At 36.7% G+C, this 72089-nt stretch overlaps 1 long non-coding RNA gene across 1 annotated transcript; it reads left to right on the top strand.

Moving 5' to 3' along the window:
• The first annotated feature begins 18250 nt into the window (after positions 1–18250).
• LOC150047047 (uncharacterized) lies at positions 18251–24942 on the top strand. Its single transcript, XR_016539494.1, has 3 exons — positions 18251–18512; positions 23849–23939; positions 24856–24942. It is a non-coding gene; the product is annotated as an uncharacterized LOC150047047 (long non-coding RNA).
• Positions 24943–72089: the final 47147 nt, after the last annotated feature.

Here is a 72089-nt window from a genome sequence, read left to right as displayed (position 1 = left end):
GACCCTAGATTTAAATGGTATGATTAAAATTTGCAATGATGTGGATTCCTTTGAACATAAAATGTCTAAATCTATTAATTTGGCCATTGGAGCCATACTCCAAAACCAGACTCCACCTTCAGGAAAACTAGGACGAATATCTAGCCCTAAAAACTGTTTTAAATGTGGACAAATTGGACATTTTGCTAAAGAATGCCCTGGAACTATTAAACAACCCAATGTTCCTGGGGCGATTCCCCTCCCCCTTCCCCCTGGCCTTTGTCCTAAATGCAGAAGAGGCCGTCACTGGGCTAAAGAGTGCCGGTCCAAGACCGATATAAATGGCCAGCCTTTATCTGTGGTCTCGGGAAACGGGCTACGGGCCCCAGTAGGGGGCCCTACCTACCCACCACGACAACCAATGACCCCTCCCGCCCAAAATCTGCCTCTGATGCAAACATCGCTGACTCAGACTTGTTCCGAGCCACTGCAGGCAGCGCAGGACTGGACCTCTGTTCCTCCACCACCAGAATTATAACTCCAGAGGAAGGAACAGTTGTTATAAACTCTGAAAGGTTCGGGCCTCCCCCGCCAGGAATGTTTTTTCTTATTATAGGCCGAGCTTCAAGCTCACTGCAAGGACTCTCTTTAACATGGTTTATCTGAATAAAAAAAGGATCTGAAAGGAATTCTCTTAAATGTTTGCTCAAAAGGGAAAATAATCATGGAATGTTCATATAAGTCGTAAAAGGTTTGAGTATGTCACCAATGGTATGAGTATGTCGCCAATGGTATGAGTATGTCTTGAGTAAAGTTGGTATGCAGTTAAACTGCAGTAATGTAAATAGAGTCAGAATTGATACACTGATGTGAGGGGTTGCTATACTTGGATGTATATTTTCTAATTGTGTGGGTTTTCTTGGGTGCAGAACTGGGAGGGAATGCTGTATGCCCCTCCAAACCAAAGAATGCTGTCTGCCCAGCATTCTGCCCAGGTCTGATAGCAATTGTTAGCCCCACCACCACCACCAGGCCATATGTTATCTCTGGTATCAGAGGCAGCCCCAGGAGTCATTTAAAGGAAAACTTGGGAAAGCTAAACCAGCTGACAGTGCTAACCATGATTCAGTCCAGTCCTTCCAGGCCTTACAGGTTGATCTAGGGACATGTTCATCGTCTGGTTTCTAACATCCTGGCTCTCCCACAGCTATCCCTAAAGAATATTTTAAAATTGTAATAGATATAAAAGACTGTTTTTTCTCCATTCCCCTCAATCCTGGAGATTGTAAAAGATTTGCCTTTTCCATACCCATGATAAACCATAAAGGCCCTAATCCCCGCTTTCAATGGCGAGTGTTGCCACAGGGTATGGCTAATTCTCCCACTCTTTGTCAAAAATTTGTGGCTCAATCCATAGACCCAATTCGTGTTCAATACCCTCATATGTATATTATACATTATATGGATGACCTATTAATTGCTGCCAAACTAGAAATGGAGGCACATCAAGTGACTCAAAAAATAGTTATTGCTTTACAAGACAGAGGACTTTTTATCTCCCCAGAAAAAATTCAAACTTGCTATCCCTTCTTGTTCCTGGGTTTTCAATTAGAACCCTCTTTAATATATGCTCAAAAAATTCAAATCAAAAGGAATAAGCTAAATTGTCTAAATGATTTCCAAAAACTCCTTGGAGACATTAATTGGCTACGTCCTCACCTTAAATTAACAACAGGAGATCTCAAACCCCTGTTTAATATTCTACAGGGAGATTCTGACCCTTCCTCCCCCAGAAAACTTATGCCCGAAGCTGAAAAAGCCCTAATAAAGTTAGAGGAGGCCATTACACAACAAAATATAGGTTACTTCAACCCCTCCTTGACCCTTTATTTAATCATTTTTGCCACAGAATTTACACCCACCGGTTTATTGTGGCAAAAAACCATGCCCTTGTTATGGATTCATGCCTCCGCCTCTCAGTCCAAGGTACTCCCCTCCTACCCCTCTTTGGTCTCCCAACTTATTTTTCTGAGGCTCAAGACTTCTGTCAGATATTTTGGCAAGGATCCTGATATCATAATCACCCCTTACTCTAAGGAACAAATTAATTGGTTACAACAAAGACAAGATGATTGGGCTGTTTTATGCACTGGGTTCCAGGGTAGCTTTGATACTCACATGCCCAGCGACAGACTTATTCAATTCCTTAATATCACTCCTTTCGTTTTCCTAAAAAATACCTTGATAAAGCCCATCCCCAATACTTTGAGCATCTTTATTGATGGTTCGAAAAATGGAAAAGCTTCATATGTTATTAATAATGTTTCCCACTTTGTAAATACTTCCTTTAAATCTGCTCAGTTAGTAGAATTATTTGCTGCGCTTTGTGTTTTTCGGTTATTAAAGACCCACCCTTTTAATCTGTTTTCGGATAGCCATTATGTTGTTAGAGCTTTACAAGTTTTAGAAATGGTTCCGGTTATTCAGCCTACTACACCTACTTTTCAATTATTTTTTGAATTGCAAAAACTTATTAGACAACGTTCGTACCCTTTCTTTGTAGGACATATTCATGCTCATTCTGGCCTACCTGGGCCACTAACTCGGGGCAATGAATTAGCTGACTTGGCAACCCAAATAGTTACCTTATCTCAAACAGTTAATCCGGTGACCCTTGCACAAGAGGCCCATGCTGTTCACCACCTTAATGCTCATACCCTGCGCTTAAAATTTAAAATTACTAGAGAACAGGCAAGACAAATTGTTAAAAACTGCAGAAATTGCCTAACCCTGCTCCCTGAACCCCATGTAGGTGTAAACCCTAGAGGGCTCATACCTGGACAACTTTGGCAGATGGATGTTACTCATGTCCCCTCCTTTGGAAGGTTAAAATATGTACATGTTACCATTGATACCTTTAGTGGATTTATTTGTGCCTCTGCTCATTTAGGGGAGGCCACAAAAGATGTTATAAACCATCTCCTATATGTTTTTTCTGTCATGGGACAACCCCAAACTATAAAGACGGACAATGGGCCTGGATATACCAGTCAAAAGTTCAAACAATTTTGCTCCCAAATGAACATAAAACATATTACTGGAATCCCCTACAACCCCCAAGGACAAGGAATAGTGGAAAGGACTCATCAGACTTTAAAAAACACCCTCATTAAACTTGCCTCACAAGAAACATTATATTCCCTTAAAGGAAACTATAAGACTTTGCTATTACATGCTCTCTTTGTTTTAAACTTTTTAACCCTTGACGCTAATGGCAAATCTGCTGCAGAGCGCCTTTGGCATCCCACCACGCAAACAGACTACGCCCAGGCCCTATGGAAAGACCCACTGATGGGAAAATGGAACGGCCCTGACCCAGTCATTATCTGGGGAAAAGGATCAGCTTGCATTTATAATTCTAAAGAAGGGGGAGCTAGATGGTTGCCTGAAAGATTAATAAAACCATATAATAAACAATAAAGCCATATAACTAATTCCAGGGTGGCGCCTGAGAACAAAAATATTTTTCTTTTACAGGTCAACAACCATGATGATGAGGCCTTCCCCGTCATCACTCCGCATGATGCTATTGACGGTGATGCTCTCTGGCAGAAGTTGTCCTCCAAAATCGACGAGGATTAGACTTACTTTTTCTACAGCAAGGAGGCTTATGCGCGGCTTTAAAGGAAAAATGCTGTGTATATGTAGATAGAACAGGACTTGTTAAGGATAGCTTAGAAAAAATTACAGCTAGCCTAGAAAAGCGAAAAAGAGAGGGAAAAACAAGAATCTTGGTATCAAAATTGGTTCTCCACATCTCCCTGGCTATCAACTCTTTTACCCTCCCTCTTGGGCCCCCTTGTGGGACTTCTCCTCCTAATTTCTTTTGGCCCTTGGGCTTTTCAGCGCCTTACGCGATTTATAAAAAATCAAATTGATTCTGCCTTTTCCAAAAACTCAATCTCGGTGCATTATCATCGCTTAGAGGCTCAGGATGACCCTGTAGGGTCCGAAACAAGCACTCCCGAAAGAGGGCTCCAGTTTCATACACTTCTTGGCTGATAAACCCCAAGCGGCTAGAGAGCATCCAATGACGGGATTATTATGGAGCTTACCCTGGGTGGCACAACATACAGAGGCCGTCGAGGCCGGCTCAACAAGGCATGTTGCCAGGAGTAAGGGTCCCTCCATATAGCCTAAGACAGGGTGTTCTCTCCACCTATAAAGACCTTGTTCTTTAAAGGAAAGGGGGAATTGTCAGAGACCAAGGAGTTAAATGGAACAAAACAAAGACCCTCTAGCCTTGAGCAAATCGCATCTGGTTGAGTCATCTGCACAAAATACTTCTCGGAATAACCGCAGGTGGTTGCTTGGGTTAGCACAACGGCCAAAAGAACAGCCTGACCCACCCCTAACCTTGAGACTTCTCCTTCTTGTTATCACAAAAACTCTCCATCCCCCCCCCCTCTATACTCCCTTCCTTACACTCAGGGTATATAAACCCTGCTTTACTTTTAATAAATGAGACCTTGACGCGACTCAGATTGTCTCTGTCTTTCTTTATGCGCCTGGTCTCCTTCCTCTCTTTCCCCCATTGGTTTTCTTCTTTCAGGAGGTGCCTCTTCGAGCCGCATGAATAGCTGAACCCGCGGGTCGGGAGATTACACACTTGGGCTGGGAGTGTAGCTCAGTGGTAGAAGATTAGTTTAATGTGTGTTAGGCCCTTGATTTGATTTCCAGCATGACACAAATATGGACATGCCCAAAGAATTTTGTCATTCCTTTTGCACAGAAAATACATGAGGAGAGAATGTTTTTATCCTGTCACTAGAACTGTGACACAAGAAGCAGTCAGCACAAAAAATTTAAAATAAAAATCAACCAATCCATCATGAACATACTTATAAACACTGACAGAACAAGCAAGCTGGATTCACTATCATATAAAATGGCTCATTTGGCACTAGCAAGAATAGCTTTTAAATGAACAGTTAACATAACATTTCAAAAATTAAAGCATTTAACCATATCAACAAAACTAGTAAGAATCATATAGCTATCTCAATAAACACAGAAGAGAGTTTAAATAATACAGAATATCCTTCAGTGAAAACTCTGTCAGCAAGAACTAAAGGGAATAGCACAACTCAATAAAGAGTAGATCTTTAAAATAAAATCCCTATGACTAATATCATACTAACTCATAGGAAAGGAAAAAATTATAAATAAGTTAGTAAAATTTGTTGCTGGGCAAGGTAACTCACGTCTGTAATATTAGTTACTCAGAAGGCTGAGATGTGAGGATTGAAGTTCAAAGCCAGCCTGGGCACTAAAGTCAGTGAGATACTTATCTCCAGTTAACCACCAGAAAACTGGAAGTGGCACTGAGGCTCAAGGGGTAGGGTGGTAGCCTTGAGTTGAAAAGCTTAGGGACAGTGCCCAGGCCCAGATTTCAAGCCCCAAGACCAACAAAAATAAATAAATAAATAAATAAATAATAAAATTTGTCATTGGGGCTCACTTTTTCTATACTTTAGAAGAAAAAATAGCATACAGATTTATATGTGTACATATTTTTCTTTTGCTAACACCAATGATGTGGAAAGGAAGCAAAATTGTGCAAATCAAATATTCAAATCCTATTCTAAAAATTTTTAAATATGTTTTATTGTTATTGTAGGTAGTAACACAGAGGTGTACATTCAAATAAGTCAGGTAATAAGTACACTTCTTTATGAAACTCTGTCTGCCTTCCCTCCTCCATGTCTACCAATTTCCCCTTCCATCCCCAGCTCACAGGTTGTATAATTCATTCTCTACATAGTGTCTAGTTAGTACCACTGCTGTGTTCGTTCACCTTTTGTCTCACCTTTTCTGTGTTCCCCTCCCAAAGACAAACTAATTAGACAAAGGAAAAAAACAACAAAACAGCCACAACATTAAAAATATCTTGTTTCTATTTCTTGTTTTAATTAAGAAAAATATTATTTATATGATCATACACATAATTATTGAGCCTTTGTGATCTACTCCTGCAAATATCCTTTGGCCTTGCTGTATGAATTTCTATAGACCTCACTCCAGTTAGAATGGCCATTATTAAAAAACTAACAGTAGCAAATGCTAGCAGAGATGTGGATCAAAGGGAACACTACTACACTCTTGGTGGGAAAGTAAACTTGTTCAGCCACTTTGGAAAGCAATATGGAGGTTTCTCAAAACGAAACATAGAGATTCTCTGTACCCAGCAATTCCTTCCACTCTTGGTTCCATAGAACATAAACAAGGCCACACCAAACCTACCAGCACAAGCATATTCAATGCAACATTGTTTATTTTTCATAGCCAAGATAGGGAGTAAATCCAGATACCCCTGGGTGGATGACTGGATCAAGAAAATTTGGTAAGTCTGTACACAATGGAATTCTATGCTTCCAATAGAAAGAATGATACTATATGATTGGTAAGGAGATAGAAAGACTTGGAAAAAATAATAAGCACACTGCACATTGCAGAAAACCCACAGGTGCTCAGAATCCATACGATTCAGTCTCTAAAAATTACCTTTTTACATATATCATATAAAAAGTGAATCTGAGCCTCAGTTACTTAAAGCTGTGTGTAGTAGGCTAGCTGACTGTCATAAAATTTACTATTAAACACAATAATTCTGCTCACCAAAGCCTACATTTTACATCACTTTCTCGGGGTTTTTTGCAAATAATGCTGATGTTTGATTAATTTTTCCCATCATGCCAGCCAGTTTCCACAAAAAACACAACACCTTTGAACAAATCTAAAAATGCATGTTTTATTACTTAAATTATGAACACTATATGCCTTTTGTGACTTCAGAGGATTCCCACACATTTATCTTGCTTGCGAAGCACCATGTACCTATTTTTGGAAACATATTTTCACAAAATTACAGGCAGGGAAATGGCAGATCATGCAACAATGTAAACACAATTGATAATAATGCAGGGCTGACCGATATGTTCTTTGAATAAATTGAGGTGTATGATGTGCACATTGAAATTTAATGTATTTTGTTTCTGATTGAGAATATTTTTATTTTTATTTGGTATTCTTTTTTAATCACATTTGATTAAAACTGCCTGTAACAAATCTATGAATAAGTTGGACTTGATGTAATATATAGTTTATATTAAAATGGAATAGAAATGATACTGTGAATTAAGACTATTATTAGCTGGGCGTGGTGGCTCACACCTATAATCCTAGCTACTCAGGATGCTGAGATCTGAGGGTTATGGTTCAAAGCCAGCCTGGGCACTAAAGAACATGAGACTGGTACCTCCAATTAATCACTACAAAGCAGCCTTCAGCTTTCAGCACTCTAGCCTTGAACTGAAGAGTTCACAGACAGTGCCAAGGCCCAGGGTTCAAGCCCTATGGTCCCCCCCCACACACACACATGCAGAAGAATATTATAAAATTATGAATAGCATCATATTGTGTAATGTTTCTCAAATAAGTGTTGCTCATTGAATTCTCTTGTACATCACTGTCACAGACATATTGGTCTACTATTAGAAGTGAGACTCAGGTACCTAAAATAATTTTCTTCATGACTTTGATTTCTAGGAAGTACAGAATAAGTAGAAATTAAGGTCTGGTCATTCATAAGGAAATGGAAAGACTTGGAAAAAATTAGCCAAAGGAACATAGGCTCAATGGTTTCCCTTATTTGTAATAATTAGTACACATCTAGGACTCTCCTAGCAGAGGATTACAATAGCTCAAAACCTAGATTCATAAGGTCATATAGGATGAGACTAAATGGAAGAATCTCCAGGATATAGAAACAAGAGCTTTATCTTGAGTGATTGTTGTTCTTAATGTACTATGTTATTTCTCTTCTCTTTTGTTGCCCTGTGGTTAATGTCATAGTGTTACCGTATCTGACTTTGTTACCTGTTATATTGTATTTGTTTATTTGAAATAGGAAAGGTAAGGGGGGAAACAAGATGATGGGAGGGGATGGGGCAGGGAAAAGGGGACAAAAATATGAGAAGGCGTAGCAATGTGTGATACCTGATGAACGTAACTGTAACCCCTCTATACATTATCCCAACAATAAAAAGTTATATAGTTTCATAAAATTAAATAAAAAAGAAATTAAGGGGCTGGGGACATAGCCTGTGGTAGAATGCTTGACTAGCATGCACGAAGCCCTGGGTTTGATTCTTCAGTACCACATACACGCATAAAAAAAGAAACCACAGAAGTGTTGCTGTGGCTCAAGTAGTAGAGCAGTAGCTTTGAGAAAGTTGAAGAATAGTGGCTGAGCCCTGAGTTCAAACCCCAGGACTGGCAGAAAAGAAAAAAAGGAAAAAAGAAAGACATTAATACAATGATCACCTCATTCTTAACCCCTAGGTATATAATCCTATCTCATTTGGCTAAATTTCTTTTGCATTATTTTAAGGCCTACATAGGTGAAATGTTAGTGGAATCCTCCCCACCCCTACCACAGAATTTTATAGACTGCTATAGTTTAATGGGATGAGTTCATGGTATAGAAGAAAAAGTGGGGCTGTTTGGCAGGAACTAAATTAAAAATTCTGTGTTAACATTAACCACCTGAAAAATGTAGATTTATGGAGCACATTATTTTAATTTGTAGCCTAATAAACATCATATTTTGGCTTCCTATAATTATATGGGTCCTGCATAGTAAATGATTAATACATTCCCTGTGTAAAGGCCTCCATTAAAGAAACAACAGTCACGTACCGCTTATGCTAAGGATTAATTCATGTTGCTAACTCAAAAGTACTTTTGAAAATTGTGGTCTAAACACAGACAACTTAACATTTTCCTGTTCTTGATGAATGCCTCTGAAAGTTAGTTCTCATATGATGGAGTCTGTTGGGGGAAAGACCCACTGAAATGGGTGTGAGAAAAAGATGTGTGCTCCCTCTGCACGTGCCATGAATGATTTAGACGGCCTTCCTGTTGATAGCGAAGGCTACCCCGTGGCGGTGCATACTCCTCCTTCATTTTAAATTAAGAAGCATATTTTTCTCTTTCCCAGATTCTTCTAAATTATTAACATTCACCATTCTTCATGATTTTTCTTTCAACTCACCAACAGGGAAAAAGGAGGAGAGATGTTCTCTCAAAGGGCATTTTCCCTCCTCATCCCTCCTCAGGATGAGATGAGGCTTGGCCTAGCTGAGACATTTTTCTTTGCTTAAAATAACAAGATTTAAGGGGAAAATCTAATCTAATTAACTTTGCAAAAACTAAGGGGGCGGAAAGATTAAAGAAACTAAGAAAGTCAGTGGAAGCCATCCATGTTTCACGCACCTATAATCCTAGCTACTCAGAATGCTGAGGTAAGGAGGAGAAGCATGGTTTGAAACCAGCCCAGGCAGATAAGCCCATAAGAGAGTCTGGCTTCAATTAACTAGCAATAAGATCAGCTGCAGGTGTGGCTTAGACGGTCAAACACTGGCTGTGAGCGAGTAAGCCAAGTGAGTACAAGACTCTTGTGTTCAATCCTTGGCAAAGATAAATTCATCATCATCATCATAATAGTAACAATTATATAGTAATTATAACATAACTTGATGCTAGACGCTGTTTTCTCATGTCTATCATCCCAGCTACTCAGACACTCATATCTGGAGAACTAAGTGTCCTAGCCTCCTAGAGCAGTAAGGTTGCTTTTTTGTCTTTTGTTTTTTTAATTGTGATTAATAGAAGGGTTACAGTTATATTGGCCAGATAGAAGGTGCATTACTTCTTACACATAGACACCCCTTCTCATGTTTTTGTCCACATTTCCCTCCCCCCACCCCCTTTCCTCATCTTCTTTCTCCCCCTTCCACTTCCTATTTCAAATAAACAGACATATTTACAATATACCAGATAACAAGGCCAGGTACTGTAACAAATGAGAATAACCAAGGGACAACAAAAGAAATGAAAAATAACATAGTACATTAAGAACAACAATCATACATTGCAAAGCTTTTGTTTCCATTTCCTGGAGGTCCTTTCATTTAAAGGTTTGCTGGATTCTATCTCCAAAATAACAAGCAGAAAGCTGAAAACATGGCTCAAGTACTAGAGTGCCAGCTTAATGTTTGGAAAAGGGAGAGAAAAGAAGGAAACAGGCTGGACTTGATCTTCCACAGGCGAGGACTCTATTGAGACAGAGCAGAGCTAGGGACACAACTTTCCCATGGGCTTGGAGACTGTGTGTAAGAGCTGGGACAGGAGCTGGGTTTTTATGAGGTCTGAGCATGAGGCAGAAGTTATTTCAGAAATCATTGGGACAAGGCAGATAGAGAGGCTTTTTGATTGAGCCCACAATGAACTGTTTACAGATAGACTTAGGTAGATTGCTCTGCTGAAGTCAAGCAGTCTTTGGTAGCTTGTCCGGTATCTGTAAGAACCTGGAAAAATTGGGTAAGGGTCAATTCTTCATACTCCATCTTTGGATACATAGAAAGGATGGGTCGAGAGGGCAGCAACATGGAGTTACGAGAACAAAGCAGATTCCCATCACTTAGCAAGTGAGAGGCCCTGAGTTCAAACCCCCAGCACTACAAACATTTTTTAAAAGTAAGTTGACAAAATTTTGCTTTGGATGACTTAAAAAATATCTGTATTCTGGGCCGGGAGTTTGGCCTAGTGGTAGAGTGCTTGCCTAGCATGCACGAAGGCCCGGGTTCAATTCCTTGGTACCACATACATAGAAAGAACCAGAAGTGGTGCTTAGGCTCAAGTGGTAGAGTGCTAGCCTTGAGGAAGTCCAAGAACAGTGCTCAGTCCCTGAGCCCAAGCCTAGGACTGGAAAAACAAAACAACAACAACAACAAAAAAAATCTGTGTTCTTTAGTTCTAGTTGTTATCTCTAAATTTAGAAATTTGTAGAATATGCGAATGTACACATTCATGGATTATATTACCAGCTACATGAATATATATATGTAATGTTATAGTATTATGTTGATACTGGAAGACTTAAAACATAGAAAACTGTAGGAGGATGATTGAACAAACTATACTGAACATTATTTTAATGGCTACATGTATTTTTATATTTTTAAGGAATTTTACGTTGTGTCATGTTCTATGCTTTGCCAACACTATATGAGTAAGTATAAACACAATTTTGAAAACTCCCATATACTTTCACACAGAGAAATGTAAGTGCTATTTCCTAGATGAGGAACTGGAATTTCAAATTTTTCTCTGATTCTCAAGAAATCCTTAAATGAAGCATGGTCAAAATAGATGACATTCAAATCTTAAGCAAACAAGTAGACATTTTCTTTGTTAGGGTTCTCCATAGAGGCAGACCAAATAGAAAAGGCTTTATTATATAAATTTTATTCATGTGATTATGGAATTCAAAAGTTCCTGGATTTGTACCCATGAATTTGAAGACTGAAGAGTAATGATGCAGTTGTAGTTCTAGTTGGACGGCCTGAGGATGAAAAGAGCAGATGTTGTGATTAGTTTGATGGCTGGCATTTTAAGACATAAGGGTCAATGCTGCAGTTCAGGTTCAAAACAGGAAAAAGTATATATTCGCCATGAGGCAGGTAGGCATGAATCCATTCTTCCTTATTTAGGGAAAGGACAGACTTTTGTCAGTCTTTTTTAGTTTGTAAGCATCCCACTCACATGAAAAAGAGCATTTTTATTGAAGAAGTCAAGCAATTCAATGATTCTAGTTATCAATGAATACCTAGAACAATGTTTGGCCAAATATGTGGGCACCCAATGGCCCGGAGAATGTGGCAAATAAAGTTCTCCATTGCACTTCGCATCTGAAAAGTGAACATCTTCATACTCACTCCTCACCAATAAATCCTGCCCACAATCACTTAGTATCTCCAGTGCCGCAGAGAAAAGAAATGGCAGCAATTTAAACCATGCAAATAGAATTTGATATGAATATTAAAAAGAGTCTGAGTCTCTTATTCTGGTGCTTAATGATTTTTTCTTAATTTCTTTCATAATATCTTATAGGAATCATATTTTAATCGAGATATAATAAAAGTCACATCTGAAAATAAAACAGGTAGAAATTATTAACATAAAGTTGTGTGGGTCAGTACACTGAATCACAGGAAATCCTAGATTTTTGTCAGTACCTTTCCTGGACATGAAGCAATGTTACAAATGGAATGAAAAAATAATAGCTTCAGTCTGTTAATGATGGCTGAAAACCTTGGATTCTGTTATGCTTGTTAATGCTTAATAATGCCTTCCTATTGAGGATTATATGAGGACCCCTTATTTTGTCCCCATATTCCTTACTTTTAGCTGCCAGAACAAATGGACAGAGTCAGAAATAGTCAAGGGGAATCACTAAGTTTCCATTTGGAGGATGCTACACATAATATGTGGGATCCTCTGGGGTTGTCTGATTCCAGGGGTGTCTTTATTTGACACCAGCCAACTAAGCTATTTTACCACTGTCTAAAGATTCAAAATACCTTCAAGAATTCTGACAGCCATGTAAATGCTTCCAGTCCAGAGCAATGTAAATTAGTACAGCTCATAGTAATAAAAATAACTTCTGTTTGGAAGAAGTTATAAATCCCTACATGTTAAATTTTTATTTGAGCCCATTTTGACAACTCTTGTTCCCTCATTAATTAAAAAATATCACAATAAAAATGTCATATATTTCTGGGTGTCCTTGGCTCATGGCTGTAACCTTAAATTGCACATAAGGCTGAGAGTTGAGGGCTATGGCTCCAAGCCAGCCTGGGCAGAAATTGATGAGACTCTTATCTCCAATAAGCTACCAAAAACCTTGGAAGTGGATCTGTGGCTCAGTGATACAATGCTAGCCTTGAACATAAATGCTCAGGGACAGTGACTAGGCCCTGAGTTCAAGCCCTGAGACAGGTACCACATCTCTCTTCCTCTCTCTCTCTCTCTCTCTCTCTCTCTCTCTCTCTCTCTCTCTCTCTCTCTCTCTCTCTCTCTCTCTCTCTTCTCTCTCTCTCTCTTCCTCTCTCTCTCTCTCTCTCTCTCTCTCTCTCTCTCTCTCTCTCTCTCTCTCTCTCTCTCTCTCTCTCTCTGTCTTTCTCCCCCCTCTCTCTTTCTCTCCCTAACACACACACATGTTTATTTTGTACTATGAAATATATCTCTATTTGTATCAAAGTTTGAACTTCTTGTTTAGTTTTTTCCTTTTATATAATTACTTCCTCAAAAATATGTTTTAACAAATGGATTAGGTGCTTAGTGGAGGCGATGATCACATTTGTCTGATATATTGCTAAATTCAGAGTTTAGTATCAAAAATGTAATAAGGACTCAGCAACTCCTGGTTTCCTGATTTAGTAAATGCGAATGAATCAATTATATTTCTGAGCAATCAAATGAGTCCTGGAGGAGACTTTCAATGGTATGAAGAAAGCACTGGATATCCTCATTAAATCAGAACATGCAAAGTGTTCATATGCAAAATTTATAATAAAAAAGTCAACTTTAAAAGAGTATCTTTGAATACTCAATGTTTTTGAAAAAGTGTTACTGTGGTATCATAAAGGTGTACACTTCTAGTACACTTCTAATACAACTAGGAATAGAAACATCTTTGATAACAAATGCAAGATCATCCTTCGATAATCCTGCATCTAGAAATTTAAGTGTGCAGGTCACACATACACACATTTCTTACTCATTTTCCATGGTTTTAATTTAATTATATTTGGCAGTATTGGAGTTTGAATTCTGAGCCTCATGCTTTCTTAGAGTCGCTTGCTCAGCTGGTACTCTATCTCTGAAAACATGGATCCATAAAAAAAAATAGAATGGAAGAAAGACAGCCTCTTCAACAAGTTGTGAGGGCAGAACTGGTTAAGCACCAGCAGAAAACTAAAGTTGGATCCTTCTTTGTCACCTTGCACTAGAATTAACTCCAAATGGATCAAAGACCTGGAGGTAAAAGCTGACACACTGAAAACTTTACAGGAAGGAATAGGAGATACACTAGGCCTCCTTGGCACAGGTAGAAACTTCCTTAATAAGGACCAGGAATCATAACAAATCAGAGAAAGGCTGGATAAGTGGGACTGCATTAAACTGTGGAGCTTTTGTATGGCAAAGGACATAGCTAGTAAATTAATTAGGAAGCCTATAGAGTGGGAGAAGATCTTGACCAACCAAACAACGGACAAAGGCCTCATATCTAAAATATATCAACAACTCAAAAAATTGAATCACTCCAAAACTCATCTCCAAAGTAACAACCATCCCATTAAAAAATGGGCCAAAGACTTAAAGAGAGTCTTCTCTGAAGAAGAAACAAAAATGGCCTATAGACACATGAAGAAATGCTCAACATCTCTGGTCATAAAAGAAATGCAAATCAAAACAACTCTAAGATTCCACCTCACTCCAGTTAGAATGGCCAGGATCAGGAAAACGAATAATAACAGATGCTGGACGGGATGGGACCAGGAGGGATCACTACTACACTGTTGGTGGGAGTGCAAACTCGTTCAACCACCATGGAAAGCAGTGTGGCAGTGCCTCAAAAGGCTAAACATAGAACTCCCCTATGACCCAGCAATTCCACTACTTGGCATTTACCCAACCATCCAGAAACAAGGGCATACTAAATCCACTAGCACAACAATGTTCATTGCAGCACTATTCACCATAGCAAAGATATGGAACCAACCTAGATGTCCCTCAGTTGATGAGTGGATCAACAAGTTGTGGTATTTGTACACAATGGAATTCTATGCTGCTGTCAGAAAGAATGACATCGCCCCATTTGTTAGGAAATGGAAAGACTTAGAAAAAATCATATTAAGTGAAGTAAGCCAGACTCAAAGGAACTTAGGCTCAATGGTTTCCTTAATTCGTCATAATCAGTAGAAACCTTGGGCTCTACTAGCAGAGATCTGCAATAGAGCAAAATCTTGATACATAAGGCCATATAGTATGAAGCTAATTGAAAGGACCTCCAGGATATTGAAACAAAAGCCATATAAGGAATGATTGTTGTCCTTAATGTACTATGTTGTCTCTCATCTCCTTTGCTGTCCCTTGGTTATCTCATATTGTTATAGTATCTCAGTTTGTTATCTGATATATTGAATTTATTTGTATTTGATTATTTAAAATTTGATAGGGAAGGGGGGAAACCAAGACGGGTGGGGGGTGGGGGGGGAGGGAAATGGGGACCAAGACATGTGAAAGGGTATCAATGTATGTGAATTAATGCACCTTCTATCTGGCAAATATCATGTAACCCTTTTACTAATTACAATAAAAAAAAAACATGGCTCCAACCTGCTTTTACTGCCTGGTCATTATGGAGATGGAAACTCAGAGACTTTTCTTTTTGGGCTATCTCCGAACTGTCATCCTTCAGATCTTCGCCTGCTGAGTAGCCAGCCAGGATTCCAAGTGTCAATCATTAGCACCTGGCCAAAGTTTGATTTCCAAATATGACTTTTATTATTTTCAATTAAAAATGGTGGTTCCCGTAGAATATTTTGTAAGGAATTAAGAAAATTATCAAGCATCCAAGTCAGACAGACTCAAGACTCTTCATATCTTAATCATGGTATGTCAGTTCTCAATTGTTGTTTTTTTAAAGCTACCACTCCCATTCTCTAAAATACTGCAATGCTACCTGTAGGATTTGCTTGTTAGAAAAACTGGGGATAGTGTAAAAGGGAAAACATTAGACAAATCAGATATGATAAACAGAATTTAACTTCACATAGGATATAACTGGGTACACAACTGGTAAACTGATTGCCTCACATGCAGGAAGCCTTAGGTCCAATCCTCAGTACTGCCAAGAACAAATAAACATTAAGTTTTAAGTTAGGCTGCAGTTATTTCTGAAATAATTTGACTATTTAAGTACTGAAATGTTATTAGACCAAATTTTTGTTTAAAATATGGCTGTAGAAAAAATTCAGCATTCTCAGACCTTCAAACATACATTTATGTGTCTAAATAGCCAAAGAAATTTCTTGAGTTGTCACTTCTTTGCTAAGAGTTCCTGCCTCGTACCTGCAGACAGGATGCCTATTAGAAGTCATTTTTTTCCCCTTGCATCTCTTGCATGTGTATTTAACATCCTTAGGAATATTAGCTGTTTGTTTTTATCATAATTCCTGCTTGGTTCCTTGATTTTTTTTCCCCTTGCCATTCCAAAACATCTATGATAACTTAATTATCATATCGAAGTGATGAATCTCTCACTCCAGTAGATGATATTAGGTAAATTGAATCACTGTGATTAGCATCTAGATTTGTTTAATTGGTAATTAATAGGTTTAAAATTCTAATAAGATGGAAATGGTCAAAGAGAGTGGAAATGTCCTCATCCACCACCTTTATTTCCCTTACTCAATTATGGATTCATAATTACAAAGGTCATGAAATAAAGGAGTTTGCTGCTGCATACTGCTCTCAACGAGAACTCATAAAACACTCTCTGTGTCACTGTAACTGAAGACCATGGGTTCACTCCTTAGTTAATTCAAAGCCAATAAATACAATCAGGAGTTCAATGAGTGAAGAAAGGTTTATTACGTGCACAGGTAAGGAAAGCCCTGAAGATAATTCCCACCGTTTCATTAGCATAAGAGACAAGGGGATTTTATTAGAATCATGAATATTCATAAGGGAAGCCTCATCCTCACAGCCAATGTAGAGGTGGGCACCTTTCTGCGCATGCTCGGAGCGCATTCTTCTTCAGATAGCAAATTTGTAATTGCAAGGCCCAGAAGCACCGCCTGGGAAGAGATTTAATTTTTTTTTTTTTTTGTGGTCATGGGGCTTGAACTCTGGGCCTGGGCACTGTCTCTGAGCTCTTCAGCTCAAGGCTACTGCCCTACGCCTTGAGCTACAACTCCACTTCCAAGAGATTTAATTTTATAATTTAATAATGAGTAAAATTCACTCTAGGTCACATCGATGAGATGGGCTGTTTCATTGTAGTTTCCTTTCACAAAACAACCTGAAGAAGAATCAGCTGTCACGAGAATGGGATTTTCCCCCTAAAAGTTCCTGCCTAGCAGCTAACAGCACCCTATCCTATGCTTCATTCATTAAGAACAGGTTTTGAACTCTGAGCCCAGTAGTTAAATACACCAGCAAGATATATAGTCATTTTCTTTGTAAATTGCAGGGGTGTTGTTTGTTTATATAACTTTTCTGTAAATAATTGTACAAAAGGTGTTCAGTTCAACATGTCACATCTTGATCAGTGCCACCAATTCATCATGCTCCCTATGCCACCCATCCTCTCAAATTACCTGGCTGGTTCCATTTTCCATATGTACCTTAAAGATTGTGACTATATTTGATTACCGTTTCCCTCTCTATTCACCTGCTTAGATTCTTGAATTTTAGTTGCCTGCACAAAATTCTATGAGACAAACTAAATTGGTTAATGGAACAGATTATTAAAAGGACTTGAGCTAGCTGTCTTTTGGACATATTATTCTATCCAAAATTCATATATGGACTTAGAATTTTTTGCACAAATTGAAGGGCCTTACAGAATAAAAACAGCAAGATCTCTTAGTGAGAAGTAATACATTCTGTTGATTCCAAAGAAATAAGGTGGAAAATAAAAGGATCTTCTACCGTTGTCTTTGAACAGCTTTCAATAGGTAAAAGAAGTGTGTGTGTGTGTGTGTGTGTGTGTGTGTGTGTGTGTGTGTGTGTTTGTGCTATATAACGTTGAGGCTGAAGAGCTGCCATAAGTAATTAATTGTACCAACTATGGAAGCCAATCCTCAATTAATTTTATTACTCCAGCCACCACATATTTTTCATCTTTTTCTATTAAGAAGAAAGAGAAGTGTAGACAGTATTTGACGATCCAGACTTCATATCTCAATCTTGGACCCAATCCTGGCTCCATACCTTAATAATCATTATTCTCTGAACTTTGGTTTTGTTTTCTAACTTACATGAGAACTCAAGTGAGTTGCTCTAACCTCATACAAAAATTGTAAGGGGTAAATAAAATTCTGCATACAAAGAAGATCCCTACCCTATGTTTTGTTACATAGTAAATGATTTCTAAAAATCTTACTACAGAACACACTCATACAAGAACACGGGTGTCCACACACATGCAAACATACACGCACAGAAGTTATTGAAATCTAAGTCTAAGAAAAAAGTTGCCTTACTTAAGAATCTCTGAGATCACAAAGGACAACATTCTTTATGTATTCAGAAGGCAAACATTATTACATCTGCCAAATCTTCCCTTTCCCTTGAAATCCCTAACTTGGATTTCCTGCTGTTTACTCAGCTGGCCACAGGGATGCACTGTGCTCCTTTCAAAATATCCTTGAAAGCATTCTCAGTTTGCCGGATGGGACCTGTGGCCTGTAACTTAAACTGAGGGAGAAGACAGTGGATAGAGAATAAGGAAACACCTAGGACTTCAGTACAGAGAGACTTGAGTGGAATCCCACCTCTGACAAGTCTCAAAACCTATAGGTCTCTTAAGAAATGGAGAAGACAACTCTTACCGCCAGGTAAAATCACAAGGTTGAGAGAAGAATTGACTATAAACAGATAAAGAGATGCTCAACAGATGTTTCCTGGGAAAAAATGATTTTGAACAACTCTTCACTTTTGCAGAGTTTTATGTGATAAGAATTCCCTTTTATTGATCCCCTTCCTCAAGTAGATGTTGAATTATGTGACCTAAAAATTCACTGAAACATTGCTACAGTAAGGCCTGCTATTCCTGGACTACAAAGCAAAATCAACCAGAACAGAAAAGACTAGGAGACTGTTATCTCTAAGTAACCAACTAAAAGCCAGAAATGGGAAATGGAAGTATGGTTCAAGTGGTAGAGTACTAGCCTGGAAGGAAAAGCCTAGAATGAGGCCCTGAGTCCAATCCCCAGTTAGTACCCTCAAAAAAAAATCAACCCTCAGATTTCAGAAATAGTCAAAATTGTGTCTTTAGGACATCCTCTAAGTCTTGGAAAGAAATACATTTACTGGAGTGCAAGAGTAGTCAATATTCAGAGCTTCACTAAAGACAGGCTGATCAAGACATATGAGGGGGGGCATTTTCCCCTGAAGTCCGGGAAACAGTTTTGACATTTCTCTTTTTTTTTGCTGAACTATAATGCACCTTCAATATCAGAGTGGAGTCATCTCAGGGTGAAGTCGTTTATCACAAGATGAAATGTATGAGCTGTCTTGCTTCACTTGATCCTGAGACAGGAACATTTGCTGGACTCTAAAATGGATAATTATAATTGAGATATGTGTCTGAAATTCTGATCATAAGCTCACTCATCAAGTCTGACTCTACATTACCAAGACATAGTCCTTAAATGACATCTTAGGGCCAGGAGTTTGGCCTAGTGGTTAAAGTGCTTGCCTAGCATGCACAAAGACCCGGGTTCGATTCCTTGGTACCACATACAAACAAACAATGCCGGAAGTGGTGCTGAGGCTCAAGTGGTAGAGCTCTAGCCTTGAGAAAGTCCAAGGACAGTGCTCAGGCCCTGAGCTCAAGCCCAGGACTGGCAAAAAAAAAAAAAATGACATCCTAAACCAAGGATATTCTTGTAGTTTAGATAGTAACTTTTATTGTATTTTTTAAATCTGTGTTGTGTTGTGTGTGTGTGTGTGTGTGTGTGTGTTGAACTGTTTTGTTTTTCTTAAAAAAAAAATTGAAGATCATGTGGCTTATACTCTTTCAAGTCTGTCTGGGTTGGTTAATATTAAAAATAATAGTAAGTATCACTGGTTCTGAAGGAAATAAACTAAGTCCCATGCATCTGTGGGACTTTAGAAAAGATTTACCTTTCCTTCATTTGAAATTCAGAAGCAGGATAGACTGAAGAATTGGAATAATATTTGAAATTATAACTGAAAATGTTTAAGTTTGGAAAAATATATAAGCCATGCAATTGAACAATCAGAGAAACTCAGGGAAGATAAATCCAAAGAGACATACTATACTAACAATCATATTGAACCTCTGATTATTGAAGACAAAGAGAAATGTTGTACCTTCAAGATACAGAGAGGGAAATAATCTTTCATATGTTAAGCATGATACAAATTGCAATACTTTTTTTAAAATTGGAAAGTACTTGTCAAATGTCAGTGACAGCATTTTACAGAAACTAAAAGACCTGACGTACTGGCCTCCTATTATTAAGCAAGATATCTTTTAAAAATGTAGTGCAGCCGGATGCACTGACTCCTGCCTGTAATCCTTGCTACTCAGGAGGCTGAAATCTGAGGACTGCAGTTTAAAGCCAGGTGGGGACTGAGAGACCCTTATCTCCAAATAATCCCTAGAAGACTGGAAGTGGGACTGTGGCTCCAGGGGTAGGGCGCTAGCCTTGAGCTGAAGAGCTCAGGGATAGCATCCAGGCCCAGAGTTCAAGCCCTATGACCCGACAGAAATAAGTGGCAATTAGTGGTTGCTGAGTGGGCAAAGAGTGTGGCTTTGGGGTGAAAGTGATTGTGATCCCTAAGGAGGACATGGAGGAAGATGTATATGTAGGGAGGACCTCTGCCCTCCATTACACCAGTGTCCCTATGCTGGTTGTGATATTCTTCTACAGATTTTATCATGGAGTCAAACTGGGTGATACAAAAGAGTTCTCCATTATTTTCAGACAACCAAACATGAACTTGTGTTTACTTTGAGATAAAATGAGAAAAACGAAAACATGAAAGATCTTTGAAAAGTGTATGACCATAGTAAATCATCCCCTTACTGTTACGGGTTAGTCTTGAAGCCTGTGAAAATTTCTGTAATATGTTAACCATATGGGAGACCAAGTCTGGGGTTCAGGAACTTTTCTAAATCTCTTATAAAGTACCAATCTTAGTGAATATTTTCTTGTACACATAAATAAAATGAGGAGGTATACAGACACACAAATGTGTCTTGCCATCTCACAAAAAAAAAAAACATTACATAGGCTTAGTTTAAAAAAGAAGTGGAAATATTGGCAATGAAATAAATTGCATTGTATGACAATGTATAAAACTTGATATCATTGGCTATTTTTATTTGAAAGTTGGAAATATATATATATCTATAAGAGAGAGAGAGAGCGAGAGTGAGAGGGGGGAGGCTTATGGTAATTAGTCTCTGAAACATCTCTCAAAATTCAGGTATCCTTGTGATCCTCCTCCTCCTTCTTCTCCTCCTCCTCCTCCTCTTCCTCCTCTTCCTCCTCCTTCTCCTCCTCCTTCTCCTACTTTATATCAATTCTCCCAATCCCACCATTCTTGTGAAATCCCTAAACAAACCAACACACGTGACTTAAGGAAGGCTTACATCAGCTATTTGTACAACTAAAATTTGACTTGCCCTGGATAGTACAATGATTGGATGAAAAGAGCCACATTCATGTCCTTATTCTAAGCATAGAACTTATCCCCTGATGCTTTGAGTGTATCTGAAAACAAATACCTTTTCCTCCATTTTCTTTGTCATTTATTATTTTCCCTATTGTCTTTTGATCACATCTGATAGCGAGTGTTGATAAAGTATCAGTCAAAGAGAATGATATTTTTTTTTCTCTTGGTGGAGGGGAGGCACCTGTTTTGCTTTCCTTTGGCCTCATTACCTCATACTTAAAGCTACAGAAACTTGGCAGTTTTCATTCACAGTTTTGAATGATTTAGAATTCTATTTTGCATTTCAGTTTTGTCTGAACCCATATGGCAAAGTCAAAACTCCAAACAGATCTGATGAATTCCATCTTGTGCTAACCATTCCCTGTGGCATGACAAAGCCCTACAAGCTTTCACCAGACTTAATTCTTCTTAGCTCCATGACCATCTGCACCTGTACTTTCAGGTTGGCTAGGCCTCACAATTGTCTCTGAAACATAGTTCATGGGAGTCCAGTGTATTTACTTTAAGTTGAGAGTCAGAAAACAAACCAATCTGAAAATATTGAGTTCGCAGTTCAGGAGTAGTTTAATATTTCAACACCTGCTTCTCACTTGTGAAAGATACCTCTTAGACTTGCAGAGTCCTGATTAGAGTACCTAAATTGTCATTAGTACAAGTTATTATGCTAATTCTGAGTTCTGCAGATCAGAATTTACCTAGTACTTGGATAAAGCATATAGTCTTATTAAATTCTGTAAGCAACCCATTGAACTAAACACCAATATTACCACCACTCAAAATTTTTGGCACCTATGAAGATGTAGACAAAGCATGTATACATAGAATAGATTTCATATTAGAATTTCTTCTTGGAGAATGAGTGGGATTTGAATAACTAGGACACAGTGGAATAACTGGTTTATTTATATGGCAGTGTAGTAAGCTATATGGCCCAATGGCAGTATGAAAAGGGTAAATTCCTCTTACTTTATTTTTCAGGAAAGTTTTGAAAAGTAAATTTCAAGATCTTGCCTGGACCATTCAAATAAATCATAAAAAGAGAGGGAAAAGTCAAAGGTGAAATCCTATTAAAGTAAGCAGAGATTGAAATTCCACAGAGCTGGGGATAACTTTGCAAAGATTGGCCCCAAACACCAGGATCCTACCCTAAAACCTCTGAACTGTATCCCTTAGCTCATCATTAGACTCCCCTCAGGCTTCAATAAAAGCTCACCATGTTATCAGCTCTTTAGACATATTTTTATGGAAGTGTATTCTAGCCCTTGGAAAGTTCCAAGTTGAAAATACCACGGATGAAATGAGATTTTATTTTTCAAGAAGAAAAACGTACCAGGAATAGGAAGTAAGTTTGGCTCTAATGCATAGTGCCTTGAGTTCTGGACAAAAGATTTTCAGCATTGTCCAGGTGATGAGGCGCTCTTGTGTGAAGTGCTGTGACCTTCACTCTACAGCTTTCACTGTGCATTGCAGGGGAACTGAGAAAGGGGCACCAGGCTGGTCTTCTCAGACTAATTGGTTGAGGGTGAACATGAGCTTTGAGCTCATTAATATGCTTTGCTCTCTATTAGACTTTATGTCCCATGGCTCATTAAATCCCTGTTGATATGGCCTCTGGCTGTGTTTCTTCCTCACTGAGTTCATGGGGTAAAGATTTTCCCTCTCTCTTAAAACTGTATCAACATTCAGCCTCGCTGAGCTGTTTAGCCCTTGCCAATTCTTTGTGAGCACCTCTGACCAGTAAGAGAGTCACAATTTCAAATGTTAACTTCTGTGTTGGAATAAAAAATAATTAAATGTGGCCAGACCAGGCTTTGATAGTCAAAACATTAATTCATGAAATTCCTCTCTCTCCCTCTCTCTCTCTCTCTCTCTCTCTCTCTCTCTCTCTCTCTCTCTCTCTCTCTCTCTCTCTCTCTCTCTCTCTCTCTCGTCATGGGACTGAACTCAGGACCCGGGTATTATCCCTGAGGCCATTAATTCAAGGCTATTTCTCTATGATTTTGAGCCACATCTCCACTTCCAATTTTCTGGTGGTTAACTGAAGAAAAGAGTCTCTTGGACTTTCCTGCCTGAGCTGACTTTGAATTGTGACCCTCAGATCTCAGCCTCCTGGATGGTTAGGATTACAGGCATGAGCTACAGCCACCTGGCTTGATTCATGAGACTTTGTACAATCAAGATGTAATTTATTTATTTATTCATTTATTTTTTGTGGGTCAAGGGGCTTGAACTCAGCCTGGGCGTTGTCCCTGAGTTCTTCAGCTCAAGGCTACCACCCTACACTGGAGCCAAGCCCCACTTCCCGTTTTCTAGATGTTAATTGGAGATAAGAGTCTCAGGTCCTTTTGTGTCTGGGCTGGCTTTGAATCTTGATCCTCAGATCTCAGCTTCCTGAGTAGCTAGGCTTACAGGCATGAGCAAGATGTAATATCTTTGTCCCATTATCAATTTTATCTCTCCATAGGATGAGAGGTGTGATAATCTAAGATTATTTTTTATCCGTTGATGAGTTTGTTTGATGGAAATATATGGAATAAGCCAACACAAAAGCTCAGGTAATTTCTTCATTTGTTGGTACTAAAGCAAAATTATTTAAAAAGTATTTAGGTCTCATATATGTATATATATATATATGTACAGGTCTCATATATAAATACATATATATATATGCACAATGAAAATAAAACCTAAACAATGTAGGTGCCATCAGAACAAATAAAAATAAAACAGAATAAAATTGAGCATGCAGTACCCCGGATGTTTCTCTTTCAGCTCTTATATGTGTTATCCATTGGCTTCCCAAGTGACTTTCAACCAATGTAGGGATGGTGAGCATTTTCACTGTACAGTGAAGGAAGAAAGGGAAAGTAAACAAGAATATATATATATATATATATATATGTACACCATTAGGATTTCAATTTCTTTTAGATCCAGATTTATACAAGGGGATATTGTGGATTACAATAAAAAAAATCTTCAGAATTAGTTTTTCAAAAACTGTTCTTAAGATAGCTACCCCGGCTCAGAGTTTTTCTTACATTTGTCCATTGTTGTAAGGTTGAAACATATTACTATAACATCAATCTTTTGAGAATGGAATGTGGGGGGATGCGTGGAAAAAATATCTTAAGGAGGCTGTTCAAATAAATAGATTTTGTGTATTTTGCATAACTCCCAAAAATACTGACCTTAAATTTTCTGAAGCCCAAATATTTGTTTCTTCTGGGATACGTCTGAATTAGTTGGAAATAATAAAACAAAATGGCTGAAAAAAGAAAATAAACTTATTTGTGATAAAGTAATAAGCAAGCTGCCAGTTTACTATTTAGTGACAACGTCATTGATATCCAATGTATAATAATTAAAATTTTTGACTTGTGAATTATAGTTTCTTGACTTGTCAAGAAATTGCTTTGATTTTGAAAAGAAATGTTTAACCCAAGACATTTTGTTTTCTTTTTTAAAAAGAAGACAAGGTGACACAAGAAGATACAACCCCTAAGCTTCATGAAGATCCCAATATTTGTAGCTGGAAGGGTTGGCTATGGATGGGTGGAGCATAAAATGTATTAAAGACAAACTCATGCCACATAGTTTTACAAGTGTTTTTATCAATATAAAACACGTACATTGGATCCCATCCAACAGTAGGTTAAAAATAAGGGGTTTTTTTCTTGCTTTTTCCTCTGAGCATTTCCAGCATCTTTGAGCAAGAACCTCACAAAGTTATTTACCACAGGTGTGCTGCTAATTATGATATATTATAAACATTTATGTTGTATAATGGTCCTCAACATCTTCCACCTGTGGCCTGGTACCTGCATACCAAGCATGCATGCAAAGTAGGAAGAAATATAAGATGCCAACTTAGGAGAATTGTTTTTTTCTCTTTTCTCAGAATCCTTGATATTCTCTATGGACATTAATTCTTATGCAAGGCTCCCCCCACACTTTTCCTGTCAGTTTTCTAAATTGTTCCACTTAAATCATATCTTTTTAACCTTAAAATATTACCAATTTTAAAACTGGCTTAATGGCATGCATGTTTCATTGTCTTCTTAAAGGAAGTGAAGATAAATGTACAGTTATTTTCTAAATGACCCAGATCTCATTGTATCAATAATCAGACCATGATGAAAGGAGTTCTATTAGTGGCTATGAATGATGCTAAAGCAGGTTTTTGTCTAAGTGCTCACATCAGTCTGTGTCCTAGGAACTCCTGGCTTTGATGTCAATAGTAGCAACAAAAATTTTCATGTTACAGGCTCAACTGCTTTTCATGTGTTTACTACAGATGCCATTGTTGTGACATTTTAGTTTATCCTTCAATCTGTGTCTTTCATCACAGACATTCTATTTCCTTAAAACATAACAAATATAACAGCAATCGTGTTGGAGACATTCACCACCCACAGTGTTTATCCAGCAACTCTATTACTTTAGCTTTATATCTAAGACTTCTTTCACAATTGCTTATGAGATAGTTATTATTAACACAGGTGAGAACAAGAATTCCAAAAAAATTCAAGAGAGGTAATCATGCAATGTTCACAGAGAAACTGCACACAGACAACTCCAAGAAACACAACAACATAAATATTCTTTGGAAGGAAATCTTTGAGAGCATCTGCCACATGCACAAATGAACTAAAAAATGAATATTTCTAAACAAAGGAATTAAAATCCCACACAGGAAATCCCCTAGACATAAGAAATTTGCATCTAAAGCAAAATAATTGAACATTTTAAAAAATATATAATCTTGCCTCTCATTCCCTTCTGTTGGTGCTAACGACATTTGTAATTCAACCAAAAGGATAGGCCATGAATGTGGTCAGAAAGAAAGATGGAAGAGACCAGAAAGCATTGAAGAGAGTCATGGCCCAGATGCTGAAGACCCTGTTAAATGTCCTTAGAGATTAAGAAAAGGAGTTGATCTGGGAACTGAGAATTGCTGTTAGCAATACAACTTGAGGCAGCACAGGGTAGCTTAGTGGTACCATTCAGAAGGCAGTAGGTGATGGTTTCTTGACATTTCTGGATGTGAGTTCTAAGGATGAGATGAACCAAAAGGGGAGGACAAGAGTGCACTTAATCACATATCACAGAAGCCAAGGAAAGAGTGGATTTCCAAAGAGATAGGGAAAGGGAAGAATTAGCTATTCTTGTAAACAACAAAGCGTGTTATACAATTTTAGTGATCATTTTTTGTTTGTTTTGGTACTGAGGCTTGAACTTGAAGCCTAAATATTGTCCCTCATTCAACGCTGGCTCTCTACCACTTGAGACACACCTTTACTTCCAGCTTTGTGGTGGTAAATTAGAATTGCATGGACTCTCCTGCTCAGGTTAATTCTGACTACAGTGCTCCAGATCTCAGCTTCCTGAATAGTTAGCATTACAGATCTGAGCCTCCAACACCCAGCAATTCTAGTGATTCATATGGCAATATGGGGGTGATCCTTAAAGTACTAAAAGACTACCCAGTTTGTAGGAAATTCTGGCCCCCTTGAAGATGGTAGCTCTTGACTACCTCTTTGAGGACTGCCATTTAAGTTAATCCACACTGATTTCTAAGCCCTTTGTTACTGAACCTATCTGGGTAACACTTTTTTCTTTTCTTCTTTTTCCTTTTTGGCATTGTCATTAGGCACCCTTGAGTTTCCACTTGGTTTTCCTTGCACATTCTTGATTTTTTTTCCCTCACTGTTTAGCCATTTCACCAAAGATACTTTATAAGAACCTCTCAGAGTTAAAAATGTCCCTTTGAGACAGATGTGATGGTGGATGCCTACACATACAGCATTCAGGAGACAGAAGCAAGAAGATGAGTTCAAGGCTAACCTTGTCTACATAGTGAGATCTGTCTCATGTAAAAGTCCTTTTGACTGTGTTATTCTCAAGAGTAAGTTTCCAGGGAAACAAGAGCAGACTGACTATCTAAAGAGGCGTCTTGCATCAGGAGTATGTACAAACAACTGGAAAGCCCCAAATAATTATTTGCTTCATCAGGCTTTTAAGCATCAGAGCCTAAGGCAAGCATGGTTTGTTGTTTTAAGTTCTCATGTGTCAATTAAGCTATTCTTCCATTTCACAGTTGGTAACACTTAGAAAACCTGTTGTTGAGAATCACATGCTTACCTTGTTCTGTAAATAAAACTTAAAATGCTTGTATAAAAGCAAAGGAAAACTGGGAACTTCCAGAGAGGGAAATATTTGTGTTAGGGAAATGTACAACTTGCCCAGAGTGGAAACCCTCACTTCTCAGTTTCCCACCTAATTCTTAGCCTTCTTTGGGTTTTGTTTCACTGTTGTTTTCTAAGCTGTCACAGCACTGAATGCAGATTGAAACTCCAGGCAATCGCAATTAAATCAAGAAAAGAGACACATTCGCCAAGGTTAACACGAGCTGCAGCTTAATCAGGGTGAAACAAACAGACACATTCATAGACTTAAAAAAAAAAAAAAAACAGCCATTTTGATGATATTCTTCTTATCTCCCTCCCAACCTAGCATACCTATCCAATGGGAAGTTCAATGTATAAATTCCCAAATCAAATCAGTATATACCATGAAAATGTTTAGGCCACAAATGAAACATGTTCATTTAGCTTGTGAGCTGTGGATCTCAAAACATCATGGTAACACCAGAGCAAACATTTTATGGGAGAGAAGCTTCCTATATACAAATCATAGACATATGTACAAACACAATATTGATTAATCTGGATTAATATTTCTCCCTAGCAGTTGGTCTGAGAAAATAAATTTAATAATTCTGTTTGGTTTGTCAGTATTACATGTAAATGTATATGCATAGGCATAGGCATATTACAGATATATGGTGGATGATGATTCAAGTATTGTCACCATGTAACCTTTATATCCACAGTTTTTAATTATCTTGATACATTTTCATCAAAACTATCCATATTAACATTAGTTATTTATTATTGTTAGAAAAGCATGGTTACTACTACTTCAATCAAAACTAGCTATGTTCACTAAGATAAAATCCAAATTCTAGGCTGATTCTAAAATCATCTGTCTTATCTCTCATGATGTTGTTTTCCTTGATTAAATCACTTCAGAAGGGAAAACCTCAACAAAGTGTAGACTAGAGTCTTGGTAGTGCCATTTCTGAGCAAGCCACTGAACTTTTGTTGGTACTGAAAATAGTATATTTTATTCCCCAAGTCATTTGTATGTTCACAAGAAAAAGTTTTATTAACTTAAGGGAAAAGGCAACATCTCATTTATTAACTTAAGGGAAAAGGCAACATCTCATTTGTTCTATATCTTACTTCTACTCCATCGAAACTCCTGGTGGTACCTGTTACAGTTACACTTGTCAGTTTGAATTTTAATAAATTTATCTATCCACCCATTTAACAATTTATTCATCATGTCCCAAATAAACAAACACTGAACTCCTATATGTGATCTCCAACGATAATAAACATGCATATCTAGCGTGGTTTCTGAGTGTAGTAGCCTATCAGGACTAGCTGTCTAATTCTGGTTTTGTGTTTTTTTGTAAAAATACTTAACCCGCTCGACCACATGGGTGTGGTGTTTTCCTGGTGAACAGGATCACCTGTGTGTGGCACTGTTCTTTAAAAGCTCAGCCCCACGAAGGTCAAGGCTGCTCTCCAACAACCTGAAGATGGACAGTAGATACTGTGCTGCTATTAAACTGACTTCTAGCTCCGTTCACTGAATGCTGGTGACTCTATTGCTGGGGGATTTGGGAACCTCAATATGGCTAGGATATTACTTGAGTTCACCAACTTCTTAGTCCAAAAGACAAGCTTTACTATGATGTAGGGAAGCAAGGTCAGGCCATGAGTGTTAGGACAAGGTGACACATAAGATCCTCCCCCTACCCCTGGGGAGAGGGGGGAAGGAATGACAAAGCGCCGAGGTCATAAAAGTCCTTTGGTAAATGATCTTTAATTTGATTCTTAAAGGACTAGGAAATGAGTGTCTTCCAGTCTAAGAAGGAGGCAAAACAGAAGTTCAAGTAAACTCAATACTCAGAAGAAGAAACAATGTAGAAATGTGTTTATAATTGTTTCCTGAAGGATAAAGCCGAAGGAAAGAATAAAAGAGAAAAGGATAAGTGTTTTGTGTAATAAGACCTCATGAGAAGGTAAGAAATTTACCTAAATTAGACTCATAAGCAATATAGACATAAATGAGGATTTGAAAATCACATAATTATATCCTGAATTCTTCAAAACAAGATTTAAGGAAGCTGTTTAGTGGTAGTTAATTTGTCAGAAATAAATGAAAAGGTGAGTTTTTCTTTCTAATATATCTATGGCAAAGAAAAAATGTACCTGTTATTATCCAATGACAGTGTGATTGACTGCTTAATTAAATAATCTGAAAATATATTCATATCTAATTATCCATTTCATTTATAAAAACCCAACCCCAAGTTAATGTTCAATAAATAAATCTTGACTGATGGTAAATCTGTAAAATAATTTTATAACTTCCCAGACATGTACAAATTGTCTCACTGCCAATATATTGCAGGCTACATGATAGCTCTTGTTTTAAATTTCTCATATCTCTATTACATACTTTGGCTTTATTAACTCCCAGCTTATGGTTGTATGAAATCAGTTCTGATGCAATACTAGCATCCCCAACTTCAAAAGTTTCAGATCCCACTCCCATACCATTATTTACCATTGTTATTTTCAAATTTTTCTATAATTAAGATGGTTACATTCTCTTTCTTTCTTTTTCTTTTTTATACTAGGTAATAGAGTCAGATACAATAACATGAGATAAACCATACGGAGAAAAAGAGAAAAGAAATAATTTCACATACTACACTAAGAACAACTATCACAAAGATAAAACTTTATTCCATATCCTAGAGTTCATTTCACTTAGCCTCATATTAAATGGCCATCCGTATCTAGGTTTTGAGCTATTGTGATCCTTGGCCAGGAGAACCCTAGATGTGTACAAATTATTACAAATGAGGGAAACCATGGAGCCTGGTTTCATTCTTTTTCTGTCACTAACATTTTAATTTATTTCCTTAAAGTCAGCTTTTTGTTAGATGGAAACTCCTTTGTACAAATAAAGACAATTTTTTAAATATTGCATTCAAGTCAGAACCAGTTGTTATCATGTCAAGTGTTAACTGGTTATTCATGTTTATTCTTTTTTTCCCATATTTTTGTCTTAGAACTCCATAGATCAGCCACTTCATCTTCTCCCTTAAATCTTCTCTTTAGCAATGCAAACTAGTGGTCATTTTGTTTAAGGAAGTTTTAGAGCCAGATGGCTCTCAATCTCCCAATAATTTTGCACAGGAGTCTTAACACAACCTTTATTTCTGTGAACAGAAGTTTACCTCCTTATATAAAATAAAAAGTCCATCTGGTAATTTTACCAGTTCAGTTTATACTCACAGGAAATGATCCTCAGGGAAGTAACTATATGATCACTTTAAAGTGCAAACAGGACTTCCAATCTGGTTCAGAACAAATACTACCTTATTTCCAACTATATATATACATATACATATATATGTATACACATATACATATACATGTGTATATATATATATATATCATGGCCCAAATAACTGTCTACTTCTTTGCAAATTATGTATTTTCTGTTTTATTGATATGTGGCACCATAATGGCAAATATCTATATAATTCCAAGTGTTAAATTTTTTGAAGATCTGTAGCTCTACCAAGATATTTCCACAGAGTTTAGGAACATATTTTTGATCCTTCAAATTCTTTAATAAAATTTTCTTTCTCTTGTCTTTCCTACACACATACACACATACACACAAAACAGTATGCTATAGGTCCCTTAACTAGTAGACTGCAAAGTCAGGGTTAAAGTTCACATACTATGCTCTGAACCATTCTTCTAGGCTGCTAGAATGAGCCAACTGTTCTGGGTGTCTTCTGACTAGCTAATTTAGAGCACGATGGGGAGTATACTTTTTAAATTTATATTGCCTTATTTGGAGTATATTCTAGAAGCTATCCTCAAGCTTACTATCCAACAAAGGAAGTGCATATAGAGAAGTACATTGGCTAAAATTTAATATGTAGACTTATCCCATTAACTGAGCTCCTTGTAGACACTCAGGGATAAAAATGATTAGTAGAAACTTGTAGAATCCAGTAAAAGTTGAGTCTGTCCTTGAAAGACATTATCAGGACAGCACTAAGTCCAAGCTAAGTCAGTACAATATCAGGGCAGTCAACATATACAAGCTGTGTGCTAGAATAGCTAAAGAAATGAAACTATATACAGAGCAATATTTTGATGTGTAAAGCTCCTTTCACACATCTATACATGTATCCACATTTTTTTACCTCATATATACTTAACTATTTTTGTTTTGTCTGAAAGCAATTTTGTAAAACCTGACCCAGGGTGACTTCCTGTTAGAAAGTCGGGAAGAAAACAGGTGAATTATATATTTGATGCTTTTTGAAAATATAATCAGTGTGTCATAAACAACTTACTAATAACATGCATTAAAGGTCCACCTTCAATATTAACAAGAACCAGGACAAGCGACAAACCATGCAATACTTCACTTGAGTCATTCTTAGCAATTAAAATTGTACTAACATTTGGGTTGGGAGTTTGGCCTAGTGGTAGAGTGCTTGCCTAGCATGCAGGAAGACCCAGGTTCGATTCCTTGTTACCACATACATAGAAAAAAGCCAGAAGTGGTGCTGAGGCTCAAGTGGTAGAGCTCTAGCCTTGAGAAAGTCCAAGGACAGTGCTCAGGCCCTGAGCTCAAGCCCAGGACTGGCAAAAAAAAAAATTGTACTAACATTTGACATATAGGTTGCCAGTAACACATGGGTATCTTTTAATTTGTTTATCTGGTTTAAGTTAACAAATCAAACACATAACTAAAATATTATACCTATGACTATTCCATTGTCTTTAATTTTGAGAGCAAATGATATATTTGTCTAAATAAAAATCTAATTCATGTGAACATGCATAAATGCTTACTTAAAATGCAAGTTACACATGGAAAACTAAGCTACATGTTCAGACTTTATCTGGGACAACGTGATGCTCTTTAGTACTGACTTGTTTTCTTTCAGCCTCTGATTTTCCTATGGACAGGAATTACAAGTGTATTCCACCATACCTGAATTTATCATTTGTAATGTTATATAACTACTTTGAAATATTTGAAAAGAAGCTAGATATTATATTCTTTTCTTACAAATATTTCGCTGTGTAATTCCTAAGAACACAATGGTTAGAACTTTGAATAAATCACCATACATACATTCTCATAGTCATTATTTCACTTAGTGAGTTATCCTAACACATTTTTGTGTTTCATTTATGTCAGGACTGTTGGGAGCCCAGTGCAGGGTCAGGCTGGCCCATGAATCTGCATCACTGAGTAAGATAACCACACAAAGAAATGAGCTGTCATGTATGAACGCCATGCCTAACTTTGAGCTACACCATTGGTATTGTGAATCACTTTCTGCTGAGACTTGATTACCATTGGGTACGAATGTGTTATTGCTTTATCACTCTCTGCTGAGACCTATAGTGAGAGTAAACACGTGGACCTCCCCAACTCTGCCCACCTTTGTGCTGATAGGCTCCTGAATGTGCTTCCTCAATAAATGAGCTCCTGCCTTGACCCGTGTCTGATTGTCCTCCAGGAGGGAGGGCTGGGTGCTAGGGCAGGGTGCAGGGCGGTCAGTCTGCTGCCTTCTTTCTCGGTCCTGGTTGGGCCGTGTTATCTCTATCCCTCCTGCGGGTCAGGAGGGACCCAGGACTAAAAACCCCAACACAGGACTAATGCAGGATTGCACATTGTACTTACCGTTCATTATCTATAGTGTGTAATCAAGAGCAGCTTTCAGATTTTTCTTTGTGTTTATGGGCCATGACAAATTTGAAGAGTTTTGGGATAGTTACTTTGAAAAACGTTTTAAATTTGTGGTTATCTCTTAATGATTAAATTCATGGAAACATTTCTGGAAAAAGTACCAACAAATAGTCAAATAGTACTCAATCCTTTTCAGTGTATCACTTCTAAAGGTAAAAGATTCCCATCAGCACAAATACTGATGATGAATGTTTGATGCTGTAGTCTGTGTGTGTCTGCCCAAAACTTTTATGAAACTTAATCCCCAATGCAATAGTGATTTCAGGAGATTGGGCTATGCTCTCATGAATGATTTTAATGCCTTTGAATACTTTGTCCCTTTGTTTCTTTCTGCTATATGCAGAGACAGCAGAGGGACCATATTGCTGTTCCTTATGAGACACTGAAGCTACCAAGATTTAAAGTTGCACTTCTTACTTTGCTCAACAATGAGGAATACATTTCTATTATGTAACTATTACCTAATCTAAGGTATGTTTTAATTGCTGCAAGAATAGACAAGCACAATCAGAATGTCTAATTTATCTCTACATGATTTTTCCCTCTGATGACAAATGTCATTTGTTGGCAGATACCTTTAAACTATTCAAATTTTACCTTTCTTATCAATATGTTAGTTCTATGAATGATTTTCCAAATTCACTATTTCTTCTGGACTCATTAGTTGATACCCAACTGCAAGGAAATGATTTCTTTTCTCTTCCATTTGTTTGTTCAATTTTATATTTATTTGCATTAGTTTTTGCACAAATTTTTCTGAGATAGCTCATTGCTCTTAATTTTAGCCTTGATACCCAAATTGTCTCAATTGTCACTACTGAAAGTCCTTTCAGTGGCACTGGGGTATAGACTTACATATTATTTACATAATTCTTTAAGTGTTTTCTTCTTATTTTCAACCCAGGCATGAAACCAACCTTCCCATTTTAAATAAAAATTAGAAGACCTGAGTGCTATATTTTTTGCTAAGGGTATGATTTTAATTTTATCTTTCCTTAGTGGGAAACAATAAAAAATATATGTGTGTGTATATTCACAGTGTTTTTAATATTTTTAATGCCTGATTTCTGTCTTATTCTCAATGTCTTCTACTTTCTCTTTGACTTTGTAGTACAGTTTAGATACTTTTTTGTGTTATTCTACATCTTATTCATTTCTCACAATTTTTTTGATAAATATCCTCAAATTATCTTCTGGAAAATACATTTCCTACTATATCTCCAGTTAAGCACTGCTATGCCACCCAAATGGACTATTTATTCATCCTCAAACATTGTACATTATATTTTTTAATGTTTTCAGTTTTCTTTTAAGAACTGAATCATAATTCATAGTATTCCTCTTCTTGTTAAAGATCTGTCAATACAGTATTTAAAATGGCAACATTTCAGCCCTTGTCTGCAGTGTGAATGACTGTAATCTGCATTGTAGTTAGAAGTGGGGATGTGGCTCAAGTGGTAGAGCACCAGCTTGGAGCCAAAATTAGATGGCATTTTCTGCATATTCGACAATCACCCCCTCTCCTCCACAGTGACCATACATCTAGGATTTCTGCAGATTATGTCTTGCTTTCAAGCTTGAGTTTCCCAACACCATCTAAAATAAAATTGTCCACCTTTTCAGCTGAAGTCAGCATTTTCCTACACAGGGAAATCTCTTCAACACTTCCCAAAACAAAAGGCAATGGCAAAATAAAAATTAAACATATTATTTAAAGATGTAGGAGAGATTGTGTACAGGTGGTATGGCCATAGATCATACGACCTTGGTATACTACTTTTGAGCATGTATTCCAGAGAGACAGAAATCAAAATAAAAGAGAGAGATCTCCATACCCATGCTTATGTGGCAGCACTATTTATTATAGGCAAGATATAGAACTACCTTGGTACCCAATAACCAAGTTAGGATTTTTTAAAAATGTGGTACATATACACAATGGAGTATTATTTAGCCCTCGTTAAAACTGAAAAAGTAAGAGAGAGGTGAGGGCGTTAAGAATGTGCTGTTGCAACTATAGAAACAACAAAACAAGGAGTTTGTTCTTTGAAAAAATTAACAAAATTGACAGACTCTTAGCAAATCTTACCAAAAAAAGAAGGGAGCATGCCGAAATAAACAAAATCACAGACGAGAATGGTAATATCACCACAGAAATTACCAAGATCCAGAGCATCATGAGGGAATACTTTTCAAACCTTTATGCCAACAAATTTGAGAATCTAGAAGAAATTGATGAATTTCTAGCCAATATTAACATACCCACACTGAACAGAGTGACCTATTCCAACTAAACAGACCTATTTCAAGCACTGAAATAGAAATGGCACTAAGAGAATTTCCATCTAAGAAAAGCCCAGGGCCAGATGGATTCACAGCAGAATTCTATAAGGTCTTCAAAGCAGAGCTCCCACCAATACTCCTCAAGCTCTTCAACGAAATTGAAAACGAAGACGCTTTGCCAAACTCATTCTACGAAGCCAGTTTAATCCTCATCCCCAAACCAGACAGAGATTTATCAAAGAAAGAAAACTATAGACCCATTTCCTTGATGCAAAACTTCTCATCAAAATACTGGCCAACTGTCTTCAACAACTCATCAAATAAATCATACACTATGGTCAAACAGGATTGATCACAGGGTTGCAAAGCTGGTTCAACATACACAAATCAATTAATATAATTCAACACATCAACAGGAGTAAGGACAAAAATCACATGATTGTCTCAATAGATGTAGAAAAGGCATTTGACAAGATCCTTTTAGCATAAAGATCCTTTATGCTAAAAGCGCTGGAGAAATTAGGAATCCATGGAACAATTCTCAGCATAATGAAGGCTGTGTATGACAAATCCACAGCTAGCATTGAACTTAATGGTGAAAACTAAGCCATTCCCTCTAAAATCAGGAAAGAGACAAGGATGCACACTCTTTCCACTCCTCTTCAATATAGTATTAGAATTCCTCGCCAGAGCAATAAGGCAAGAAGCAAGCATAAAGGGGATCCAAATAGGGAAAGAGGAAGTGAAACTTTCTCTCTTTGCAGAAGACATGATTCTGTACTTAAAGAATCCTATAGACTCCACTCCCAAGCTGCTTGAGCTGATTCAAAACTTTGGCAAGTTAGCAGGGTATAAAATTAACCCTCAAAAATCAACTGCCTTCCTCTATGCCAACAGTGAGAGGAATGAGGCAACAATCAGGAAAGCAACTCCTTTTGCAATAGCCACAAGAAAATAAAGTACCTAGGAATTAACTAAGAATGTTTTGATGAAAACTTTAAAACCCTGGAAAAGGAAATTAAGGCAGAACTAAGGAAATGGAAAAACCTCCCATGCTCCTGGATTGGAAGAATTAACATCATGAAAATGGCAATCTTGCCAAGGGCTATCTACAAATTCAACGCAATACCCATCAATATCCCAATGTCATTCTTTAAAGAAATAGAAGAAGCAATCCAATATTTCATATGGAATAATAAAAGACCCTATATAGCAAAAACACTTCTTAGCAGAAAGAATTTTAATTAGCAGGAGGAATTTTAATACCAAACTTTAGATTCTATTATAGAGCTACATGACCAAAACAGCTTGGTACTGGCACAAGAACAGGCCTGAAAACCAAGGGAATAGAACCGAGGACCTAAATATTAACCTACAGACCTGTGGTCACCTAACCTTTGATAAGGGAGCCAAAAAAATAGACTGGAAGAAAAACAGCCTCTTCAACAAGTGGTACTGGCAGAACTGGTTAAGCACCTGAAGAAAGCTAAAATTGGATCCTTCTTTGTCACCCTGCACCAGGATTAACTCCAAATGGATCAAAGATCTTGAGGTAAAAGCAAATACATTGAAAACTTTACAAGAAAGAATAGGAGATACACTAGGTCTCCTTGGCACAGGTCGAAATTTTCTTAATAAGGACCAAGAAACCCAACAAATCAGAGAAAGTCTGGATAAGTGGGACTGCATTAAACTGCAGAGCTTCTATATGGCAAAGGACATAGCTAGCAAATTAACTAGAAAGCCTACAGAGTGGGAGATCTTCATTAGCCATACAAGAGGCAAAGGCCTCCTATCTAAAATATAACAACAGCTCAAAAAATTGAATCACTCCAAAACTAACCTCCAAAGAAAAAAACCATTCCATTAAAAAATGAGCCAAAGACTTAAAGAGAGTCTTCTCTGAAGAAGAAATAAGAATGGCCTATAGACACGTGAAGAAATGTTCGACATCTCTGGCCATAAAAGAAATGTAAATCAAAACAACTCTAAGATTCCACCTCACTACGATTAGAATGGCCAGGATCAAGAAATCTAATAACAACAGATGCTGGAGGGGATGTGGCCAGGAGGGATCTCTACTACATTGTTGGTGGGAGTGCAAACTCATCCAACCACTATGGAAAGCAATATGGCAGTTCCTCAAAAGACTATTCATAGAACTCCCCTATGACCCAGCAATTCCACTACTTGGCATTTACCCAATCGTCCAGAAACAAGCACTTACTAAATCCACTAGCACAAAGATGTTCATTGTAGCACTATTTACCATAGCAAAGATATGGAACCAACCCAGTTGTCCCTCCGTTGATGAGTGGATCAACAAGTTATGGTATTTATACACAATGGAATACTATGCTGCTATCAGAAATAATGGAAAGAATGACATCACCCCATTTGTAAGGAAATGAAAAGACTTAAAAAAATCATATTAAGTGAAGTAAGCCAGACTCAGAGGAACATAGGCCCAATAGTCTACCTCATTTGTCATAATCAGTAGGAACCTTGGGCTCTCCTAGCAGAGATTCATAATGGAACAAAATCTAGATACATAAGGCCATATAGTATGACGCTAAATGTAAGGACATCCAGGATATAGAAACAAAAGCCATACAATGAGTGATTGTTGTCCTTGATGTACTATATTATCTCTCATCTCTTTTGCTGTCCCTTGGTTATCTCATATTGTTACAATATTTCACCTTGTTATCTGATATATTTTATATATGCTTAATTGGTTGTTTGAAATAGGAGAGGGAACTGGGGAAATCAAGTTGTGAGGTGGGGGGAGGGAAATGGGAAACAGGACATGAGAAAGGGTATTAATATTTGTGAAGTAATGTACCTTCTATCTGATGAATATAATGTAACCCTTCTATTAATTCCAATAAAAATATATGAAAAAAAAGAATGTGCTGTTGCTAGATACCGATGTAGTAATAATGAGAACTCATTCATTACCCATTCATTGAGCGGTACTCAGTAAAATGGCATAATGTGAGGCTGATGAAGTTTGTGGCTGATGAAGACAGTAATACTTCAGGTACAAGAATTAAGAATAAGTTTAGGGCTATTTAGCTTTCATTTAAAAAGTACTCCTCCACAGGTGACCGGACATATGAAAAATGTCAAGTATGTTTGAACAATTTGAGTTCTACTTTTTCTTCTTCAGTTCTCTTTGGTCCATTTCTCTTTGCCATCATTTGATATGTAAATAACCAAAATTGTTTCTAAAAAATTACAAAAAACAGTCTATTATGGTAAATTGTCAATCTCCCTCACTCCATTCTGAAGATTAGACTTCAGACTGCTTATTAGACATCCTATAATTTTGTAATTTATAAATTATATAATATAATTTTCCTTTTATTTTAAACATGGTTCCATAGTTAAATCATGCACACTCTCTAGGAATCGCAACACCTAGAAAGCTAGTCTACAGGAACCACCCCAGCTATCTGGGGTGGAATTTAGCTTTTCTAATTATTGAATTTAATGTTATTCCTACTATAACGGTGTCGCTTAGTTTACTTCACTTCCCGCATTGGGTATAAATGATACAAATGCTTCCTCAACAGAACGTTTTAGGCAAAAACCTCAGGGCACAACATCAGCACATTTCTCCTAGTTTTACATCGACATAACAATTTCCACTCTATCATTGAGATTGAAAGGTGGAAAAAAAATCAGGAGAGGAAGTATAGCTTGCTGCCTTGGTGAGTTTCTAATTCAAACATTATTAATTTTTACAACTCTGTGTTGTGTGGGGCATTAAAGAGAACAAGATCCCTAAGAGAGAACCGGTCTTCATGAACTTCATAGCCCACTGAGACTTGTGACATTTAAGAGACATAAAAAAATGAAATAGTGGGTTGATGATGATGAGAAAAACACCAGATGAGTGCTTACAGAGGTATGCATAGACTGGAAAGCATTTCAAAAGATATATAGGATTTTCCTTGGGCTGAAAAGAATGTGAAATGACTTTACAGGCTATTAATGGGCTTTTTGGTGTTCTAGTCTGACACCAGTTTCAGATTGAGGTAATTATTCTCCTGTGGGCTTGTGGTATAACCTCTTGATAGGTTAAAATGGATGCTCTGTCTACACCTTGCTTTCAGTCTAAGGGAGGCAGCAAATTCAAAGCATGCCTCCTCTTTCAGGGTCAGACTACTTCAACAAGAGGTTTGTTCGGCAAATATGCAGACAATTATGGTTAATTGGCTTACAATTATTTGGCTTACAACTGTTTTGTTTTATGATGGTGTGAAAGTATATCTCTATAACTACGTTGCTTTTCATTTTCAGGACAATATTTAACCAATTTCATGAGATATTCAACTTTTTTCTGCAAAATAAACTTTGCATGAGTTGATTTTGTTCACCTGTAGAGAGTGACTGTGTTCTAAGCAACCTAAAGACAGGTTGAGCCATGATCCTTCTCAGGTCAGCATAATAAATACATTTTTAACTTACGACATTTCAATATTCCATGGATTTATCAGATTGTAGATCTATCACTAAGACTAGCCGAATCTGCATTTTAAATGTGTTGTGTTGCAACTTCCCTTGCTACCCAGTTCTACTTCTTTAACTCTTTTCAGCTTTTGTCCGAGAACAGAGTACAATAAGTACCTGATATGAAAACAGCATTACTTTTACTTGGTAGAAATAAAGATGTCTTCAAGGACATTTTGCCTAGGACTGGAGTGATACATACTTGAGCTTGATCTGAATGTCTTATCATAACGTGGCTATCTCACTACCCTTCTTCCTACTTGTATTTAATGGTTCTGTGGGGGAAAATATGTTTGAACTGAGGGTTATAAAGATCTGAATTTGAATTCTGTAATTTGTTGTATCAGTTTGGTTATAGCCAATATGTAATGGTAGCACCTTAAGACAAGTTTTACATTTTAAACATCATATCTGTGTGTTTTCTGACCATTGCTTTTGAGAGGAATCACACTGGGCTTTAGTTTTCTCAAGAGAAAAGTGGGGTAGTTAACCTTTATTTGTGTGTGTCCAAGGATCATATAAATGACACATATGACAGTCTTTTGTAAGCTATAAAGCATTACATAGCTACGAAGAACTGTAATCAGAACACTAAAACCCCAGACAATTCACATTATGCATTTCACAAAGTGTTGGATGGCTGAGTTTTAAAGCTTTGAGCTCTTAAATATACTACTCAATGCTCTGAAAATATAATGGTGTGAAGGGAGAAAAAAAGCAAGGAAAGGACTTGAGCTTCTTGAAAGGTAAGTTGAATGTATATTAATATGAACCTAGCAGAGGATGTAAAACCAAGGAGAAGGAGTAATTTATTTTTACTACTGGGCTAGGGGTCATGCAACTATTTTTACTAAGTACAGCCATTCCCATCTATTGGAGTCCCTAAAATATTTATGATAGGTAGGTTTCTGTGAGGCCCTGTGTGTCACAAGCAGAAAGGCCTACCTGTGTTAAAATGTTTGTTTTCTTTTATTCTCGTCTGACTTTTATTCTTGTCTGACAATAGTGTGATGAGAATAGAGAGGAGTTAAGCAAAATTCTCACATAGCATATCAAGAAAAGAGGAAATGAAGAAACTTTGGCACTGTGCCAGGAACAGGAGCTTTGCCAATTTGGCATTTTGCCTACCTAGACTTGGGGATTACTCTGTAGTATATTAAAGTATCAGCTTTTTAATTTACCATATTATTTTCCAGATGTTTTTGGTAGAAAGGGACTTCTCAGCAAACACTTGAGTGCTTGTCAGAGAATTACACATTTAATATTACACTACTCATTATTTTAATTAATGACAGGAAGAAGTTGCTTGAAGACAATTCTTAGTCACACAAAAAAGAACGTTAATATTTTATGAGGGGAGGAAATTATCTTTAACACTGATGGATTGGAATACTCAGAAATTATAATAGAAAGAATATTGCTGGAAAAAAATGAGCTAGTTGTAGTGTCATCTAATATTATACACCAATTTTGACAGAAAGCAATCATAGGGAAAATTGGTATTCACTCAGCAGGATGTATTAGTACAAGCAACATATGTGAAATTAACACATACTATGTACAAAAGGTCAATAAATAATAGTTCAATTAGAATTTGGAAATGGGTTTAAAAGCAGTGAATGTAAGAGACAAATTCTATTCGCTGGTCCATTAGCAACTTTGTGTTTTAACACAATGCTGGATGTTTTTCTGTGTAGGTCAGTCATTGTGTTCAGAATCTCCCCCAAATGGTAGACCTTTATAGCCAGAATCATAGCCTAGTGGTAGAGTGCTCACCTAGCACGCACAAAGCCCTGGGCTCAATTCCTCAGTACCACATACACACAGAACGCTAGAAGTGGCCTTGTGGCTCAAGTGTCAGCACTAACTTTGAGCAAAAAGTATCCAAGGATAGTGCCCTGGCCCTGAGTTCAAGCCCCAAGACTGGCCAAAAAAAAAAAAAAAACTTACCAAAATGATATAGACTTTCAAAACTCCTTTGACTAGTGCTCAGGAGAATAAAGCACATAAAATTTAAATTATTTGTTTAATCTTGTTTAGTAAATAAATGGCCAAACTATTACAGAATTTAAGTTTTAGATGATCTTAGAGGATTACCTTTCTGCATTGTGAGAATTTTCTTTTAAGTTTCTCCATTTTCAAGGGAACTGAGTGCCTTAGGAATTTCTGTTTGATTCTGTCCAGCTTTGAATTCTGAGACATCATTTTTAACATGTATTATATCCTGCCATGTGCCAGACCCATATCAGCTTTATGCCAATGTGTTTATTAAATTCATGCTATGGATGCCTGCTTAAGCTATAGATACCTGCTTGAACTCTCTAATATTTTTAGTGAGAAAGTCCTTTGCTACCTAAAGCATCTGGAAAAGTATGTGGTAATATTTCTAGACAATGTTCAGATGCAATGTGAGTGAAAAGTATGAAACATGGATGACAAGAGGCATAACTTTATAGGTGTATTTTTTAATATCATAGTATAAACTTCCATGATGCTAATTTGCCTACTGAAGTTCCTCTGATTTTGTTACCATGGTGGCCAGTTACTGATAACTTCTGTTCTTTTAACTACTCAACCTGTTGGAAGACATCCAGTGGAATTGCTTTTCTTAGAGTTGGAAGGTTGATAACCATGGGATTACTTCATTAACGATGTGGATCGTAAGAGTGTTATGATCCTCGTGTTAGAAGATTATTTTGTTTGGAAATAAGTACAAAACACATACAATGTTCATTTGTTTTCTATGATAACTTCTGATGAGAGAAAAATGAATCTTATTTGCTATATGAATGTAATTATTTTTTGACAGACAAAATCAACTATTGTTTGTGATGTAATGGTACTTAGAAAAACTGTGCTTGCATCTAGGACTTTCCTAGCAGAGGATTACAATAGCTCAAAACCTAGGTATATAAGGTCATATTGGATGAGGCTAAATGAAAGAATCTCTAGGATATGGAAACAAGAGCTTTATCTTGTGTGATTGTTGTTCTAAGTGTACTATGTTATTTCTCTTCTCTTTTATTGCCCTTTGGTTAAGATATGGAAACCAGAGTTTTATCTTGTAATTGTTGTTCTTAATGTACTATGTTATTTCTCTTCTCTTTTATTGCCCTTTGGTTAATCTCATATTGCTACTGTGTCTGACTTTGTTACCTGGTATATTGTGCATACATTTATTTATTTGAAATAGGAAAGGGAGCCAGTGAAAACAAGATGATTGGGAGGGGTGGGGGGAGAGAAATCGGGACAAAACATGAGAAGGGGTATCAATGCGTGAGAAGTAATGCACCTACTACCTGATGAAGGTAACTGTAACCCCTTTATACATTACCCCGACAATAAAAAAATAATAAAAAGTAAAATTGCTTTTACTTCAATGCTATTATTAATAAGATCTCTTTCTCTCTCCCTTCCTCCCTGTCTGTCTCTTCCTTTTGGTGGTGAATTGGAGATAAGAGTCTACTAAACTTTATCCTGCCTGGGCCAGCTGTGAACCACAATCCTCAAATCTCACCCTCCTGAGTAGATTGGTTTACTGGCATCAGCCACTGGCTCTTCTCCTTTGTTTTTTTTTAATCATTATTATTTATTTAATTACCATTCTTCTTTGTTTTTTTTTCTTTTAGTCCTGGGCTTGAACTCAAGGTCTAGGCACTGTTTTGAATTTTTTGCTGAAGTCTAGTGCTCTACCACTTTGACCCACAGTGCCACTTTTGGTTTTTGAGTGGTTAATTGGGGATAACAGACTCAAAAGGGACTTTTCTACTTGGGCTTCCTTCGAATCACAATCCTCAGATCTCAGCCTCTTGATTAGCTAAAATTACAGGCATGAGTCACAAAATTTTCTCTGTCTTTTAAAGTTGAACCCCTTCATTAATGATTACTGTTCTCGGCTTTCTTTGTTTTTTTCTCCCCCTCCCACCCCATTCTCAGATTTTTTTTATGGCAGCATCGTGAAATACTCAATAACACTCAAAGCTCAATGCAAACCAATGTTATTAGTGTTATGGGGAACTCCTAAATACGTCTACTGATTCATTCACACAGCCTCAACAGGTCCCCAAATCTTCTTGTTGGCTCTCCTCTTCTCCAAGGCGCAGCTCATCTTGTCACCCTAGTGTCTCTCCATGCTGGCTTTTACATCACTTTTCTTATCTTAATTACTTTGCCCTTTACAATGAACTTTTATTCCTTTTTTTTGAATCATTATTTCAGCATTTGGAAAGAACAGAACATAGTTTGTGGTTTAACAGATTTATATGCAATAAAAGTTTACTTTTTAGAACTTTTAAAATTTGAAAAAGGGTAATTCTCCGACTTCCATGACTACAATTGAATTTCTAAATGCTATGATTCCCCAAATCAAGACACGAAGATGCACAGATGTGCTTATTAAAATAGAAGTTTGAGGAAATCATCCTACATATTAGGTACATGTGAGGGGGAAAAACAGGACTTTCATTTATATCTATTGGGCTCTGTAGCCAGATTTTTTTCCACAGTAGTGTGTGTTGGAAAAATATAGTCGAGTGAAAGTGGTAATATAAAAAAGAATCAAGTCATAGCTAAATATGAATGAATTTGACCTTCAAGGTAAAAATACCCTTAAAGACTTCTTTGTTTCTATGAAATCAAAATAAATTTCATGTCTTTCAAAATGTCCCACAGTATTTCTCTCACAGTCTGGATTAGTTCTTGCTCTTTGTAATCATTATTTCATTCAATTGTCTCATTTCTTCAGTGCAGAAGAGAAAATCACAGATAAATTAAAAGTTTATTATTCTATGTAAATCCTCAGATATTTCAAATAAATATGTAGACACATAAGCTTTAAATAGCTATAGAATATTAATATAGAATATTACATATCTATAGAATGAATACTAAATATAGAATAATCAAATATTAAGTATCTATAGAATAATCTACATTTACCCTCTATGTACATAGAATATCCTATATTCTAGACTTGATTTCAGCAATAGTCTATATTCTAGATTTGAACATAAAAACTAATATGTAGCCATCATAAAACCTTCATTGTTATTTTTCCTCAAATGATTATCCTTCAAACTTCATGTTTTTTACCAAGATCAAGTTCCATCTGGATCAGGAGACATTAAAGTAATCCCTAGGACAGCACTTTCTATTCAGTCAGAAATATTTAGACCTACTTGACAGAACTGAATTCACTCTCAGTTGATGTGTATGGTTCCAGCAAAGACTGAACTGAATTCATTGTCAGCTGATGTGTATATGAGCCAGCAAAGACTGGACTATTTCTTTGTCAGACTTGCCTCTTATTTCTAAGGACAGAGCCTCAAGCATTTTAAAGCAAGATCTTTGCAAAGATAGTGATTTGGGAGATATTCTTTGGGGATCTATAGTATTTTCTCTCTTTCACTCTTTCTCCTACCTGTTTTGCTCATAGAATACGTGGTAGTAGCACCTAGCATTTCATCTTGAAAACAGTCATCAAACCAGTCAGAACAGGATATGAATCCTCAATTAATGCATAACAAATATTTCCCATACTTCACAGCTTAATGAGCATAGTAATTCATGATCCTTATGTGTCAGTGTAAGGTAAGAGGAAAACATTAACTCTCACATTGCAATTGGCAGTTTCAATTTCCTTTTTTTGGACCAGTGATTTACCTCCAGTTCTCAATGTGTCATGAACTATATGGTTTTCTAGTTAACTTCCTCAGAACAAGAATTCAAGAGAGAGAAACAATGGTTTTCGAGTTAATTTCCTCAGAACAAGGATTCAAGACAGAAAAAAAAAACAATGATAGCAAACACCAGAGACAAATATTTAACAAGAAGTTTTCTTTTCCAGTCTTTGGAATAACTATTGAGCCCTTACCTACAATTTTATCAGAGACCTCTATGATTCCAGTAACATTTTCAAGAAGATACGAGGCTTTCATCTCAGATTAAGTTTTAGAATGATCATTTGTTCTTGTTACAACAGCATTCCACTACCAGTTGCCAAAAATTTTTATCAGTTAGATATTGCTGCATAACAAATTTTCCTCAAAACAACTTTAGTACTTCAGAACTTTTAGAAGCATAAGAATGACAAATTTTATTATAACAGTCAATGAGGAATTGGTAAATAGTTGAACTGTGTGAGATTCTGGCCCAAGACCTCTCATGAGTAACATTCTTGGCTCTACTAGGAGAGGAGAAGTGATTTCCTAGTTCATTTATATGATGGCTGTAAGGCCATCTTTTTCATACCAAGTGGCCTCTTTCGGGGCTACACAACATTTCAGACTAAGCAAGAATGAGAAATAGCAGGAAGGACTGTTTGTAACAGAGCAGCTGTGGTCTTGGGAATGAGTTTATAATTGGTCACTTAGACTGGCCTTAGTATAATTTAGGTGATGCTACAGGTATGTCAACATTCAAGAGACCATGATAATTAAGAAATTGGACACTGATTGCCACAAGTTCTCTGCCATAGACAGAGCTCGAGTAATAAGAGGGGTGGCATGGTAGGAGGTGGAGAGGAGCAGAAGGGTAATAAGTCAAAGAACTCAGTTGGATCTTTACCTCTAGATGAATACAAAGGAACAGAATGATGGCATATACAGAAAATAATTTTGCTTGAAAACAGTTTTGCTTGAAACAATATGACCACTTAAAACAATATCAAACACAATGATATCTTACTATCCAAGACTCTTACTAATCCCGTTCTAGAGTAGAGTTTGACCCTCTGTCACTAGACACTGGGTGACAGATATGAAATCACTTAACCTTTTATGGAGTGTCAATCATTTCTCTACCCAGTGTCATATTTGAAAAAATAGGAGAGAATAAAATTCTCTTTTTATGGACAATTGTACTAATGGATTTGTTTTTCTCTAAAATGTCAGACTGCCACATACATGTGTCTTAAATACTTGGTGTTAGGAAATAACCTGAGGGAGCCCATTAATTTCTTGAAATACCTAGATTTCTAGGGACTAAATGGGGGAAGAGGTTGGAAAAATGGGTTTCTGGGCTTCTCCATGTCTGCTAATTTAGAGAATTCTTTTTCTTCTAGGAGTTTTCCAGAATATTTTACCTATACTGATTCTTTTTCCTTCTTATGTCTACATCTAGGTCCTACAACTAAGATCTACATATAAAAAGTGATCAAGGGCTGAGAGTGTAGCCTAGTGGTAGAGTACTTGCCTAGCATGCCTGAAACCCTGGGATTGATTCCTTGTCATTACCTAGCATGCTTGAAGCCCTGGGTTCGATTCCTTGGCACCATATATGCAGAAAAAGGCAGAAGTGGTGCTGTGGCTCAAGTGGTAGAATGCTGGCCTTGAGCAAAAGAAGCTTAGGGATAATTCCAGGCCCTGAATTCAAGCCCCAGGACTGGTAAAAAAATAAAGTGACCAACTATTACTACCACAACATAGCCAAAATGAATTTAGCTAAATGTACTAAATAACCACTTGGGATTCATTCAGATTTAGGGGACAGACATGGGTTGGTGTATATATGCTAGGTATTTCAAAAAGGTTTGAAGTTATTATCAAAGCATTTGAACAGGGGCCAGGAGTTTGGCCTAGTGTTAGAGTGCTTGCTTAGCATACATGAAGACCCGGGTTCGATTCCTCGGTACATACATAGAAAAAAGCCGGAAGTGGTGCTGAGGCTCAAGTGGTAGAGCTCTAGCCTTGAGAAAGTCCAAGGATAGTGCTCAGGCCCTGAGCTCAAGCCCAGGACTGGCAAAAAAAAAAAAAAGCATTTGAACAGATTCTATGTATTTAGACAACTTCTTCAGCAATTGAGTTCCTTAGTATCAAATTTCAACTTGCTTTTGAAATAGCAGAACTCTAGTTTCTCAGTGCATTTTAGTGTTAAAAGATTTCTGATGGTAATTGAGAACTGAGTATATCGAAGAGCCTTTCAGCCCCCAATTTAATTTAACTATTTCTTGGAGGTAAGAAAAGAAAATTAGTAAATGGAAGGGGCAGAGTGGATATGTATGCTCTTTATTTGCCCTCAGGCGGACAAAGGCTGTCTGACAGGAGATAAAAAATTATTTGAAATCCAACTTGAATTGATGCCACACAAATGAGTAGACTGGACAAATCTAAACTTAAGTATTTTCTCATGTCAAAATTAATAAGGGCCATTCATACTTTGAAGGTTATTTGTCTGAGATCATTAGTTTCTTCGTTAATTCATGTCTTTCAGAATTTTTTTAAAGATAAAGATTCTTAAAAAAAAAAAACTTTGATTCCTTGATACCAGCAGACATATTGAATAAGGCTCCTAATATCTCATTTTAGGGGACATTATAATTATCTAGCATATAAGCATGTACATTTTTTGTCCCACAGGAAGTCTCAATAGACATAATTAATAGAAAAATTATTCCACTCTAGTAAGAACATTTTTTCTCTTTTCCAGTTGAGCACATTTTTTCCTGATTAATAATTCTTTCTGAGTAAAAATATTGTCCAATATAATCAGGTTTAAATTTTTTTTCTATTCTAGACAACTAAGGTATAGTGATAATGTTGACTGGATTTCATAGCCTGTTATAATGATGTGCTTAACTGTCATGAATGACAATATAAACCTTTCCTCTTGCAGTCTGGAGGAATTGTTTCCAGGCTTGATAAAATATCACTCATATTAACATACTCGGCATCTTACATTTGTTACCTCTCACAGTTCTCATTTTTCTGCAGGTGTTGTTGTTATTCATATAAGTATGGAGATATTCTTTGTCACTTGCTTGATTAAAATAATGGAAAACATACAGTGAAAAGAATATTTCAGTACAATTCACTCATTAGCATAGCAGCCTTTTATGAGCATCCTTCTTCCACTCGCTTCACAGATAATATTAGTCTGTGTTCTCAGAGGTGATTTACAAAACTCATTAAAGATATGGAAATTATTTTAGAAACTTATCTCAATTGAATTTAGAAGTTATGGTAAATCCTACATCTGGTTTCAAGTAGTAAATGTATCATGTGAAGTGAAGCTCTTCCATAAACACGAAAGATGAAATTTGGACTTCAAAAAACAGACCAAATTTCAACCCTTTCTGTGTCCTCTTCCAAGATTTACATTAATAAAATATAATCATGCTACTTGAGAAAGAAAACGTGCAAGAGCCTATGAGGTTCTAGTTAGTGGACCAGTTCTGTCATTTTTCGGTTTTGAGAATGATCTGTTTGCACTCACAGATAATTGTTAGTTTGAAAAAGAAAGATGGCATTATGAATAGCACACAAAAGATGTCTGCATTTTCTATTGCTTTGTCCATTATTAATATTTCTTGTGGAAATAGTCATATTAATCATATTTCATTAGTTCACTGTGCATTGATAAAATGGAAGGTTTGAATCAAGCTAACTGTATAAAGTGAAAGGTAGCTTTATCCTAGTTTGGAGTTCAGAGACTTAAGCCTGGATAGTTTTACTGGTTCAATCTTCAGGGAGAACCATGTAGTGGGAGAAAGGTAGAAGTACATGTGAGAAGGGGAAATTATATCACTATAGGAAGCCAGAAAGGCTAGGCTCCCATAGGCCCTCTAAGACATGCTTACAGTCGAGTAAGTCTAGTCCCTTTTTTTCAGTATGGCCACGTGTGCTCTGATGACAACCACATTCTAACTACAGCAGATGCTGAAACGGAATTCCTTTAAGGTCACATTCTCTTTGATTTTGAACTGTCAACATTTATTTCTGTACTCAAACACTCAACATTTCTTCCATCACTTTTTCAATTATATTCCTCTAACTCCTAATGTATCTGAGTTTCTATGGAGTTAGGTAGCATCTAAGCTGGATGGTCTTAGGCGTGTATTTATCATCAGTCTCTTTTCTACAGGCCCTAAACATTAGGTTTCATTTCTCTACTTGGATGACTATACAAGCACCATGTTTGTCACTGTGCTAGGCAATGCATTGTGTTCTTTATACTACAAATAGGATAAAGGATATAGAGGGAAAAATCAATAGAGATATTGGTTGCCAGCAAGAAATGAGTGAGAAGTGAAAAGAACCAATGCATTAAAAAGTTTAATATCAGTTTCTTCATCTCAGAAACATGGATAGGATCACAGCTTTATTGGAGCAGAGTCAATAGATTTTTTATCTCAAGTTATTTCTTTCCTTCAGACTCTTCTTTATTGTCTTTCCCATGTGGCTAGTAGGCTAGCCTTACTATCTATATTGAATTCATGTATGTGAAAATAGATTTTAACTTTGTTTCCACCTTTGTGATTTTTTGAATAAACAATCCAGTTTCATGTAGTTGCAAACTCAGAAAAGTCATCTGAACTTAACTGACGAGGAAACTGATGGAAGTAAGTCACATGAAAATCATTAATGAGTCATTAATGCTCTTAAAATTCATCGTATATATGTGTATGTGATATATATATATGTATAGAGAGAGAGAGAGAGAGAGAGAGAGAGAGAGAGAGAGAGAGAGAGAGAGAGAGAGGCACGTACACAGAATTGAGTCTTTTTTGTGTTGTCCTTAAATGCAAGCGATCAGCCACCTTAATTACAAAGTAAAGGAGTTTTACATAACAAAATGTGCACACATTTATTCATCTTTGAGAAAATTCAAATTACTGCCTACTCACTAGCTTTCCAAGATGGTGATAAGAAGCAATAGATATTTATATTTTTTTCTTCTGACTAACAGTGGATCATCATGCTCTCTGTATAAATCATTCCTATAGGAACTCTAGCATCATGGTTTACAGACTAGATATTTTGGGGTATGATGGTCATTGCAGATAAGTAGGATATGCCTGATATGCTCATAGCGATTGAAATTTTCACACAATAAGTTATACTGAGTATGCATAATGCCTGTTTTGTTCCTGGAAAGGCTTATTGATAAACACTTGATTATTCACACTAATTCTTTGTCCTTAATTCTAAAGACATTCTTTTGATGATAAATTGATATATATATGTATATATATATATATATATATGGTAACAGACTTAGGCATTTTTTTCAGATGAGTAGACAATTATAATTGCCCTAAGCTGATTTGCAAGCTGTTTGGATTTAAGTTTTCTTTCTGATATTTAAATATGTATCTCTTTCTCTTATTCTTCTTGAACGTGTTAAAATATAAATATCCCTGAAAATGTCACCATAGACTGCTCTGTGTTCCTCTGGAGCACACTAGGTGCCTTTATGACATTTATATTTTCAGCAGTAAACACAGTGGCCCACTTATGTACTCAGAAAATGTGCTGACATGATTATGGAGTACTTTTTAAAAATTATCTTCTTAAAAATTTGTTACAACAGCTTAAGCTCTAAATGGATATCTTGTTTTTGATGGTTCAGGCCTTTCCAAGGAAATCCACATAGATTTTCTTTCACCTCTCAAATTATCATCCTTAGTCAGAATTGATTAAGGATCTCTCTGAGCTCCTTTACCTTGTACACACTGTGCAAAGCAACTTTAATCAACAGTTTTCTTCTTGAAAAGAGTCTTGAATCTAGCAGATAAGCAATGGTCCACTCTGAGGAGATCCAGGACAAATGTTCCATTTGTAAATGAAGAGGGAAGATGGTGGAGAATGGAATGAGGGACTCCAGATGTGCCTTGGATTTGGATCTTCATTCAATTCTGAAAAGGAAAAAAAGACTAAATACTTATGGCTACCCATGGGGTTGATTCTACGGCCCAGAGGTACTCAAAAACCTTACATAATATGACATGGTATTCACATATAATCTATGTACATCCTCTCATTCACTTTCAATCAGCTCTAGATTCCTTCTAATATGAATGCAATGTAAATACTATGCAAATTGTTGTTTTACTGTATCATTCAGGCAATAATTACCAGAAGGAATGTGTCCATATTTAGCACAGATGCATTTATTTCTAAAGTTTTCCACCACTGTTGGTTAAATACACAGATACAGAGCACCTGATACAGAAGAAGGTTGATTATATTTCTTCTAGAAAAGAAAAAAAAATATATATATATATGTATACTTCTAGAAAAGAAAACATATATATATGTATATATCATTTTATGTCTTTGTCACACCCAGAGATTTTCAATCCTTCTTTGGAAATTGGTGAGCATACTGAATACCTGAGCTGGGAGTGTGGCATTCCTTTCCTCTTCACAGCCTAATTTATGTCTATAATTAAAATTTATTTAGGATCTTGTACTTAAATTCTTTCCTTATGCCAGCTTCAATTCAACTGTGTGGAGAGATCAATTAAAATGCTTCTATCACATTTAAGAAACTGAACTTCATAAAAGTCTTAAAAGAATACCCAAACATTTAAAATGTTAAAATGATGTTAATAATAGAGATAATAGTGTGTTTCAGCAAATAATGTGAGTATGGATGATATTAAGCCATCTGTGGCAATTATTTTCATAGTAATTTTATAATACAGCTCCCGCATTACTCTCTACTATAGCTCAAGCTTAACAATGCCTTTCCAGAATTATATATAATATGCATGTATATATAATGTGTGTATATGTATAATTTCTTCAATTAGGCAAACAGACTTGTGATGGTAATGGATATGATGTTTCCAACTTTTCTTTGCTGACTGCAAATGAGTTATTTGACCTTGGCAAAAGTTTGTTCTATTTTGTACTGAGGAGAGAATGAAATAGCAAACAAAATTTATCACATAATTTACTGAATCTCTCCTTATAGTGAACTATGAAACTTGAAGATCAAGTTTTGAAGTTTTTACAGGGACACTTAAAAAATTTTTTTAAAAAAAGGGATCAGTCAGGGCTGGGAGTTTGGCCTAGTGGTAGAGTGCTTGCCTAGCATGCAAGAAGACCTAGGTTCGATTCCTCGATACCACATACATAGAAAAAAAGCTGGAAGTGGTGCTGTGGCTCAAGTGGTAGAGATCTAGTCTTGAGAAAGTCCAAGGACAGTGCTCATGCCCTGAGCCCAAGCCCAGGACTGGCAAGAAAAAAAGTAAAATTTTAAAAAAGGATCAGTTAATGTATGGAAATTCGTAGTTAAGTTTTGAAGCATTTGTCTTAAATAAAATGTCATGCTGCTTTTGTTGTAGAATATACTGAGCTTGTGAGCTCAATCTAAACCTGGGAGTTAGTATCATCTCTTATATTATTCTTAAGATCCTAATACTTTTAAATAAAATAGTATTCACTCAGTTTTAATATTCACCCAGTTTCCATCTGTCAGTTGTATAATGCTTACTTGGAATTAAAGGGCAAAATCAGAGAAAAGAATAAGAATGAAATTTGCTAAATAATAATATACTGGTGGCATATATAAATATTCATTGTTTAAAAATAAATGGTGGAAGTGTACCACAGTAATACACGTAAGATATTTTATCTGAAAACATAGGCTGACCTCCAAAAAGGAGTGAATCTGAACTAATACTACCATGTTGAGTGATTAATATACTTTTATATATTTTTCTCTTTTTTTAACTGAGTCATTTAAAACATGTTTTTATTGTTTATAACTTGAATCCTTGGGTGTTTCATTCTTTAAAAGTCTTCTATGGTGTTGCTGTAATTTTTTGAATATTTTATGCTCACACAAAATGCAAAAAGTTCTTGGATAACTAGAACAAGCAGACACATTATTTATTTTGCATTATAGGATATATGAATATTTTAGACTTTATACCACGGAAGATGTCACTTGAAGTAGAATTTATTTCTGCTTTTGTCAGTAAGTTCACAACCCAAATTCTGAAAGCTAATGATACTGTAAATTAAAAATTCCTTATATGAATTTGACATGTTGCCAACAAAGCAGAAGTTTAGAGTTTAAATAGATATGAGATATTTGTTTTGTAGAAAGCAACACATCATAATTAGTATACATTCAGAATTTTCCTAGAAGAGGATCAAAATAGCTCAAAAGCTATGTGCATATGACCGTAAGAATGGCACTAAGCAAAATGAACTCCAGAATATGGAAACAAGAGGTTTATCTTTGTGATTGCTGTGAAGTTATTGCTTTACTCTTATTGTTTATTTCCCCCTTACGGTTTATCTCCTGTCCTTGGTTTAGCACCTGTCCTTGTTGTATCTGACTTTGATACCTGGTATATTATATATACATTTGTTTATTTGATTTAGGAAAGGGAAGGGGAAAACGAAGATGAGACAAGAGGACAAAAGGTGAACCAATTTAACAGTGATATTCACAAGACAGTATGTTGGAAAGAAGCTTCACAACTTGAGAGGGGGTCATGAGAGGGAAAGTAGAAGAAAAACATGGGAAGGGATAACAATGTTCAAGAAGTAATGTACTCACTATCTTTTGAATATAACTGTAACTCCTCTATATTATCACTGATGATACAATTACAATAGTGGGTTGGTTATTTTTTAATTTCATTTAAAAATAAAGTTGGTATACAATGAAATAACTTCATGGGAGTAGCTTTGCAAAAACTCCTTTGAAATACTCATTTCCGGCATCTGCTTTTGGTTGTCTTGGTAAAAGAATTCAAGCCACCTGTAATCATAGCTACTTGGGAGGCTGTGATCTGAGGATCATAGTTGAAAGCCAGCCTAAGCAGGAAAGTCCATGAGAATTTTGTCTCCAATTACCCAACAAAAAGCCAGAAGTAGGGGCTGGGAGTTTGGCCTAGTGGTTAAAGTGCTTGCCTAGCATGCACGAAGACCCAGGTTCGATTCCTTGGTACCACATACTTAGAAAAAGCCAGAAGTGGTGCTGAGGCTCAAGTGGTAGAGCTCTAGCCTTGAGAAAAATCCAAGGACAGTGCTCAGGCCCTGAGCTTAAGCCCAGGACGGGCAAAAAAAAAAAAAAAAAAAAAAAAAAAAAAAAAAGCCAGAAGTAGAGCTGTGGCTCAAGTAATAGAACACTAATCTTGAGCTAAAAAAGCTAAAGGACAGCTCTAAGGTGCTGAGTTCAAACCCCCAGGACTGAAACACACACACAAAAAGGCATTCAAGTGGTAAGTGCCATAAATTGCATTCTTCCCCTTCCAGGATGGGAATCAACTATTGAATACTAATTGATTAGACTAAGCTTCTCCTTTCCTGAGACCTATAAATCTGGTGAAGAAAGGCAAGTATCCTGATCTCAGCTCTTGCTTTTATTCAAAGGTATAAAGATGTCAGAAAAAGATGTCTTGCTACCTCATTCCACTGGATGGGGGTAGATGGCTGCCCATCTAATCTCTGGAAGGCCTCTGTATGTTTATTGATTACATTGGTAATACACTGAGACAGAGAGGGACTTGGCTTGAAACACCGCACCAAACATTTGGGAGTTAGTGAATTCAAACAGAGCCCGTCACAGGATACTGGGCCTCCAGCTCTGAGCAAGAAGCATCAAAGTCAGAAGAGCATCATTTATCAACATATAGGTGTGGAGATAAAGATAGGAAGTTTCAAGGAAAGGTATTTATCACAAGATATTGTTCGATTAAGCTGGCTTTCTTTTGGTTGTGACAGATGATTGATGTGCAATAGATGTAATGTTGTCAAAAAGATGTTCACCCTCCCTAATGCTGACTGCTCACTGCCCCATTATTAAACAGCCTCATTCTGATTGCCTGCCCAACAAACTCTTGCTCATGACTATTAGGCAATAAACACACAGGAAAAGGAGTTGTCAGAAGCACACACTAGGCTTTTACAAATGTCAAGGGGAAGAGCCAAATTGCATTAAATGCAATGTATCAAATAAGCAATACCAAAAATACATATAAAGCAGTAATTGGAAAAACATACATTTCTGTAACTTCTATGATTAGATGATCTTCTCCTTGAGGAAGATGATTAATCTGGGAAACTGATGATGGATTTCAACTTAAAAATTCATTGGAAAGCTGAATAATACATTCTGTTCTTTTGCAATTGTTGTTACTGTTTCTTTGAGGGAAGGTTTTGCTGTACAGGTCAAGGTCAAGAGTAGCCTTGAACTCGTGAGCTTTCTGTGTCAGCCTTGGAAGTGCTGGGATTGTTATGTTTGAATCAGCTTTGTATATTTGATTTACACACACACACACACACACACACACACACACAGGTGGAAGTGGAGAGGAGGAGAGGGATCCTTACATTTTGAGTGAGTTGAAGAAGGGTTTTTTTGGAGGGGGGTGGGGGATTTGTTTTCTTTGGGGGTTGAGGACATTTGCAGGTTTTATTGACCATGCTTCAGGTAAAGGAAAAGTGGTAAACATAGGAAGATATGGAGGAAAGCACTTTCTAAGAGGATAGCAATTCTCTGTGACTCTGAAATCATTGAGTACCCCTCAGCTTTCATTCTCTGCTATGAAAGAGTCTGGGTTAGGGTAAGGAATTCAGGGTACAATCCTTGGACACATACATTTAAAGAATATAAAAATGTGTAACATTCAAAAGAATTGTTAATGCAATTGTTTTTCATTAGTTGGCACTCTTAAACAAAAGTCCTATGATTCACCCCAAAACCAAATATCTGTAATTATTCTCCTTTGGCCAAAGAGTATATGCACAAAATATTGTACATAAGTTCGCAGATCAATTAATTTTTCACAAACCATCTCAGTCCTTGAAACCAGCATTTAGGTAATATATAGGGTATGAAAGCTAGATTCAGAGCCTCTGAGCCTCTGGTATTTTCTGGTATTCTTTTTATTTAATTTAGCAAAACTAAAGCAGAGTACTGGCATGCAGAAAATTACACAGCTTCAGAGTGTCTTTGTATTATAAGACAAATAGGAAAACCCTGAGATGGTATGTAGTTCAATGACTGAATACAATGGGGTTCTGTATCTGAATTAGGAACAGTCAATTTTTAGGGAAACTATAGTTTTGGGGGTTTGTGGTTTTTTTCCTTTTCTTCCTTCCTCCCTCCCTCCCTCTTTCCTTTCTTCCTCCCTGCCTCCCTCCTTGCCTCCCTCCCTCTTTCCTTCTTTCCTCCCTTCCTTTTTTTTCTATCATACTGTGTGTTTTTTGTTTACTGTTCTTTTTTGTTTACATTTTTATTATTGTAAAGGTGAGATATATAGAGAAGGGGTTACAGTTACATAAGTCAGATAAAGCGTACATTTCTTTTTGAACAATGTTTCATCCTTTCCCTCACTCTATCCCAATTGTTTGTTAACTATTCTTTTTTTAAAAATAATTAAATTTTTGTTAACTGTTCTTAATGGCATAATTAATGTATGGTAAAAGTTTCAAATAAAGAAGCAGGTATGTAGTGAAAATTCTCTCCCTTTTCCCAGGCCATCCTTTATTCTGAATTCTCCTAGATTGGGACCAGCTGTAAATGATTCCAAGGATATACCACACACACAGGCAGCATATATGCATATGCACTATACCCTTTCCTTATTTATACTGTCTATATATGACACTTAACATTTTTGTATCTTGGAGCAGGGTATGGTGGTACACTTAAAATCCTAACTAAGAGAGACTTAAGCAGGACGACACTGAGTTTGAGTCCAGCTTAGGCTATACAGGGATACTCTGAAAATTTGTACAGCATTCCATACTTTAGATAAGAATGAAAATGCTATGACTGGGAGGGAGTAGGGAGAAGGAAAGGGGAATAAAAACATGAGAAGGGTATTAACATTTGAGATATACCCACTACCTGACAAAAGTAACTGTAACCTCTACACATTACCACAACAATAAAATATAATTTAAAAAATATTGTAGCTGGACATAAGGGCTCATGCCTGTAATCCTGGCTACGTAGGAGGCTGAGATCTGAGTTCAAAGCCATCCTGGACACAAAAGAACCTGAGACTTTTATCTCCGGTTAACCTCAGAAAAATAGGAAGTAGGGTTTGGCTCAAGGATAGGGCAGTAGCCTTGAGCTGAAGAGCTCAAGGACAGCTCCCAGGCCCAGAGTCCAAGCCTCATGACCCCCCAAAAATTATTGCTGGAGTGATGTACAAAGAGGGATTACAGTTACATTCATCAGGTAGTGGGTACATTACTTCTTGAACATTGTCACCTGTTCCCATTTTTTCTCCCCTTCCTATGTTTTTCTCTCATTTTCCCTTCCCGAAACCCTCCCACTTATCTTGTTCTTCCCTTTCTGGTATTCTTCTGTACCTATATTTCTCTTTTCCCTAAAGGTTGCCAAAATTTTGCCAAAATATATTTCTACACGATCATGTAATTTTTTATTCTTGATTCTGTTGATGTGCTGTATTACATTTATTGATCGATTTATGCATGCTTAGCCATTCTTTCATTTCCAGAATAAAATCAACTGGATTGTGGAGTCTGATCTTTTACTGTGTTACTGAATATTGTTTGCAGGAATTTTATTGCCTTTTTTTTCTTAAGTCCATTTCCTTACAAATGGGGCTACAGTCATTCCTTCTGATGGAAGCATACAATTCTATTGTGCATATATACCATATTTGCATGATCCATTCATCTACTGGGTTTCTTCCATGTCTTAGCTATGGTAAATAATTCTGCAGCAAATATAGCCATGCTGGCTGACAGCTTTAGTGTGGCCTTGTTTGTGAACATTTGGGTAAATCCCCAGAAGTAGGATTTCTGGGTCATAGGGAAGGTCTATGTTTAGTCTTGAGAGACAGCCAGACTGCTTTCCAAAGTGGTTGAACCAGTTTACAGTTTACATTCCCACCAAAAGTGTGGCCACATCCCTGCCAGCATCTGTTATTATTTGTTTTCTTGATAATAGCCATTCTAACTGGGGTAAATCTCAGTATCAATTGAATTTGCATTTTTATGGTTAGAGATGTTGAATATTTCCTCGTGTGTCTATTGTCCATTATTATTTCCTCTCCAGAGGAGTCTCTTTTTAATTCTTTAATGCATTTATTAATCGAGTGGTTGTTTCTTTGGAAATTCGTAATTGGAGGGTTTGATTTTTTGAGCTATAGGTATATTTTTGATATGAGCCCCTTGTCTGTGTACAGCTAATGAAGATCTTCTCCCAGTCTGTAGCTTTTCTATTTAGCTAGCTAGCTATGTCTTTTGCCATGCAGAAGTTCTGCAGTGTAATATAATCCCATTTATTCAGCCTTTCTGGATTAGTTTGTTCTTTTTCTGATTAGTTATTCAAAAATTTACACTTATGTTTATCAAGGATATTGGTCTTTAATTGTGTATTATGTGTATGTATGTATATGTATATATGTGTGCTGGTCCTAGAGCTTGATCCCAGGACCTCAGTGCTTTATCCCTGAAACTTGCTCTCAAGGTTGTTGCTTTATTAACAGAAATGTTTAAGTGGTTTGCATCTTTTTGGTTCCATTGGGGTAAGTTGAACATTCATTTCTTCTTTTCCCTTTGTGGTAATCCACACTGTTAATGATTTTCCCCTAGCCTCTCACAAAGGTCAGCTCAAAATTCAAAGTAAAACAATTCCTGAATAATGAAAATGGTGTTTATAGTGTCACTCAGCAAACATGAATAAAACGAAGAGTGTCTATGTATATAAGCATCTGATACTTAGGACCTTTCAATCTACATGAATTTTCTGCTTCTAGATAATTGGCTGATCAGTTTCCATTTCTATGATCTGCCTCATGTCCTTTTGGTCAGTTACTCAAAAAGATTATTAGCCTGATTGTTCTGTTTTTGTTCCAAAAACATTCTTAACAAAGGAAGACCATAGTTAGGGTCATTTTACATGAGAGGCAGAAAGTGTAAATTAAAATAAAATGGCAGAAAGATTTTGAACTCAGACAATGACAGATGTTGTCGGAGTTGTGGAGAAAAAGGAACCCTACCGCACCTCTGGTGGGATTGTAAGCAAGTTCTACCACTCTGGAAAGCAGTGTTGAGATTTCTTAAAGTACTGAAAATTGACCTTCCCTATGATCGCGCCATACCACTTCTGGGCATCTATCCTGAACACCATAACCCAGGATATGAAAAGGACACCTGCTCAGCTATGTTTATCTCTGCACTATTCACAAAAGCCAGGTGATGGAAACAATCCAGATGCCCTACTGTAAATGAATGTGCCCTACTGTAAATGAATGGATACAAAAAATGTGATATATATACATATATATATATATATACAATGGAATTTTACATAGCCAACAGATAAGATAAAATAATGGCATTTGCAGGGAAGTAGATGAGTCTAGAGCAAATCATGTAGAGTGAGACAGGTCAAGACCAAAGGAACAAAAGGCACAAGGTACCCTTAATATGTAGCTATTAGATCCAAAGAGTGCAAGAGTGAGGACTCAATAGTTGCATACCCAATGCTATGGACATGGTACTGGATATATAAACAAAACTACATAGATGTAAAAACTTATGACTCTATAGACATAAAGTTTTATTACATAGATTAATATGTATCTATGATATACAAACCCTTAGCCTAATTTTGATTATGTTCTAAAATCTAAGTGCCAGTGATTGTATAAAGAGATTCCCTTCTTGAATACTTGTTTGTTAAACTCATCATTTGAAATATGATATAAAAATCAATGTTAATAAATTCTTTAATAATAATAAAAATCTGACATTCCTCTGTTCTTGCATAAGGCTTCTAAGCAAGTTTCATCACAGACTTGTTTTTCATCTGTAATTTAGTATATATAATACAGATATAAATGAAAAAAAATAAAATGGCAGAAAATGTGGGAGGTGTGGGGGGAGGAAAGGGGGTCAAAAACATGAGAAGGGGTATCAATGTTTGAGAAGTAATATACCCACTACCTGACAAATGGAACGGAAACCCCTCTATAATTATCCCAGCAATAAAATATAATTAAAAAGACAGAAAATGTAAGATTGTTACATAGAAAGTTTTTTTTAATTCCTTTAACATAAGTGACACTATGAAGTAAAAGCGTTTTGAAAGTTTGTACTTGCAGTGGAATTTGAATTGTCATGGCTGACGTCTTTTCTCTAGAGTCTATAGAAAATGATTATCACGACTTTTGCAAATGCCTTTCTAGATGTTTTTTATCACATGTATTTGTAAGTGCATTTCCAGAGGCAACAGCAAGGCCAGAGCCTTACCTGACCAAATCAACGTGAGATGTCCTTAAACTGCCTGCTCTCTAGGGACTCATGCTAATGGAACCTGGCACTGGTGTGGTTCCCTTTCGTTTCCCCTCACCCCATCCTCCTTTAGTAACCTGCCTGCAACATGTCTGGACATGATTTCAAGGGAGCAGGAAGCATGAAATATGTGTTGGTGGAAGCATAGAGAATGACCTACGTCATCCTTTCGTTCCTATTGGTGCAGACTTGCTTGATGTTTAAAGAGATATAAGCTATGTTACTATCTTTTTGCTAAAAAAGCAGTTGTCACTGGGCATGGTGGTTGAGGCCTAGCTACTCAGGGGGCTGGATCTGAGGATCAAGATTCAAAGCCAGCCTGGGCACAAAAGAACCTGAGACTCTTATCTCCAATTAACCTCATAGAAAATAAGAAGTGGGGCTTGGCTCAAGGGTAGGTTGGTAGCCTTAAGCTGAAGAGCTCAGGGACAACACCCAGGCCAAGTTTAAGCCCCATGACCTTCGGGGGGGGGGGGGAAGGCAGTTGTCAATCCCTTGAGACTCAAAGCCACTTTTCTATGTGCTTGGAGGAAAAACACAACAGTACTGGAGAACTTGTATAGTGGAAGCCTTTCTGTGTTGTGGCATCTATGGAATAGTTGTCAACCATCACAATACACATGAAAATCATGACAGGTTTTACTCTAAGTCAGGTCCATTTTATCAGTTCTTTTTTGGTGTAGGAGGAAAGTCAACTTGATACAAACCATATGTCCTAGTATAGGTTTGTCCTAGTATAGCATTTAGAAATAAATAACACAACACTCAAAGGTAGACATTTTGTTTTAGAAGAGGCTATAAATACAGACATAAAGCAAAAGGAATAGTGTTTTTTCTCTGCTTAAATCAGGTTCATAGTCATGAAGCATCTGTCAGCCTTTTTAAATTTCAAAGCTCACTGGGGAAGTAACTGGATTCCAGGACCATGACTTAACTTGTTTTTTGTAATGTATAGAGAGAGGGGTTAGAGTTATATTTGCCAGACAGTAGAGGTACATTACTTCTCACATATTGATACCCATTCTCATGTTTTTGTCCCCATTTCCCTCCCCATCCCCAAATGATGAACTTCTCCTCAAAAACTTATTTGAGCTTTCTAGATTTCATAAATTTCTTGATTTATCCAAGTGTTGGAAATTTACTTACCAGATGATATGTAGGCTAAACTGATCACAAAAGTACTCGTGATTGCTTAACTCTGGGCCTGGGTTCTGTCCGGGATCTTCTTTTGCTCAAAGCTAGCACTCTACCACTTGAGCCACAGCTACTTCTGGCTATTTGGTGATTTATTAGAAATAGGAGTTGTTTCTGCCAGGGATGGCTTCAAACCAGTATTCTCAGATCTCAGCTTTTAGAGTTGCTAGGACTAAAATGCTTGGCACTATTTCTACCTCATTTTGCTTAACACGATAATCTCCATTTCTACTCATTTTCCTGCAAATGGCATCATTTCCTCCTCATCATGTCACTCTTTTTTTTTTTTTTTTGCCAGTCCTGTGCTTGAGCTCAGGGCCTGAGCACTGTCCTTGGACTTTCTCAAGGCTAGAGCTCTACCACTTGAGCCTCAGCACCACTTCCGGCTTTTTTTCTGTGTATGTGGTACTGAGGAATCGAACCCGGGTGTTCATGCATGCTAGGCAAGCACTTTAACCACTAGGCCAAACTCCCGGCCCCATGTCACTCTTTTATTTGTTCTTTTCCTCCTCCTCTTTTTCTTTTCTTGTTTCTCCTCCTTCTCCTCATCCTCCTTTTCTTTCTCCCTCTCATTATTCTTCTTTTTCCCCTTGTATTTGGGTGCTTACTATCTCTGAGCTTTGTCACTCAAGAATGGCACTCCAGGCCAGGCAGTTTGGCTTAGTGTTAGAGTACTTACCGAGCATGCACCAAAACATAGGCTTGATTCCTCAGTACCACATAATAGAAATAGCCAGCTCAAGTGGTAGAGCTCTAGTCTTGAGAAGCCCATGACAGTGCTATGGCCCTGAGTTTAAGCCCCAGAATTGGCAAAAAAAAAAAAAAAAAAAAAAAATAATAATAATAATTAAAAAGGCTCTCTACCAATTGAACCACACCTACATTCTATTTTTTGAGTAGTTAATTGGAAATAAGGTTCTCACAGATTTGACCGGCTGGCTGGCTTCGAGCCGTCATTCTCATGTCTCAGCCTTTTAGTAGAATATACAGGCATGAACAACCAGCAGCCACCATTATTCACCATGCTTCTTTCTGTCTAAATACTCCTTGGTGTATGTATGCCATAGTGCTTTTAATCCACTCATGTGATGAGAGGTATCTAGATTGATTTCATAGCTTGGCTCTTGGGAACAAGCTGAAATGGATACAGAAGTCCTTGGCTTTAGAATTTGAAATGCTGAGTTGCAGTTTTTCCTGTGCTTTTAAGGCTGTGGTTTGTTACCTATATTTTTCCCACTGTAAGCATTTATTACCTATAAATTTAACAATCACTCATGTTTTTGAGTTTTCTGTAAACACTCATTTTTTGATGCCAGTTATGTTAATGATTACAAAATCTACACTTCCTGCATTCCAGTTGATGATCATGATAACACATAGAAAGAATTTAACATTTTATATATCCATATTATGAAAGGAGGAAAAATCAGTAACTCTCAAATGACTGTGCAAATACAGCTCTTATTCCTAATAATGTTCCTAGAAGAAATCATCTAAATTGATAATTCTGACTTGCAACCATATTAATAGCTACCAAGCTGCTCTCCAGTGACTGGTCGCATTCCCGTCTCTGGGTACAGAAGAGCCCAGGCCTATTGAATCCCTAAGCTTTCCACTAGTTCCACAATAACTGTCAATATTAGCTGCATTTATGTCTTCAATTTTTTCTTGAAGCATAGAAAGGAATATTAATTGGAAAAAGACATATTTCTAAGTTCATGATTATATGATTGTACCTGGTAATTAGCTTCTCAGTCAATATTAGAAATATCATTGCTAAATTTAACCAACCAAATAGGAAAAGTCTTTTACTGGTGTATTTCTTCCATTGAGTAGCTTATTTGAGTACATATTATGTTCATTTCAGTTGTGGTTTATTTTTGTGCCAGTACCAGAGTTTGATGTCAGGGCCTCATGCTTTCTCTTGGCCACTTTTCCTCACACCAGGTACTCTTCACTAGAGCTGTTGCCTCCCATCTAGTATTTTTGCTGGTTAATTAGAGAAGGAGTCTTGCAGGCTTTTCTGTCTGGGTTGAACTTAAACTGCTGCTGTTCATGGCTCTGCTTTCTGAGTAGCTAGGATAACAAGTGTGAGCCACCAGCACTCAGCTGTGATGTTTTATTTTTAAATAACAACAAAAAACTTAGGTTTAAGAGACTTAATCTGTTCTAAGATAGAAGGACTACTTCCCTAGTGATGAAATTTAAGATGAGTCTCAAGCACCTAGTAAGAAACTTGATGATTTTTTCCTCTGATTTCTGTCTGTCATAATTCTTGAAGAAACATAGTTGGGAAGAAACATAGCCAATATGACACTAGTGTAGCTGATGATGATGATACAGTAAAAGGGAAGAGAACAATAGGAAAAAAAAAGACCCTGGCTTAAATCATGCAAAGCCTTTAAGCCTTAATTTTTCTGTCTATAAAATTAAGTTTTCTAATGATTGCCTACATATCAGGAAAGGTTGCCAAACAAACAAACAAACAAAAAACCCTAAAGCATTCCATTAAAAATGTATGTGGAAATTTTAATCCAAATAGAAAATGCTAAACAGTCAAGTTATTCAACATCACATACATAAACACAAATTGTATAATGTGAGGAAAATGTGTAATGTAACTATGCAAATACAAAAGGCAGCAATGTAAAGCTCCTGTTCTAACTGTCGGGAATGGAGCTTAAATTTCTCATTGGGACGAACCTGTTAAAAGGAAACATAGCATTTGTTCCATAAGACACTTGCTATCACTAGACTTGGAACAGGATTTATTGCAGGTCCAATTTGATCTATTGAGTATATACCAGTAAGAATGCCAACATTCATTACATTTGGAGAGACAGATGGTTTGGACTGAGAGAAGTAATTAATGTAAAACGTGTTCTTTGTTGGCAGAAAGAACACAAAGGAACATCTTTTTTTTTTGACATACCTAGTTCTTAAAGTTTATTTTCAGGTTAATGTTACTTTATGTAGAAAAAATAATGTATTTATGAGTAAAACATTACCTCATTTTCTTGACATTTATAGAAAGCCAATTCATATGATTTATTGTTTTTAGTATTAAAGAATGCAAAATACAACATTCATTCAAAATATTCTAATGCTCCATTTACCACATTTTTCGTCTGGCAGAGAAGTACAAGGCAATTACTTGCCTCAAGAATGTCCTCTGAATTCATTGCTCACCTCCTTCCAAGTCTTTTAATTTGTGTGCAGGTGACTGTGGATATAACAATAGCTCTGAGTTGTTGACAGAGAAAACAAATTCATTTTTGTTGATGATAAATAATCCTTGTAGGTCCTGGCTATTAAATCAAATCATGGAAAGCACTATCATGGATGGAAACGATTCTAAGGGATCTTTTTGCCCAAATGTTATTCAAGGGTTTTCAATGCTCAGGGTCAGTGTCTCTAATCTTAAGTCAGGGACAGTGCAAAAGAAAACATGTATGTCTGAAATGACAAAGGATAGATAAGACATAGAAGTAGAGGAGGATTTTGGTACCATGAATTTTAGATTAGATCTTGAAGCCAAAAGGTTCAGATATCAACTATTTTAGTGAGACAAAGTGAAGTAAGGTGTATAATTTAACTTGAGACGTAGAAAGCCAATACTAGAATTTACTTTTATATGTTGTGTTGCATACTCAACTGTATCCCATTGTCAACTGTTTTATTAATATACTTTGCAACTTATAAAGTATGAAGAAAATAAAACATCTTATAAGATGCAAAGTATATAAATACAGAATTTTTGTACATTTATAAGTAAATACATATAAGTTAGTGACATGTATACATATAAAATACACAATTCCCAATAATATAACATAATAAAATCACTTTTAGGGATGGGATAAACTCACAAGCATATCACATATCTATATTAACTGACTAATAATAGTCCTATAATATATCTACAGATTAATAATAGTCCTGTAATATATCTACACAGATTAATAACACTGGGACTAATATATCTACATGGATTAATAGCAATGGGCCTATCTGGAAATAGTCCGACCAATGACTTAACACAGAACTTCAGAGACTTACATCAAACCACCTCCTAAAGTAAAAAGTAAAACCAAGTCAACTTAATTTGAACTACAGTGCTCCAGTTCAGTGTCGAGTTCTATGTTACCATCATTTCATGCATGGTACATCTGCTAGTTTATGTAATTCTTAACATGCAGTACTAGAAACAGAGTGTCTGAAATACAAGAATGACAGCACATTGTTAGAACAATAAAGATAGAAATAAGGTGAAGATAATAATGAATTAAAACCCATGAGACTGATTTTTGCTTATGATTGCAATGGTAGCTGGGCACCCAGTGGCTCAGCCCATGATCCTAGCTGCATAGGAGGCGGAAACTTGGGAGAATTTGTTTTTGAAGGGAGAGCAGGTAGAAAAGTCCATGAGACTCTAATTATCAGCAAAATGCTAGACTGGAAACCTGTTTCAAGTGTTTGAGTGTCCGCTGTGAGTAAGAAATCTGAGTGAGAATGTGAGGCCCTGGGTTTGTTCCAGCCCTGGATTTGGCACACATATGAAGAAAAAGTGAAGAAGAATGGAATAGTGTAATTTGTGTAAAATGAGTGGTAAAAGCCTAAGCTATGGAAAAAGATATTTCTGTGGATTTTTTTTCTTGGTAATCTCTGAAATAAAAAAAAAATCTAAAAGGTCAGGTTCAGAGCATGCAATTCTCAAAAAAATATGAAAAGAACATGAAATCATTATTCAAGTGAAGATCATTCTGACTGCAAAGTCTGACATGAACAAGCTGATATATATGGAAGAGCTACTTAACCACCATCCACCATGATACGGGAATAATAAAACTGAGCCAAGAGCATTTCAATTGATTCATGTAGAGTGACTAGATTGTGGCATATGGGAGGCATTCTTCTAATCTCTAATCATTACCATTCGTGAAATGAAAATACAAGACAGAGGACTATTTCACATTCCCTTGCACTTAGCAAGCTGTATAATGATTGCTAGCCCCTTGCCTTCTCCTTTATTTACTTCATTAATTTGAATAAGAAATGCACAGGGAAATGTTTCATAAGTGGAATGAGACCCATTAGTCTATATTTGTGTATTTTGTATATAATGAATGACTTGAGTTCTGGTCACTTAATCTGGCTTTTCAATTATTCTATTTCTTCTTCAGAAAATGGACTTTGTTCATAGCATAGACCAGTAGGAAGTGCTAATGTAGTCACATTTTTCCTTTGCATTAGCATGAACTAAGCAAAGGCAGAGAAATTTGTATTTGAATAAACACACAGTATTTTCATAATAGCATATAGAAGCACCTACTTGTGGTTATTTTGTAAGCGAGCAACGATGACCAGAAAACACTCAATGGAACAATGTTCGGGCAGAACATTTTATAAATGCATGCAACTTAGGAAAAACACTAATACTGTGTTGCTTAAGAGGCTAGGTGCACACAAAACTTAGGGATATGTTTTCAAGATTATGCTTTGCAGTATTCAAAAAAAGACAATTTGAGCATATTGTTAGGCTAAATGAGATTTTACAAGAGAACTAGTCAGCCAAAGGGCATGAATTACTTCCAGAGGACAGAGTCTCAAGGGCATGGATTAACAAAAAAAATTCAACAGTGTCTGAAATGGTCTGCAATAGCGTGTCCTTCAACCAGAGACAGCTAATGAGCAGCTTCTTCTCCTACATTAAAAATAGTCCCTTCTCTCATCATCTCTGGTCCCTTCCTATTCTTTTGCTCTTCTCTTTTCATGTGTGATTGCTCTCTTTTCATACATAACTTTCATCTGAAAGTGTTGACAAAATCACGCTGTTATCTAAATTCTTGTCATATAGGGAATAGTGAATGTTACTACAGTGAGAAAGTCATGGTTGGTTCTAAAAACAAGCACTGAGGTTGAAGAGACTCAGTGAAAAAAAACACATATATATGTATATATATATATAAAATCAATAGAGAAAGAGGAATTCTGAGATGAAGAATAAACCCCTTATGGATTAAGAAAAAAGGGATCAGCAAAAATAGGTAAGACTTGGAGACAGGGTCCACAGAACTCGCCTGTAGCTGTACTAAACTCCCCTGTAGCTGCACTATATATATATGTGTGTGCATAATATGTATATATACTTTATATGTATGTATAAATTTGTGTGTGCATGTATATAGATCTATGTGCATATACATGTATGTACACACTAGCACATACACAGGCTTCTATGTGAGCTTACTGAATTATTTGTGTTATCTATATAACATACACAGATCTTGTTATCAGGCCATAACAGAAACAGCAGATGAGCTTGAAGGACAATGGTGGTCTGTCATTGGGGCCAGCTACCTTCACATAGGGTACCTAAAATTGTTTTCTAGGAACAAGTGACAATCTATCCCAGTGGAACATTTAAGCCTCTAACCCCTGCAACGAAGATGCATGCCTGTGATTTTGAAATGACATTTCTTTCCAGACTCTTCTCAGTGTGACCACTAAGGGTCACATTTAAAGATGGTAAGAGTCAGGTTTTATCCAGAGTCCAAGCCAAAGGTGTATGTATTCATCTCCTTGGGCCTCTCAGCAGGAGGAATGGCTTTGCTAACTGGAAGGCCAAAAGGTTCTGTGTCAGTGAATAGCAGGTGAGAGTTTTCTTCCTAATCTTCTTTTCTTATTCTGCAACGCCACAGTGGAGATTCCAATGACACTTTTTTCTTGTGTTTTGCTTGCTTTGTGAAAGCATCTCTGCTTGCTTAAGAGTGTGCTTTATCAACTTCATTTCCTCTTAGGATGTCATATCTTCCTATGGTTTAGCAAACTCTGTCCTGATGTCTTCACCTTTAGCCTCTCTCCCAACATATATTTCTAAGGGGAAAAAAAAGTATTCAGAAGAAAAAAAGAACAAAAATTATATCACTCATTTATGGTAACATACATGAAAGAGAATATTTTATACAGCAAGATAAATATTTCCAATTCAATGAGCTTTACTTTGAAGTATTAACTATCCCATACCAACCTCCAAATACTGTCGATGGAGACAAAAGGCCTAGCCAAATGATAGGCATATTTTTTTATAATAAGAGTTTCTACTTTCCCCTGACAATGCCTGAGAAATAATAAAGTTTTCCTGGAGAATATTGTGCCATGCTAATCAATAGAACTCATGTTGTTACTCATGTTATTTGTCCAAAAACATTGTTAGCAACGATTTTCAACAGAACAGTCTTCACTGTTGAGGGGCCTGCACTCTTTCTATAGTTTTCGCATTGGAGAATAAAATAGGCAAAAGTAGGGAAATTATGAGGCCATTCTGCGGGCTGTGTTTTAAATTTCTCAGGAAATGACTTGCAAACTCTTCTGTTACCTGTTTCATGTTTCAATTGAATTAACAATGCAATTTTATAAAAGAGCTTGGAACTAATGATAATAAAATCAATTGGGTACCCCAAGAAGCAGTAAGTAGGAATAAAGAAAAGCCAGAGAGGTGCCATTCATACAAAGAGGTGATAAGCTGAGTTCCAGGTCGGTGGCACCTGGGAGCTGATGCAAAGAATAGTGAAGATAGAAGACTGCAGCTCTTCACAAGTACACAAGCACTGATGTGTAAACACATGGCGGAGCTGACTGCCTGATCAGTGTCTCGGTGGAGGTTCAGCCTACTGTTTAATATCATTATCCATAAGTAAAATAAATGTTAGAGCATGTGTATTGCCAAAAATTTTTTTTGCCTTACATATTTCACTTAATGGTTCATTACTCACATTTGCTCTTAAATACAGGAGTTTTAACAGCTGTTTCTAGTTGTTGTTTTTTTTATCAAAGTACCCTAAAAAATCCTATAATATTTTCCACCTCATTTCCTCCTTTCTTTTGACTGCATTGTGATAAAGCACTGTGTCCGATAAGGGAAAGTGACAGCCTTGTCAAACTCTACAGCAAGCATTTGCATAGTTATTTTACTCAAATGATTAGTGCAGCCACCAGAAACTGAAGGAATTTACTTTCCCTAAATAATACATTTTCACTGATTATGGTGTTTTATCCTGTAATCTGTCGCTCATAACCACCTCTTTAGTAGCTTTTTCTCGAGTAAAGAAAAAAAATTAGTCCCCATTTATCTGTGTAAAAAAAATTATTGTAAAGAAATCAACATCAACAGTGAACACTAATCAGTGAACACTATCCTGATTTTTGTGTGCATGTGTTTGTGTGTATGTGTATGTGTATGCACACGCAAGTGCATGTGTGCCAGTTCCAGGGCTTGGGTATTGACCCTTAGCTTTTTTTTTTTTTTGCCTAAGGCTACCAGAAAACCACTAGACCCACAGCTCTACTTCTGGCTTTGGGGTGGTTAATTGAAGATAAGAGTCTTATAGACGTTACTGCCCAGCTGACTTTGAATTGTGATCTCCAGATCCCAACCTCCTGAGTAGCCAGGATTATGGGCATGAGTCAGTGGTGCCCAGAACCACTGTGATTTTAAAGAAGAATTGAATAACACATATCAATGTTAAAATGATGGGAAATGCTATTGATAACTGGTTTTCAATGCTAAATGAAAATCCTTTACAAATTTGAGATACACATTGCAAATATCATCCATGTTTCTTTAGATTATTCTGCTAATTGCTTCAGAAAAAAAAAGTCCTTGTGTCTTTTATTCTCAATCACTACTTGCAAGTGCAGTGGAAAATTTCCTCCAGAGATTTCAGTAATGCTCCCTCTCTGATGGGTATCTTTGAATATTTTGAGCTACTTATTCTCAGGCACATTCTTTGGAATGGTAAAATTGTCAGATTAAACCATACTCCTTGCTAGCAATTGTTCTGGTCAACCAGGAATCTCTGATACAAATGTTGCTAAGAGATGCCTATTCCCTGTTAATTCTACGAGTATTAAAAATGCTTACTCCAGAGAAAAGCATTTTCACAGCAAGAAATAGAGATTCAGCATGTAGTCTATGAAAAAACAAACAAAAAAAAACAAAACAAAACAAAAAACAGGCACTGTGAAATAGTCCCTGTATAGAAGCATTGATCAAAATTTATCTGAATCTGGCTGTAAATCCTGAGAGTCTCTTTCTGAAGCTACAGCAGTCAATAACTAACTTAACCACTTTGAATCTCACTTTCATTTTCTGGGCAATTTGGTATCAACTGTGTGGTTTCTAAGAGTATCTACTGTGTAGAGTAGATGTGAGGATTAAAGTTGTAAACTATTACTAAAAATTATGAAACATAAAATTACCAGATTAGAGACTTAAAACAGTCTCAGATTAGCAATAGTATCACTTACATAACTCCTCCTTTAATTAATTAGCTAACCTTTAAACCTGGTAAAATAGTTTCCTAGTGTATCTTATCCATTTAGTCATAGATTGCCAGCTGAGCTCTGACTCCCCATTTCTCATTTCTCTGCCTTCCTTTTTCAGAACCTACTCTTTGCAGATTCTGTTTCTGGTACAGTCAATTAGCCATTACTGTTCAGAGATTTCCCTTTGATGGCAGCAACTTCAGTCTTGCACATAGGCAGATGGTAACAGGAAAAGACAACAATACTTTAGCTCCCCTCCATATGAAGTATTCCATGTTAAAAAAATTAAAAAGGCGATAATTTAGATAACCAGAGTTGAAACAAATCCTTCTTAGAGTTTTAATATTAGGCACTGGTTTGCCAATTTAACTTTTCCTAGCACTAAGCTCTAGCACATGTTTTTTCATAAAGAAAGTCTTATCGTAGCAT

Source organism: Megascapheus bottae, chromosome 24 (assembly GCF_031878675.1).
Source record: "Megascapheus bottae isolate mThoBot1 chromosome 24, mThoBot2.hap1, whole genome shotgun sequence".
NCBI lineage: Eukaryota > Metazoa > Chordata > Mammalia > Rodentia > Geomyidae > Megascapheus > Megascapheus bottae.
This window is presented reverse-complemented; position numbering and strand designations above follow the sequence as displayed.